The 71,359-nt window shown below is 46.3% G+C and overlaps 2 protein-coding genes across 3 annotated transcripts in view; both read left to right on the top strand.

The window, feature by feature from the left end:
- The first annotated feature begins 1,482 nt into the window (after positions 1–1,482).
- PROM2 (prominin 2) lies at positions 1,483–48,365 on the top strand. Its single transcript, XM_083629352.1, has 24 exons — positions 1,483–2,064; positions 6,651–6,700; positions 8,089–8,291; positions 9,875–9,995; positions 14,903–14,966; positions 15,728–15,817; positions 17,724–17,923; positions 19,363–19,437; positions 19,546–19,609; positions 20,003–20,162; positions 21,473–21,625; positions 21,973–22,096; positions 25,786–25,877; positions 26,358–26,442; positions 29,758–29,904; positions 30,056–30,127; positions 31,730–31,822; positions 33,776–33,829; positions 36,849–36,929; positions 38,280–38,348; positions 39,288–39,377; positions 40,819–40,925; positions 45,648–45,737; positions 46,968–48,365. The coding sequence occupies exons 1-23, from the start codon at positions 1,797–1,799 to the stop codon at positions 45,709–45,711; spliced, it is 2,526 nt and encodes an 841-aa protein (XP_083485478.1). The 5' UTR covers positions 1,483–1,796; the 3' UTR covers positions 45,712–45,737; positions 46,968–48,365.
- Positions 48,366–56,824: 8,459 nt separating this feature from the next.
- The window catches only part of KCNIP3 (potassium voltage-gated channel interacting protein 3), a 118,687-nt gene continuing 104,152 nt past the window's right edge, over positions 56,825–71,359 (top strand). The window contains exon 1 of one of the 2 annotated variants that reach the window (XM_083629624.1): positions 56,825–57,167. In XM_083629624.1, the coding sequence (XP_083485750.1) occupies positions 57,153–57,167 (15 nt within the window). In that variant the 5' untranslated portion in view covers positions 56,825–57,152. Of the gene's footprint in view, positions 57,168–67,894; positions 68,084–71,359 lie in introns of those variants that run through there. The other variant, XM_083629625.1, reaches the window with a different exon arrangement.

Here is a 71,359-nt window from a genome sequence, read left to right on the forward strand (position 1 = left end):
AAGAACCAGCAAGTCTGTGCTGGCCTTCAGGAATGCTGAAGTCTCACCTGCATTTTCTTACCCAGCTGCTGCACAACACCAAAGTTTACGCTAATAGGCTGCAGTGGAACAAGAAATGTGCAAGAAACTTCTTTTATTTTTCTTACTTGCTTGGACTATCCAGCGATACACAAGAAGGCTTGGGTAGAATCCTGGCCCCTAATTAAAAATATAACACCTATTTTCCTAAGGAAGGCACATTTTGAAGGTAAATTCTTCAAACAGGTTTGTCTAGTGAAACGGACTCTCCAGCTTCTAGCTCTCGAATAATTCAAGGTTAATTTATGAATTGGTGAAAATAATATTTGAAACTTGCAGGCATGAACAGCACTGAGTCCACAATAAACTGCTGCGTTGAGGTTCCCTGGCTCAGCTCGTTGTCTCAGCAAGTTTAATGGTTGTCTTTTCATACACAGGGCTCCTCCTGACAACCTGATATGCAGCACTCTGATTTGCTTGCACAAAGTTAGGCTAGGTTGAGTCCTTACAGAGCATTCACCCCATTCTGTTTGCAGGAAGGCTCCAGGTATATGAGAATAAGCATTCATCCTTAGTCCATCCGGATTTGCTTGCAGGTTGTTTATACGTCTTTCTCATCACACCTGCACCATATATTTAAAGCACTTTTATATGAGTTCAACAGTCATGGCTCTCCCCTCCCCCCAGGAATCATGGGAACTGTAGTTCATTAAGGGTGCTGACCTCTCAGACCCACAGCAAACTACAGTTTCCATGATTCCCTGTGACTGTATAGTGTGGATGTGATCCATTAAGCATTCCTCCATCCCTCCCTTTTCAGTGCATTTCCTTGTCAGTTTCCTAACTGCATAAAGTTATTTTTGTTTATTTAGGGATTTGTTCCACTCGGGTGACAGAGCGCTGTAATCCACAAACCTAAATTTTTGGTATGCACTTAAATCCCTCCTGCAAGTTGCTAGCAGCCTGGAAGCGACCACACTGGTGCCCCCCCCCCCCCCATGAAAAGACAATCATTAAACTTGCTGAGACAACGAGCAGAGCCAGGGGACCATAACACAGCAGTTTATTGTAGACTCCGTGCTGTTCATGCATGCATGTTTCAAATATTATTTTCACCAATTCATAGATCAACCTGGAATTATTAGAAAGCTAGAAGCTGGAGAGTCAGTTTCACCAGACAAACCTGCTTGAAATGTTTGAATATACCTTCAAAATGTGCCTTCCTTAGGAAAATAGGTGTTATATTTTTAATTAGGGGCAGGATGCAGCTACCTCCCTCTACAGTTGTGGCAACCAAGGGCATGTGGCCAGCTGACTCAGTGCAGTGGGTGAACAATCATTAGGTTTGGGGATAAGTCAATGAATGTCTCCTGGGAAAAGCTCCTCATTTCCTTCCCCTCCACCCAGCGCAGCAGCCGCACCCTGCCCCATCCCACTAGCTGGGAAGCAGCGAGAAGCTCAGGCTGCAGCGAGGATCAAACTCGTCTGGCAGGTTTGGGGTTGTTGCTTGCTCCCCCCCCCTCCGCCTTTCAGCTGCAGACAGAGATGATCAGCTGAAGAGGGAGCAGTGGCCATGCCTCCGTTCCTTCATGCCCTCTGCTTTGCAAGCAGGGCTTGGGAGCACTGACGGACAGCAAGAAAAGAGGCTGCTCCCCTTGCTGGTCCAAGGGAAGAAGAGAGTGTCACTGGGGAGGATCAATCCCCTCCCATAGCACTGGATGCTACCATCCACCTCTCTACTGCCATAATTTCTGGGGCTGAGACCCATCTCTGAGCCAATGCAGGACGCAGCACTTTCAAGAGGCACCCGTGGCTTTGGGATGCCATGTCCGCTGCTCCTGCTTCTGGCCTTTGCTGTCATTCTCCTGGATCCTGTCCACTCTCAGCAATGCTCCTTGGGAAGCCCTTCGCCCATCCTTCAGTTTGCTGATGTGGGTGCTGAGCAGCGGATTCCTGCCCACCATCGAGTCCCTGGATCTATGGATCACCTCTACGCCCTTGTCCACGGCTACCTTGAAGTTGTTCAGCAGAACCCTTTCCCGACAGGTAAGGAACCGACTTCTCCCAGCCGTGGGAGCCGGGTGCAGTTGCCAACGGAGCAAGAAACAAACGAGAACAAGCTGTAGCCTGACCAGGCCTTGTACCTTCAAGAGTAGCTTGATGTGCAAGAATCAGCAGATAAAACTTCTAATAGCATGCGGGTGAAGCATTTGTCACCTGCTCAGATCTGTGGCTGGGCTAGTTCTAAATCCACAGGAGAAGGAACTGGTTAAAAGAAAAAAGCAACCAGAGAGCCAAGGCAACAAAAAGGCTTTGAGACCTTTGAGAAAAATGTGGGACCCAAGGAAAGACACACGTTAAAGAAACCCCAGGCATTACTCCCACTGCAGGCAGCTTCATTCTTCTCTGCTGGGGTGGCTAAAATGCAACACACACACACACACACACACACACACACACACACACACACACCAGTGGATTTGGCGCTCTTGTGCAGCAAATCTGCTTCTTCCAAAAATGCAACTTTTTGCAGTAAGGAAAGTGACAAGAAAGTGCACTGAAAGTGTGGGATAACGATTGATGTGACATTGTATAAGTTCCCTGTAAACAAATCAAAATGAATGCTCAATAAAGAGGTCATCTGGAAGTGTCCTGAGGGTCCCTGCAGCCTGATCCAACATGTAGCAACTTCTGTGGGTGTTTCCCTTCTTTCCCCTCATCAAAACCCACCAGCATGCCTAGTCTGTTCTGTACCTTAGGGAGACCCCAGCCTCATAGGAATCTGGCAGGGTGTTCATCTGGCAGAGGCGGATTCAGAGGAGGGCCCATATTGGGCGCTAAAGTGGGAGTTGCAAACATGACTTAGAATGGAAGGCAAGAGGCAAATCAGTTCCTTTCACATGGCCAAGAAACACATTTTGATATTCGTTTTCAACATTGCGCCTGACAGAAACATACAGTAATTATTTTAACTATACGATTTCTTTTAAATTGCATCCTCACTTTCCCCCTAAACCCCTTCTAGTTCAGCATCCATTTCTCACAGTGATTGATTGATTGATTGATTGATTGTACTTCTATGTCACATTTCATTCAAATGAATCTCAAAGCGTCTTTCAAGCAATGAAAAACAATAACATAATCAAACATACTAGAACATCACAAATACAGCATAAATCATATAAAATAATTAACAAATCATCAATAAAACAATTACAAACTATAAAACACTATTTACAAAACAGAAGTTACAAAGTAAGTTTTTTACAGCAAAAGCCACTTTACAGTGGTACCTCGGGTTACATACGCTTCTGGTTACATACGCTTCAGGTTACAGACTCCACTAACCCAGAAATAGTGCTTCAGGTTAAGAACTTTGCTTCAGGATAAGAACAGAAATCGGGCTCCGGCGGCGCGGCAGCAGCAGGAGGTCCCATTAGCTAAAGTGGTGCTTCAGGTTAAGAACAGTTTTAGGTTAAGAGCGGGCCTCCGGAACGAATTAAGTACTTAACCCGAGGTACTACTGTATATGATTAACAAATCAGTATGGTGGCCAAACAGATGCTTCTTCTGGGAAGCTCATAAGCAGAACCCGAGTGCAACACCAGCAGTCTCCCCCGTTGTATTCAGGGGCGCATTACCTCTGACAGTGGATTTAGGATAGAATGGGATAGGACTGTAATGCAGGTATTTCTCATATGAGGAGGACTGGGGTGCCTGAATGTCAGCTGTTTGGATTCAATGCATATGTGGCAAAGCAGAGGAGGGAGTCCACCAACGTCTCTCATATTACAGTTGAAAAGTGATGGGCCCCTTGGGGTCCCCCCCGCTGGCCATTTGTGCATCAGCAAAAAGGAGGAAATGAATCACCAAAGAAGGGGGCACTGATTTGCATAAATTGCATGGAATAGATGCAAATTTATAAATTATTAATTTAAATTAAAATATGAGACATCTGACCCAGGCCAGGAAGATTGTGACCAGATGATCAATGTAAAGGGACACATGACCATTCTCTCTACCTGGATTCCTTTTAATAAATCAACTTGTCTGGGCAAGTAGCAAAGCTTTGTTTGTTCCACAGACGGAAGTTGACTGGGAGTTGACTGCAAACTTGTACCTGCTGACTGGGAGTTGAGTGGGAACAGGTCTGAAGGTTGGATGTGACAAGGTGCCACTCCAGTCCACGGGTAGCCAGCATGGTGCTGCCCAGATGCTGTGAACTTAGAGATGGACAAATATGTAAATTTCAGTTTCTCTCCCAGTTCTCCACATTTGGTTGTGATTTTTTTTGTCCTCATGAAAATTCACCAGCATTTTAGTGTGGATTTTTCCAGTTCCCCCCTTTTCTATGCAATTTTGCCTTTTCTACACATTTTCATGGTGCAATTTCCACCAATGGAGCACATTCTTGTATGTCATCTTCACTAACTTTTGCAGTTTTCTGCACGCTTTCCTCTTTCTTTGTGCACATTACTTGGCTGGAGAACTGCACTGCGGGATTCAGAAAAGTGCATTTCATAGGATGGCTGTGTTTTCGATCGGTGTATTGTTTCAGAAAGTGCTGATTAGGTTGATTCACCATTAAATGCAAGCTGAGCTGGATATCTCTTCCTTCTCTATGTAAACTACAACTCACATAAACCTGGCCAGTGTTGAAGGGTTATGGAAGCTGTAATCCCCAATGTCTGGATACACCATATTGACTACCCCTGATTTAGACCCTCTGAGGTCCTGAACAGGGCCTGGTTCTCATGACCAAAGTATGTGAGAAGAAGGTGATGCACAACCAGATTGCCCTTTTCCTTTCTTTGCAGCTATGGTGAGCAGCTGCCAGGTTGCTCAGGCAACACTGACGGGTTAACCTCCTCTCCGAAACTATTTTTCAGAACTAACTGCCCTCCCCTACATATTAAGGTAGATGCTAACACCCTAGTGGGTGTGGGGAATTGAGGCATACAGAGATGAGTTGCACCACTTAGGACTGTGGGCCAGGGGTAGCTAATGTGCAGCCCCTCACCTCAGATGTTGTTGCGCTATGACGCCCATCATCCACAGGCTACTGGTCGTCTTGGCTTGGGCTCAGGGTCGGATTTAGATTTGATGAGGCCCTAAGCTACTGAAGGTAATGGGATCCTTTATATGTCCAGCTGTCCTTTGTCAACAACAATTTGTCACTTTTTTGTGTTGAATATATGCTATGTGGCAATTTATGGACCTAAAGGTAAAGGTAAAGGGACCCCTGACCATTAGGTCCAGTCGTGACCGACTCTGGGGTTGCGGCGCTCATCTCGTTTTATTGGCCGAGGTAGCCGGCGTACAGCTTCCAGGTCCTAATAGGTATCTAAAGCCATTTTATTTGTTTTTTATCTTATATTTTGGAAATGTACTTCCAGTTTCTTTTCCTTTAAATTTTTTTGGGGGCCCCAAGAGAGTGCGGCCCTAAGCTATAGCTTGTTAAGCTTGTACGGACATCCGCCACTGCTGCTCGGGCTGCTGAGAGCTGCAGTGAAGAACATGTGAAGGACAGCACGATGGTTACTCCTGCTATAGGTGAATGCTCTTGTGACCGACTGCTCCTCCATATGAAAATGTTCCTCTCAACCTGCACCTAGAAAGATGGGTAGGCTAGATCCTGACATGCTAGTTTTCTATATGAATGGTCCTTGTATGGAGGAACAATCCCTCATGTAAGCCAATGTAGTCACTGCTTGGGAGACAGGACTGCAAACTTGTACCTACTTGCCTGCATTCAGGAACTTACTTATGAGTAGACATGTTTAAGCTTGAACTGTTGAGCTCTAGTCCTATTCACACTTACCGGGGTTTGAACTCTGTACAAATTACTTCTAAGTAAATATTATCAGGATTGTAGTGTGTGAGTGCAATTATATTCACACTTCCTTGTGAGTAAGCCTCATAGAACTTAGTGAGACATTTTGCAAGTAAACATGTACAGGATCCATCTGTGAACGGATCAACAGCCTCTGTTGACAGAGTTGCGGTCTACATTTCCATGTCATTTCCATGCAAAAAGAGAGAGGCTCTAATAACCAAAGGGAACAAGCCCTTTTCTCAAAGTGTGTATAATAAAAAGACAAACAATAGGTACCCACAATTAACTATAGTCACAGGAAGCTCCTCAGTGATGATGCTAATAAAAGAAAAAAACAACAATTTGCTCCATTGATGTTATGAATGGTTGGACTTCCCATTGTTTGTCAAGTTTAAAGATGGCAACTCTTAACCATGAGAGAGCAGCCTGGCAGGTTGACTGTATTCAATGCCAAGAAAATAATTTTTCAAAGAGAAGAAAGGTCAATGAAGTGGCTTGTCAGTTCTGTAGGAACCGTGGTTGCCTTGATACTGTTCCGCGTTTCTGGGGAGACATTTGAAAGGCTAGATAAACACACTCCTACCGTTGCGATGGAAGGAAGGTATAATTAGTGTTAAGAATTTTATTTTTAAAGATTTTTATTTTAAAAAATCAGGGTTTTAGAAGTACACAAAACTGGTGCTGAACTGGATTTTCCCTTTACGAAGAGAAGCACAGGCCGTGGGCAAAGGTGTTGAGGGGTGGGTTGCTATGGCAATGTTTGAATATTCTGCAACTAATGTGTCTTATTCCACAGAGTTGCTGAGGGATGCCCTAAATGACCCACCGTCTGCTAATACTTCACAGGTAAGGAAAAACTGAGGAGGGAAGTCCACTTAGGGGGAGGAAGTCCACCATTTTGTGAGCTCGGAATCCATGTTGGATACCACAGTTTAGTTTCTTAGGTATTTTCTTATTTATATGCCCACCTACAGTTCTGAGGCTTATGCACACATGGCTTCCACAAGAGACATGGGCTCAGGTGGAGGTATAGCTGGGGAACGATGTTTGGAGGCTCTGTAGGCAGTTGAAAGAGATTTGACATTAGCAGGTATTTAAGAAACGGCGAGGACTTGGAGTTGGTGGGCAGTAAACCTGAGGATGTTGTTAGGAGAAGATTATAACAGAAGACATGGGAGTCCTTCCCATCTCAACTAATCTAGGGTTGCCATATTCCGGGGATCAAAAACCCGGACCCCCACCATGAGGGCACCCCCCTCTTACCTTTGCTGTCTTCGGCCTCCGGCTCATGAGGGGAGGCTGAGCAGCCCCAGGACAGTCACACAAGGCCTGGAGGCGGCCAGGAACAAGACCAAGCCTGGCACGACCCCCAGCCGGCCGCTCCAGGCCACCCAATGCCTGCTCCCTGTTCCGGGCACAGTGCCTTCTGAGCATGCACAAAACATAAAAATAAAAAACAACTCACCTCTCAAACCCAGACATTTAATTCAAAATGCAAAAATCCACCCAGATGGGGGGCTGCCCCCCCAGACATGTCTGGGAAATTCCAGACTTATGGCAGCCCTGAACTAATTCCTTCCTAGGTAGACCTCCTTAAGTGCCACCCTCTTGCCCAGGGGTCTCTATCCCACAAAAGCTAATACCAGGGCTCTTCCTTGGTTTTGCTGCAAAAAAGCTATCATGGCTGACTCCTCTGGAAATCTCGTCTCCTTGGTTCCCCATTGATAACATGACATTCCAGCATACAAGGAGTCCACATGTCCCCTCCACCTAATCCTTCTTAACAATGGACATTTTTCAATTACAATGAGCATCATAACTAAGGCTACATTCACACCATACATCTAAAGCACTGTAATACCACTTTAAACTACCCCCGGTGAACTCTGGGAGCTGTAGTTCCTTAGGGGTGCTGAGACTTTTTAGGAGACCCCCATTACTTTCACACACCTAGAATTTCCAGAGTTCCATAGGAAGAGAGATTGATTGTTAAACCACTGTGGGAACTGTAGCTGTGGGATGGGACTTGGGGGTCTCCTAACCACTTGCAGCACCCTTAACTGACTACAGCTCCCAGAACTCTTTGGGAAAAGCCACGACTGTTTAAAGTGATATGATAGTGCTTTAAATGTGTGGTGTGAATATGGCCTCAGGGGTCACAGAAGCTAAGCAGAGTGGTGGTGGTAAGAGAGACCAGCGATCATTCTCTGAAGGACTCTTGCTTTCCTCTCCAGATCCTCCAGTATCAAACAGGATACATCATCTGTGCCACAATTGCTGTCATCTATTTTGTGGCGGTGCCCATGACCGGGTTGTGCCTCTGCTGCTGCCGGAAGCACAGGCGCTGTGGCGGGCGGATCAAGGCATACCGCCGCTCCCTCCTCTGCCAGCGCAACCTCCTCATGTTCTGCCTGCTCCTGACCACGCTTGTCATCCTGTAAGTGAGGACCTGAGCTAGTCCGCGTGCAGTGGTGTGGTGATGGTGGTGGTGGGAGGGCTGCTTGTAGGACTGACAGTACATGGAGGGGGAAGGAGATGAAACTTTCTGGGGAGGATGTGAGGCTTGCCATTGAACACCTGCATTGGCTTTCCCATTTCCTACCAGGCATATCTAGAGGTTCTGGGTGGTGGTGGTGGTGGTTGTTTTACCTACATAGCTTTAAATAAGGAATTAGGCCTTCCTGATTGTGTTGGGCTTCCATCAGCACCAGCCAGCATGGCCAATGGTCAGGGCCAGGGAAGATGGGAGTTAGAGTCTCAGACTGCGTAACTCTTGCCCACCAGTGTCTAAGAGCACAGGAGCATAAGAAGGACAAAAACTGGCCTGAATCAGACCAGTGACTCATCTGGTCCACCACCTTTTTGTCTCCTCCTCTTTCCAGTTCTGTCCCACCTTTCCTTTGAGGAGCTCATGGTGGTGTTCACAGTTCTTCCCTGCTCCCCATTTTATCCTCACAACAACCCTGTGCAGTAGACTAGCTTGAGAGACAGTGACTGGCCCAAGGTCACTCACTCACTGGGCTTCATGGTTGACCAAACTCATTTGGCTATTTAACTTGCCTTGAAGCTTCGCAGGTGGGGCTCCCTATAACCCACAGAGCACCATTCCTTTAAGCCCCATTCCTTCTTCCCTTCCTTCCTTTCACAAACCACTTTCCCCAGATTTCTGTGCATCCTGATTTGTTGTGGACAAGTTATGCCAGCACTGTCAGTGGTTCAAGATGTTTGCAGAGACATTGTAGGCAGATTAGTGTTCCTTGTGCTTCATGTTAATTTAGCATTTTGGCCTTCAGCTAGTGAGTCAGGACTCTCAAGTGGACGATGCTGCAACTTCATGTGGATTTTAGAGCCAGCACCACCCTCTCTTTTTTGTTGTGTAGGCTTTATTTTTAAAGGAGAAAAGATGTGTTGAATAGAGAAAGAAAAGACTAATGAAAAAATTAAGCGCAAATGAGAAAGAAATGTTAGATCTGTCAAGCAGAGAATTGTCCCATATTGCAGGCTGGGGTTAGAGATGGTCCAGAGTCTGAGAAGGTTAAAGGCAGGCTTGGACCAACTGTGGTGCAGTGGTTAGAATGTTGGACTGGGGAGATCAGAGTTCAAATCCCCACTTGGCCATGAAGCTCATCAAGGGACCTTGAGCGAGTCAGTATAACCTACCCCACAGGGCTGTTACGATGCTAAAACAGGAGGTAACCATGTTTGCCACCATGAGTTCCTTGGAGGAAAGGGAGAGAAGTAAGTCAGTAACCCTGGAAGTACAGAATGCTGGCATGACATGAAAACTACCTGGGAGGCAGACTACAGGTCCATCACCTGATGGCTGCAAATCAATGTGTGAATGAGCAATCACTCTGCCTGACAGTATTTCCACTCCACTGTGTATGTATACATGGATACAGTTCCCACATATTCAGTTGCTTGCCAGTCATCCAGTATTCAGTAACCAAAACAAGAGACGTGCATAGTCAGACAGAGGAGATCACTATTTATACTATGCTTGTACCACTTTTCTTGCAGAGGTGGTGTTATCTGTGCTTTTGCTGCCAATCAGAAGGTGAAAGAAGAGTTGGAACCTGGAACCCGGGATGCACTAAACACCCTGCAGGTTTTGAGGCACCACATGAACTGGGTCCCCCGAGTAAGTTGGCAACACCTCTTGTCTCTTTCTCTGCCCATCCGCCTTTGCTATGAGTCATTATTGCCAGGAAAATTTTGTCTCTTTACTACTAAGATGTCCAGGTATAGAATCATGACTGGAAAGTTGGACTCGTGTGGTGCTCTCGGGCATAAGTGCCTCTAGGTTGCTTTACAAGACTCCTGTTACTTGTTTTCAAGAAGGTCTCTGCTCAAAGTATTGGGTGCTGAGGCCCAGGGAAGTGGTTTTCCAGCCCAGTGGGTGTGGGACAGGGCAGAGATGAGTCAGGATGAAGGTGAAATTCTGAGGAAGGCAGATCAGGATCAGAAATGTTGGGAGGCTGGTGGTTCAGTGCACTGAGCTGTTCTTAGGGATGGGAGGGGGTGGAGTTTGATGCAGTTCACATTTTAATGTGAAACCGTCTTAATTCAAACTACCCCAAACAACACACAATTTGAAACACACCCATACTTCAAAATTTACACACTTCTGAATTTTGCAATGCAGTTCTCTTACCAAAAATGTGTATTAAAAATGTGTTTATTAGGGGAATGTGTGAATAAACTCTTTTAAAAAAATGCAGATTGATGTGGAAATGTGGCAGACTGAAATTAAGACAGCAAAATATGAGAAACTGAGCAAAACTGCTCTCTGTGAGAACAGCAGGTGATCACTGTGGGCAGACCCACACCATACATTTAAATCACATGAATAACCCCCAAAACAGAATTCTGGGAATTGTAGCTTGTTATAAGTACTGAGAAATGTAGTCCTGCGAGGGATAAATTTCCATAATTTTGGGGGGGCATTTGGTGTGTTTTTAATGTATGTTTTGGAGCTGCCTTAAGATTAGAATTCCAATCTGCCATGGTGAAGATGGATGTTTCATGGCACCTGAGTGTGTCAGCCACTGGTTCAGATGCAGAGACGTCCTCCCCCCGTCCTGTCCCCCCACTGGCTGCTTCTGCTCTGAGAAAGTGGAAGGACAAGGCAGCCTCTGCATAAGATAGGTTGGCTTTCTGGCCACCATTGCGCCTGGCAGCTGCCGCAGCAGCAGTAAGGCTCCTTAACTGCTTGTGTGCTAATGCGAGCTGGCAAGCGGGTGTCCTTGGAGACACAAATCCAGGGCACTCTGAATGTGCCACAGCCTTCTTCAGCAGCTGGCAGTGGCACGTCCCCTTTGCAAGCCCAGAGCAGAGAAAAAGCTGAGAAACTGCTCTGCAGCCTGCGAGAGATATCTGTGGCACCATGGGGTGGTCCAAAGGGTGACGAGGGGTTGCTGAGCAGTGGGGCAAGCTGCAGAGGAACAGCTTCATTAACCAGAAGTGGGTGATGAGCCATTTGGGAGTGGAGTGGTGGGGGAAGATTCAGTTGGCTGGGAGTCATTTTAATTTGCTGTTCATACACAGCATTAAATCTTAATGGGTATTTTATTGTTTCACCCTGTTATTGGGAGTTTTAAAAAGACGTTACTTCCCTGACTGGGAGGAGCTGAACTAGAAATCACCAAACATTTTCCACTTAGATGACACAAACCTGCAAGCTTTCCATGGTGTCATTTAAATCTGGCACTACCACATAGCAGGACAGAGAAAATGTGTATTTTTTAGGATGGCGTAAACAACAAAATGCTTCTAGTTCAGCCTTGCCCAGTATGATGCCCTCCAAATGTTTTGGAAAACATTTGGAGGGCATCATATTGGGCAATGACCCAGTCCACAACAGAAAGAAGTGCAGAGAGAAGAAACTTGAACTCCAAAGTGTGCAAAAACTTAATGCATTTTGGAAGACAGGATCTTTCCTTTGGAGCAATCTTAAACTTTAAAACTCTGTAGAATAACTGAAACAGCTTGCACAAATATCCCTGCCTATCCTGAAGAAGGAAGCTGTGCCCCTAATGCGGTGAACTATAATAATTCCTTTTGGTGGGCACTTATGTATGAAAATATGCTTGTCCTTTTTGCATACTTGCTGGTTTCTATGCCTTTCTCCTGGTTTTTGGTGTTCCATTTCAGTCAGTCCCACCCTCTGTTGCTTTTAGGAGAAATTACACTGGAAGCAGTAATCACAGATTTCCCACGTAATGACCAGTTAGTTCTCAGATGCATGAATATGACAAAGACATCTTTCTCTGGGAAAGCTGCTGCCATGATTGATTTGTTAGTCTTTAAGGCGCTGCAGGATTCTTTGTCGTTAAGGAGGGGGTCCCATCAGTCAGCCTACGTAAGGCTAAACAAAATACAATGTGGCAAATCCACAATCAGGAGCCCCTGCGGTCCCCCACCACTTCCGCATGCAAAACAACAAGTTTGCCTCCAGACTATTTTGCAAGCGCATTTCAAGCACCTAACAGAACTTTAAGTGGCGGCTAAATGTACAGAAGAGTGTGGGATGGACAAATGATTAACCATAAGGCAAGCTAAGGATGGAGGAGAAATTTAATTCAGTTTGTACTTAAAGGCAAACATCTAATTCATACTTTCTGAAACAATAACTTCTCTGAATTTCGCAGTGCAGTTCTCCAGCCAAGTAATATGTTCAAAAGTGCATATTGGGGGGGTGTGTGCATAAAAATGCATGTATCTGTGAAAAACAACATACAAAAATACATTATATTAGGGAAATTTGCATTGCAAACTGTAATGGTTCTAGGGGTTGCTCGTGCGTAAATCGACGCCACACCTGGCTAGGTTACCTGGATGAACCCTTTCTGTCCAGACAGCCACTCACCCGTGGCTGTCTCAATCGCTGGCAGAATCCGTCAGTGGGCGTTTCTTGAACTTCTTCCAGCAAAGAAGCTCTTTGACGCCTAGTCGCCGCCTACTCTCCCTGCGCGGAAGCCTTCTGCGCAAGGAGGGCGTGGGCAGCGGAGGACCCGTGCCCTCCCCACTGGTCTCCGGCGAGGAGTCATGGGACCGCCTCGCCGATTCCCCCATCTGCCCCCCTTCTCCACTGGTGCTACGCTGATTTCCTTCCCCAGAAGATGGGCTGCTTCCCTCCCTCCCGGGACGCTCTCTGGAACCCCTCTGGAGCCCTCCCTCTCCCTCGGGCTCCGATGGCAGTTCCCTGACACAAACATGTGCATATTAGGCAAAATCGCATTGCACAAAGTGTATATTAAACAAAACTGCATGAATTTTCATGACGACTAAGAAAAATATCACATACTGATGTGCAAATGTGGAGAACTGAACTTAACATTGGAAAGATGAGAAACTGACATATTCACTCATCCCGACCACAAGCAAATCAACATGAATGCTCCTTGTCATATGACCTCTCTGCAAGCAATTCAGAACAAATGGTCAATTAAGATTGAGCATAGTTTCACCTGGGACCTTCTTCATGCAAATCATACTCTATTTTATTTGTTTCTTTGTTTAATTTGTATAGCACCCTTCATCTGAAGATCACAGGGCAGTTTACAATATAAAAACACAAAAATATATAGCATAGTATCAAACAAAAACACCCCCTCCCCACAGTTTAAAATGCCATAGAGAAGAGGAATGTTTTTCCTTAGCTCCTAAAGATATGTAATGAAGGCAGCAGCAACCTCCCTGGGGAGAGCATTCTCCAAGCAAGGAGCCACCACAGAAAAGGCCTGCTCTTGTGTTTCCACCTTCTGGGCCTCTTGTGGAGGAGGCACATGAAGAAGGGCCTCAGCCTTTCCCCATCAAGTAACTTGATAAATGCAAAGAAAATTATCAAAGCCACATTCTTGTATAACTATCCTGGGCAGCAGCGGTAAACTTAAGATACTCCCAGACAGTGCTATGCAACTAGGTTTGTGTGTGCACACATTGTTTTTCTCAAAGAACAAATTCTGCATGAATTTCAGCTACTGGCACCGCAAACACACACTACTGCCTGCAAATAACAAAACAAAATAAAAATCTATCCCATTTGACAGATTGAAAATGGATTGTGGCCAATTTCATTACCAAGTCGAAAAGTCAGCATCCCTGTTGTATTTCTTGACATTCTCATTCTGCCAAGGTTCTGACTTCCACAAAGACATTGGGAAGTTTCCTGTGAATGCAGCCAGCTCTCTGCCTCCTTTCTAGTTGTCCCTTTGCCCTCTGGGTTGAGTTTTGAAGTCACAGAAGCATTTGTACCACATCTGTGTTTTCTACTGGGGCACACGCAGCCTGGCTTTGAAATGTGTGCCATGGAGCATGCTTGCTCCTGCGCTCCCAAGGAAGCAAAGAAGCAGCGATGGCTTTAAAAGGGGATTGGACAAATTCATGAAGGCTCTCAGTGGCTACTGGTGGGTATATCCTGAGGGACATATTTTACCTCCACAGCTGGAGGCTATAACACTTCTGAACGTCAGTTGCTGAAAACTGCAGGAGGGAAAAGTGCTGTTGCGCTCATATCCTGCTTGTGGCATCTGGTTGGCCACTGAGAATGGGATATTGAACTAGATGGGCCACTAGACTGATCCAGCAGACCCTTCTTAAGTTCTTAAAACTTGACTTATACGGAATGTGGACCACCTGGAAAGCCCTTACCGATGTAGGTATCCCACACAGGGCCATTCATGTTCAAATGCACTTTCCACGTGCACAGACTGGTTCACTGGTTCACATGGAATGTCACCCTGCCAGTAGTGCCCCTTCCTGGGTCACTGAATAAGCCATAGGTCCCGAGTGCAAGTACTGTAAAGCTTCACTGGCTTCCCGCTGGACCTTATGGGGCTAAGAGCTTATCCCTCCGTGTCCCGTTTCAGCTTTGCAAGAAGACAAACAGCCTAACCCTGGGGGTTTTGTGTAGCAAGGGGTCAAGGCTTGCATGGGTCAGAAATGAGGTCTGATGCAAATCTTTCCTGAAAGATGCCAAGTTGTGAGTTGAGCTCTTATTTCAATCCTTTAAAAGTCTCTCTCTCCTCCTCCCACCCCCTGCTATAGGGAGTTCAGCTGACTGTAGAGCAGTTTACAGTCCCGAAACAGCAAATCCTCAGTGACCTGAACAGTAAGTTGCCATTGCTGTGTATATTTATGTTTGCCTCAGGGCCATGTCACACACTGCTTTTTCACATGTACATCTGATGTATATATATATGTATATATATGTATATATATATATATATATATATATATATAGATATATATAGATATATAGATATATAGATAGATAGATAGATAGTGTTCACGAGACTTGTGTGAATGCAACAGGCTATTATATGCAAATGCCTGCAGAAGTGCCCTCATCAGGCACTCAGGAATGGGTCCAGCTCCTGCTTGAGTGTCCCCTCAAACCAAACATTTAATGTGAGTGGGGTTTGATGGTCTGTTGGTTTGGCACAAGCAGTAAGAGAAGATGGAGAAAAGGCTCCCATGGGTGCTATTGAAAACTTTCTTCTGGATGCAGAGAGCAGCTTGGGGGTGGGGGAAATGTGTCAATGTCCGGAGAGTTTAAAATGTATAAACCAGTCTTCATTAAAGAATGGATTTCAGAGCAGTATATAAAACTGCATTACATAAATTTATTATATGTATTTGTGTTTTACCCAGTAACTGATATTCTGGGATTAGCTAACAATGAAATTTAAAACCACAAATATTAAAACAAGAGAACCATCAAAGCAGAATAAAGCAATCACAATGTGAATTAGAATAAGTAAAGCCAACAAGAGCATAACAGCTGTACAGCATAAGAAGACATCTTCCTAGCTAGGCTGAAGAGGTGGGAATTGCCCCAGATTTGACAGGTGGTGCTTTTGTGTTTTTCAGATGTCAGCTGGACCATTGGCACCACCATTCACCTCCTGCTCAAGGGGAATGTCTATTCTGCCATGGATGCTTTGAAGGCCAGAGTGCAAGGTAAGATCAAGACTTGTCTCAAGCTATTATGTTTTAACTCTCATAGGCCATGACATTGTGGCAGCTTTCTGCAACCTGGTGCCCTTGATGTGGCTTAGACTACAATTCCCATTAGCCATGCTCCCTTCAGCTGTAGCATCATATGACCTTACTGGCTGGGGCTGATGGGAGTTGTAATCCAAGCCATCTGGAGGGCACCAGGTTGCGGAAGGCTGGTTGATGATGACACATCCTGCATGGTTTACACCTTCAGTTTGCCAAATGATACCTGCAGTTCATGCATGATGAAAGCACAGAGTCACCCCTAAAAGGCTTGCATTACAGGTGCCTGTCCCAAAGTGCAACTAAATAAAATAAAATAATCCTTTTTGGACAAATATAGTGATCTGTTGTAATGGGGTTGCCTTTAAAGATGGTCAGGAAACTTCAGCTGGTTCCAAGTCGTGGCCAACAGAGTCCTGGTGGGTATACCATGCTCAGCTTCAAGAATGGCTGTATTTATACAATCTGCACTGGCTTCCAGCGTGTTTCTAGTCCCAGTTTAGAGTGGTGGTATAAACCTCTGAAGCCCTAAAGGGTTTGGGACGACTACCTGCACCTGTACCATCCTGCACACATACGGAGATGTTGTAAAAACATAAGCAGAGCCTGCTGTGTCCGGCCAGTGACCCATCTAGCGCAGCATCCTGTTCTCACAGTGGCCACGCAGATGCCCAGAGATGCAAGCAAGCAAGACCTGAGTGCAGCTGCAGGGCCCTCCCCGCCTGTGATTCCCAGCAGCTGGTGTTCAGAGGCAGACTGCCTCTGAGGGTGAAGATGGAGCATCTGAACCGGATGCCCTCCTGGTGTGTCCACCTCCTGGGTCTAGGAGGGCGCCTCTGGAACTGCCTCCCCACAGAGCTGTGGTGAGTGCCATTCAGAGGGCCTGACAGACTCCTTTGTTTTCATTGGCCATCCCTAAATAATGTTTTGTCCATTCACTGGATGGAGATTACAGTATTATTCTGCTATATAGTTCTGAGCCTGCTTCTGTTTTCATGAATCTGCTTTATTCCTGTTTTGAGCAATACTGACAGAAACACACTTGTAGTTCTTATTGTCATATGCCACTCTGGATGGACTTACCCTGGAAAAATAGCATATTTATATGCTACTTATTTTTGAAAATAAGATAAACCAAGAGCGGAATTGCCATCCGTCCTGTATAACACAGGATTGTCTCTTATTTCAATGTACAATTCCTGTATTGATTCAATACAGGACACAGTTTGTCTTGTATTCCCCGTTTCCACTCTGCTGCTGCACGCACACTCTCTCCCTTTTCTCACTTCTACCTTTTCCTTTTCCCTCCTGACTCCCTCTCCTCATCTCGCCCCCAAGGAGGATCCAACCAGGGCAAGGCTTTCATGCTGCTGCTTCCAGTTCCCTGCAGCTTGGGCTGGGTGAAGGCGGCCATCCACAGAGCTGCCCCCTGGGAGCGCTGGGCTCCGTCGCTCAGAGAGGAGCCGGCTCTGGGTCTCTAGAAACAAGCGGTTTTGTGCAGGTGTAGCCCAGAAACCCCCGTTCCGAACATTGTTATCCGCATGACATTGGGGGGGGGGAGAGTAGCTCCCCATATGGCTTGCCATCCCCCCGTTCCCTAATATTTTTTTCTGTCCTTCAGAATTTAACGTGTGGAACAAAGCTCATCCCCTCATCAGAATATGCTCATTTATTTTTTGCTCTGGCCTGCATGTATTGCTGTCCAGTACCATACATTACTGCATGTATGTGAAAGGGTGTGTGAAAGGTCACACCAGGTGGGAAAAGAATTTGCCCCCAACCTCCCGCTGCCTGCCTGCCCCCATCCTGTCCTGTATTTTGCCAGAACAAAGGCGGCAGCCCTAATGTGACCTTTCTCTTCAAGACCTACAGAACTCACTGCACCATTTGCAGACTCTCAACAAGACTGTGCAGGCCCTGATCCAGCAACAAGATGAGCTGGAAGCAGCCCTGAAAGACAGGAAGCAAAGCCTCACTTCCCTCCTGGAGGATCCAGGCTGCATCTATTGCGCTGGTGCCCTGAGCCAAGCTCAGAGTTTGGAGCTGGGTGCTAACTACCGCAAAGTAAGTTCACCGAGAGGCTGGGCCCCTCCAGGATGGAGACTCTTGCTCCAGTACAAAGGTGCCTTTAAAAGGGCAACCTGTTCTCCAGTGCATTTCTGATGAGCAAAATAAACAACTGTGCCACTTCTTTTGGTGCACAAAAGCTTGTACACTTCAGCAGGATTTGGGCCAGTAACAGGTGTTCTGTTGCCTCTGCTGTATTTCTTTAGGTCATAGACTTGAATTCATGTCACATTTCCTTCAGCTGTGTTGAGAGTTCATGTTTCCTGTCCAGAAGTGGTCTTTCTTCTTCTGGGATGGCAGTTGTCAAGGCTAACTGCAGGGACCTCTTTAATGAAGCACAAGCTTCCACACCCAGCTTGGCCATCAGCCCCACACTTCACACTAATTTCAGTAGCTGATGGTGCACAGAACTGTGGGTTTCAGAGTCAATGTTTTGGCACAGGGGAGATCTGTGATTAGATCTCCCAAGTCTTTTTTGAAAAAGGGGGAATGCATGCAGCCCTCCAATGTGGATTGAGGCAATGTCCTGACCTGCATGGTATGTTTCCCCCCATGATGGAAATAACAGCTCCATATGTGTGTGCAAAAGGGTAGTCACTTCCTGTCAATGCTGCTAGCAGGGCCGGCTCAAGACATTTTGCTGCCTAAGGCCAAGGACAAGATGGCAGCCTCAAGCCCCAGGGCATAGACAGAAGCCAGTTGGACTGGTGGTTGACTCTTACTCCAACAGAGGTGAAAGGACAGCGTCTTCCACTGCATTTGAGGGCAGCAGGCTACTGTAAGGGGTACAGGGCAAGCCACATGGCACTCACAGCTCTGCACCTCAGCATCTGCCTTCCTCATCACAGGGCCAGCCCTGGCTGCTACCCAGTCTGATTTTAATGGGGATCTGCTGCTGCATTTATCCCTTTAAAACACACAAAATATCTGATCATAGACCTGCCACCATCTTCTCCAGTTGCACCCTTGTTTTCTACACAGTGGCTGTGGCCCTCCAGATGTTGTTGGCCAACTCCCATCAGCCCCAGGCAGCATGGCCAATGATGACGGATTGTGGGAGTTGAGATCCAGCAACACCTGGAGGGCCACAAGTTCTCCACTCCTCCTCTAGGTCACAGACTTCCCCAACCTGGTGTAGCAGCTACTGGGGAGGTGGAAATGGGAAGAGGGATGCCTCTTACTACTTGAGGAGGCTTCAGGAACCTGGTGTCCTCCAGGCCTTTGGTCTACAATGATGTGCTGGCTGGAGCTGATGGAGTTGTAGTTCAAAACATCTGGACGGCACCAGGTTATGGTTATAACTGTAGATAAAGCTCTGAATTTTCCATGGGCAGGGGGGAATACAACTAATGACTATATTAATTGAAATGCACACAATTTTCACTTTCTTCTCCACTTCCAAGCACTTGTCTTTTATCGGTGGTTTGTTCCCTCAGGTACCTTCAGTAGAAAAGGTTTTGAAGACCTTGCATGGGCTTCCCAAGGCTAATTTCTCTGAAATGATTCGCCGGGTAAGTAGTTAAAGAATCTTGGAGCAAGAAGAGAGACTTCTGCTTGTTCTTTAGCAAAATTCACACTTGGCCCAATGTGTTAAGACATTTCGGTTTCTGTGCTTCTAGGCCAATAGCAGCTTCAACTCTATCCCGGGACTAGCTCTGGTGAAGATGGCGGACGTTGTTCAAGGTGAGTTAAGCCCTTCCATGCTCATGCTGAAGGTGAAGGGCTGTAGCTCAGTGGTAGGGCATCTGCTTTGCATGCAGAAGGTTCCATATTCAGTCCCTGGCACCTCCAGCTGGGGCTGGGGAAGACTCCTTCCTTGAAGCGCTGGAGAGCTGCTGCTGCCAGCCAGAGTGGACAATGCTGAGCCGGATGGACCCAGCAGGGGGCAGCTCCCTATGTTTCCCATGCTAGGCTGGAGGCTGTAATTCCACTGTATGGTGTAGGTTCATCTAGCCAGGGCTTAATTTGAATTGGGGGCATTGGGGTGTGGTGCCAGGCTTGCTTTTCATGCCAGTGCCCAGCCCAGGAACGTGTGACAAGAAACCACAAACCTGATGTTCCGCACTTGCCTTGCAGAGCTCAAGGAGGAAATAGAGAAGGCCGCCCAAAAGTTGCAGTCCATCCCAGACGACTTTCCGATCTCAGATCACACCCGTCCCATGAATGATGCTCTGGTGAAGGCTGAGAACAAGAGCCGGCCCTATTTTTTGGAGGCAAAACGTTACGAGACATACAGGTAAAATGGAGCTCTGTGCTTTGCACGCAGGAGGAACAGCATTCTCCTGTGCATCCTTTTGACCCATCCTCATGCCAATCTGCTTCTCATTCTATCCCTCCCGTCTGCTCATCAAGTCCAGCCATTATGCTGTAGTGGTTAGAGTGATAGACCAGGACCAAGGAGACCCGGGTTCAAATCTCTGCTCAGGCACAAACCTTGGGATGGCCACTGTCTCTCAGCTGAACCTACCTCACAGGGTTGTTGTAAGGATAAAATGGAGAGGGAGAACCCTTTTATGCCATCCATCTTGAGCTTTTTTGGAGGAAAAGTGGGAGATAAAAGTAATAATAAATATAATTTTTAAAATCTGTTGGCCAGTTAATTGCTGACAAAAATACTTTAAAAATCATAATGACAATACTTAGCATGCATGGAGTGCTCAAGAACATTTAAAGCTCTTCAGTTACATGTATGTATGTATGTATGTATGTATGTATGCATGTATGTAAAACTCTACACTGCCTTTCTGCCAAAACGTGGCTTCCACAAATCATAAAAAAATCAATAAAATACAGTAATACACAAAGGAGATTTAAAACACATATACAGTTCAAAGCAGAAGTGCAAGTGACCAGGAGAAGCTGTTTAAAACAACAGTGCAGTTAACTAATCACAAGGGCCAATACAAACCAACAGCGACAGAATAAAAAACTCAACATAAGCAGCAATCAAAGGCTTATCACCGAAGGCTTGGGGAACAGGTCAGACTTCACCTGGCCCCTGATAACAAGAGATGCTTCATCAATGGATCCTGTTCTGTGATTGAGCCACATCTCTTATAGCAGGGCTGGGGAAACTGTGGCTCGCCAGGTGCTGCTGGACTGCATCTCCCGTCATCCCTCTCCGTTGGCCGTGCTGCTTGGAGCTGATGGGAGTTGAAGGCCAACAACATTTGGAAGGCCAGGAGGAGGAGGAGGATTTTCATTTAGGAACTGCTTCTATGCCAAAATGGCTTCTAAGCAGTTTACAAATATAAAACCAATACTGTAAACAATTAAAATGCACAATCTCAAATAAACAGGGGCATTCAGATGTCCTTAATAAAACATATAATATTAAAAATAACACAAACAATTAAAAAGCATAACAGAGCTTTTAAGAAACCATCTGTAACAATAAAATCAGAAGTTCATTTATGGAGAGCCCCTTACTTACAAGCCACCCAGTAGAATCCAGGTCTGTGGGCAACAGGATGTACAGTGGATTTTTGTTTGCTTATCTCCTCCAAGCCTCACTGATGTGTCCCCACCCCACTTTTCTGTCCTCAGGTGGCTTGCAGGTGTCATTGCCTGCACCGTCGTCTTGCTGATCGTCTTCTGCAACTTCCTGGGGCTTTCCTTTGGCACGTATGGGCTGGTCTTGCGAGAGGATCCCAGTGACTATGAGAGGAGGGGAGAAGCTGGAGCCAGATTACTCTTAATGTAAGAGACGTCTGAGTCCTGGGCATGTCTGAGTCCAGCATGGAGGGTTGATTCCAAACTCTGTTCCAGGGTGACATGGGATCCTTCAGGAGGAAGGGTGGGATATAAATTCAATAAATAAGAAAAATAAAAGATTAGTGTTCAGCAACGGTACAAGAGAGTGTTCTTGTGGTGGGGAGGAGGGAGGGAGGGTGATCAGTCAGAACTCAGTGGCCAGTATGGCTAACCACCAGTGCTTGCCTTGACCTTCAGGTTGCAAACCTGATTCAGAGATGTGGAGAACTGTTCTTAATAGGAGGGGGAGTGTTGAGACCTGCAGGAATTTCTCCCTGTCTATTCTGTTACAGCGGTGTCGTCTTCAGCTTCCTCTTCTCCTGGCTACTGATTCTCTTGGTCTTTGGCACCTTCCTGCTTGGGGGAAACGTCCAGACCTTGGTGTGCAAGCACTGGGCCAATCAGGAGATCTACAAGGTGAGTTTGTGCGCACGGAAAAGCAGACAGTCTGCCCAAGAGTTGCAGGGAAAAGATGCCACTGTTATTCAGTGGTTCCGCTCCTTCCTCCTGGGCCGTGTTCAGAAAGTGGTGTTGGGGGATGGGTGCTCAGACCCCTGGGCCCTCACTTGTGGGGCGCCTCAGGGCTCCGTCCTCTCACCCATGTTTTTAACATCTACATGAAGCTGCTGGGAGAGATCATCAGGGGGTTTGGGCTGGGTGTTCATCAGTATGCAGATGATACCCAGCTCTACCTCTCTTTCAAATCGGAACCAGTGAAGGCGGTGAAGGTCCTGTGTGAGTGTCTGGAGGCAGTTGGAAGATGGATGGTGGCTAACAGACTGAGGTTGAATCCTGACAAGACAGAAGTACTGTTTTGGGGGGACAGGGGGCGGGCTGGTGTGGAAGACTCCTTTGTCCTGAATGGGGTAACTGTGCCCCTGAAGGACCAGGTGCGCAGCCTGGGAGTCATTCTGGACTCACAGCTGTCCAAGGTCAATTTTGTGTCCAGGGCAGCTGTCTACCAGCTCCACCTACTACACAGGCTGAGACCCTACCTACCCACAGACTGTCTCTCCAGAGTGGTGCATGCTCTACTTATCTCCCACTTGGATTCTGCAATGTGCTCTACGTGGGGCTACCTTTCAAGGTGACCCGGAAACTACAACTAATCCAGAATGCGGCAGCTAGACTGGTGACTGGGAGTGGCTGCCAAGACCATATAACACCGGTTCTGAGAGACCTACATTGGCTCCCAGTACGTTTCTGAGCACAATTCAAAGTGTTAGTGCTGACCTTTAAAGCCCTAAATGGCCTCGGTCCAGTATACCTGAAGGAGCATCTCCTGTCTGCACTCACTGGGGCTTATCCACACTTACTTTTCCTCTGCTCTTTCCAGGCACACTTCATGCTTTAAAGGTTGTCCTTTCCCCATGGAAGCTGTTCTTTAATTTCAATCAGAGCAAACAGCAATCCACAGAAAACCCAAGTTGACTTTGCTTTGATTAATGCTAAAGTTTGCTTTGATTAATGCTAAAGAGTGGGTTTTTGTTGCGTAAAACAATAAATAAATTGCTGTGGCCTGGAAAGAGTGTGGCAAGAGCCCTGGAATAAGCCCTGGAATAAGTGTGGATAAGTGTGGATAAGCCCTGGAAGTGGCTCAGCCCTTCCTGGAGATGCCAGGCATTGAATCTGGAACCCTCTACCTGCAATTCAGATGCTTGTTTTTGATCAGGGAAGTGGCCTTGGCAGTTGGGTTGAACTCGCTCCCCTGTTGCAGCAATGCCCTCCTCTGAGGCTTGCAGATCAAGACTTGTGAATGTCAAAGAATAAAAATCTAACGAGGTCGATCTCCCCTGCCTGCTAATTCTCATTAGTAAAGAAACCAATGTGCTCTTGCACCACTTCCATTAATTCCGGGGGGGGGGGGAGTGTTGCAAAAGAATTTCCACAGAGATTTTAGCTCCTGTGCCCAATCGACCCAGTTCTCATTCTGCTTCTTTCAGTGCAGAAGTTTGGAACCTCAGGTCTGTGGGCCTATTTTCCTGGCCCTTGGAAGTCTCCCCAGGCCACACCATTTACTGCTCCCACTTTGCATTACTTGCTGGGCTGGAATGTGTCTTTAAACTCTGGTGTTGTTTCTTGATTGTCTGGATGAAGGACAGAGAGGGGTGTTTTCCCACCGATGTAACAAAGCAGCAGAAGCTTCTGGGGGGCTGGACCAGGAGGGTAGGCAAGAAACTAGTTCCCCTGGCAAATACCAGTTGTTGCCCAACCCACAATTGCCTGTTGACAGGTTGGAGGAGGTGATGCTTAAGCTGCACTGTTGTAGCCAGTTGCTCCCTGAAAATAGCCCTCCTTCTGCATTAGTGAGGCTGGGAACCCCATCCACAAAAACTTGGCATCCTATCCATGCTTAGCTCAGGATTCCGGCCTTTGCTGAGCACAAAGTCCTGCGCAGCTGAGATTGGCCTTTCCTTTCCTCTTCCCTCTGGCTTTCTCTGTGTGTCACCCAGGAGAAGGTGCCTGCCATGCTGTGTAGAATGATCCAATTAAGCTATCTCTTGGCCCTCTTCATTCTTTCGCCCTCCGGCACCACGGGCACAAGGAGACCATGCCAATGAATTAATTAAATCTCATCAAATCACAATTAACACTTGATCTGCATCTAAAATGGAAGTGCGTGCCACTGCCTTTCAGCCAACTGCAGGAAGAGGGTGGAGGGAAGGAAGCAGGCCAGAACTCACAAAGTGGAGCAGAGATATCAGATTACTGTCAGCATGGCCAAAACTCTCCCAGGCAACCCTGCTCAGTAAATCCTTTGTACTGTACTTGGAAAAGTGTTACAGTAATGGCTCAAAACAGCAAAGAGTCCTGTGGTACGAGAGACACTGTCATTTATACAGGCGTAGAAAACCTTCTTGAGCCCAAGAGCTGTATTCCCTTCTGGGCAAGCTTTGGCAGGCCACGTCCAGTGGCGGGCAGTGCCAGAGGCAAAAGCAGGCAGAGCAACAAATGGGCATGTTACCTTTGCCCAGTAGGCTCGTTTCTACGCACACCCCTCTCTCTCCTCCACCCAGGCAAGGAAGAGGCATGATCAGTTCCAGGACATCTTTCAACCAAGGCAAGAAAGGAGGGTGTGAAGCAGGACCAGGAAGGTTGGGGAGAGTAGGAGCGGCCTGAGCAGAGTTCAAATGTCCAGGAGGGCTGCATTTGGTCCCCTGGCCTGAGGTTCCCGACCACCAATACATAGATATTTAGTTCAAAAAAGTCACCTTCAAAGGCAGCTCCACGTTGAGTGCATTGCAGTAGTCCAAGTGGGAGATAACCAGAGCATGCAGCACTCTGGGGAGACAATGTGCAGGCAGGCAAGGTCTCAGCCAGGAAAGGTCTCAGCCGGCATACCCAATGGAGCTGGTAGACAGCTGCCCTGGACACAAGAACGGGTATTATGTGGGACCTGTGGCAGTTCCAGTTCCACACATGCAAGCGGCCAAGTGGGCATATATGGGGTGAGGTGATCTCATAGGTAAATTGGCCCCAAGTTGTTAAGGGCTTTCTGTACTAATAGTAACACCTTGAGTGTTGTCCAGTAGCAAACTGGCAACCATTCCAGCTCTCTGAGCACAGATATTATATGCTGACAAGGCCTCACTCCTAGATAGAGATATTTGGCATAAGATTTTGTGGACCAGATCTCACCTCATCAGTTACACACAGTTGGTGGATTGATGAATTGCTGGAAGATTGCAATCACTTTTACATCAAACAATGTGGGGAAATATGTCAGCAGCAGAGCAGCACCAGTGCAAGAGGATGACTCTCTCGGGAGTTTGTGGGAAACTTTGTGGGCTGGCAACAGAGAAGATTCAGATTAGGTTCTGCTGTGGAAGGAGATGTGGCTACATATGGCTCCTGTCCCAAAGGCCAGAAGCGCCGTCCAAGTCCTTTGGCAGGAGTGGGCCAGGCCAGTGGGCAGCAGGAGCTCAACCAAGCATGGTCTTCTCCAAATAGGTGTTCTTGCAGTCAAGGGCTGGAAGAAGCAGGAGGCCAACTGTTGTGGGCCTCTAGAACTAGCTGGAAAATGGATTTCTAAGGCTCATCCCTGCCCTGGTCTGTTAGTGTTAATTGGCTCTAAATGACGTTTTGCTCCTCTTTCCAATCTCCAGTTCATCGACATGCCTGGCAACTTGCCTCCTTCCATGAATATCACTGAGCACCTTGGCCTGAAGAACAGCCTCAAGATCACTTCTGCTTATCAGTGAGTGTACCTGCTGTCAGGCTACTCAGGGGGCATTTGAGTACACAGGACATTTGGGGCTCTGTCCTTGCTTCCTACCGAGATGACTCTAGAGCAAGGCCAAGAGCGTTGTTGATCCTAAGGAGCTAAAATTAAGGCTCCTTTGAGCAATACTAATCCACCTTCTATTTTGTGGTTTAGCAGGCAGGATTTGTTTGTTTGTTTAAGCAGTGCATTCCCTCCCCTCCCCCCCCCCCCCCGCTTTCCTTCTTGGAATGTTTGTGCATTGCTGAGTGGTTCCCTGTAAATAAGATTGCCACATCTCCAGATGTGATGTGATTTGGAGAATGGTACCCATGTTTTTGAAAAGCGATGTGAGCAACAGCGAAGAGCACACATTGAGTGGGATGGAACTATCAAGCAAGCCAGCAGTGTTGTGGGATGCTGAAAGGAGAGGGAAGGAGGGAGGCCAGGTCAACCTGTTTCCACTCCTTATTTCAGGCAATGTAAGAATGGGGCTGGTCTCTGGGAAGTTCTGCAGCTGGAGGACAATTACACCCTTGACAAATATCTCCAAGTTTCCAAGGTAAGATGGTTCCTCTGCTGAACTTACATCTCTTCTTCTCCCACTCAGTCACAGAGCCTCCATGTCATCACAAATCTTCAGGTGACTGTAGCAGCTCTCATTGCTGATGGCTGCTACAAGCACCCTTTTGGCTCCTCTCATAGCACTACTGCTATCCACATGCCTGTTGGCTCATCCCGCCTTTTTTTTTTCTTTCTCCTTCCTCGTTGCTGCTGCACAACAAATCCAGACACCACTAGAAGCCAAGTGAGTGAAATAGTGGGTGGCCCCAGTACTCAGGAATGTCTCCCGTTTGAAATGGCTGTAAGATGGAGCCATAAAAAAACCTTAGTTGCACTCTGCCCTCAAATTATGTCACTAAGGTAAATTGTGCAGATCTACCCAGTTGACATGTGTTTGTTTCAAGCTGCATAATTGCAGTATTTGGGAAAATATGGATTTTTGTTGTTTGGCGTTAAACAAGCAAACAGGAAACTTCCCCATGTACTCATCCCATAGAACACCAGAGGTGTCAGATCTGGCTGTGATGAGTCATGCCTCTGTTTACATCTCAGTCAGGTTGCAGCTCCTCATGAGGCTGCCACTGAAGATCATTCAGGCATTTCAGCTGGTTCAGAAAGTGCAGCCAGGATGTGAACTTGGGCAAGTTACAGGAAGCACATGCCTACTAAGTAGGGCTGGCCCTACCATTAGGCAGAGTGACGCAATTTCCTTTGGTGTCTGTTCCTCTTGAACCCCTGGCCATTTCTCCTCGGTTGAATACCAGGTGTCTGTGTGCCACAAGAGTAAGTCCATCTCATTTCCACGCAGAATTTTAAAGGAAAATCCATTTGAGATGCATGCGGAAACACACAGTTGCAGTTATTTATCCAAGGTACTTATGAGGGCTACATCGCTGCCTCCATTTGTATAAAATGCTTTCCCCCCTTTTAAACTTTTAAAAGTAGTTAATCCAGCCACCCACAGCCTGGAGCGCCAGCACACAGGGATTGTTGCTGCCATATACGTAGCACATAAATACAGCAAGTGCCCCTGGGAGCAGTTGATTGTGTTCCATCACTCAGGAGGAATTGTATACGAAAAAACAGGGCTGCCCCCATGTTTCTTCTGTACAATTACTGTGTGCCATTTTCGCAATTAAATTAAAAATCTTATCTTATTTTTATAGGGTTTTATTGTTAAGGTTATTTTGATTCTTCTAATTTATCATGCATTGTATTTTGTTGTTTATCACCACAAGCATAAAAAAAAAATCAAATACAAGGTTTAAATGTAATCAGTAAACAAGCACTTTGTTTTGTTTGACCAAAAATGAACTTTGGGACTGCCCCCGCCCCCTCAGATAAGCCACTTCTTCTTGCATAGTTTATTAATTTTGACCACAAAACCAAATTTTGGTTTAATCTTTGCATAATCTCTGAACGTAATTCAGGGTTCACTGAAACTACTCCCATGAGACTTGGACTCAAATTAGATGTTATGAGGCATCCTGTAATTCTTTCCTCCATTTGAAAAACAACCAAACCCTAACACTCCAAGCAGGCTCAGCAAGGTGCAAGCCTAAGCACAATAAGGAGAGGCTGCTTAACCCATTCCTCTTTAGTCCAAGATGGTTTCCCAGTTGGATAAACATTGGTTGTATCCAGTGCTAGTTACACTCAGAGTAGACCCATTGAAAGTAATCGACATGGCTAGCTGTGGCCCATTAATATCAACGGGTCTACTCTGAGTAGAAGTTAGCAAGATGCAGTCCTTGGGGTTCCTGCATTTTTCTCCTCATGGGTCAAAATAGCAGCTTGGGAGGGTACTTCTGAGCTGGAAAATGACTGGAGGGAGAGGAGTAAGGAGCCTCTACCTGCCTAGACTTTCCCCACTCAAACCTTTAGATTATCTAAGCCAGGCTTCCTCAACCTCGGCCCTCCAGATGTCTTGAGACTACAATTCCCATCATCCCTGACCACTGGTCCTGCTAGGTAGGGATCATGGGAGTTGTAGGCCAAAAACATCTGGAGGGCCAAGGCTGAGGAAGCCTGATCTAAGCAGTTTTGGATTAAGAAAAGAAAATTGTAGGAGAGCATATAGAATGGAGGGGTGGGAAGCTGGAGCTGGCCAGCAATAATCCAGTACAATCGCATCTTACATAAGGGTTATGTTCTAGGGATGGGGCATCTATGCAAAAGCATTATACTTGAGCCATCCTCTTGGAACCATGCCCATGTGACTATCCTTATCTTTCCAGAACTGTGCACCAAGCAGCATCTAGCACAGCATGTTAGAATTTCTGCAACAGGCAGAAAAAAACATTGAGCGGTCTGCCAAGACCCTCAGCAATTTTCAAGTGGTCCACGGTGGGGTAGAGTTTGGGAACTTCTAGCCTAGGATAATCCCCTCTGCTGCTTTCTGCCCTCACCTGGCCCTTGAAGGGAGTGCTTTGCTCCTTGGGCTACAGGAAGCTGTGGAGAGGTGGCAGGAGACTCAAGCAAGCACTCATGGGTTGCAGTGGAGCCTACCTTGATTCTGCTCTTTGGGATTTCGGATTCTCTTTTGTTTTTTTTTTGTTTTTTTTAATAATTTTTTATTAAAGGTTTTTATAACAACAACAGACATATAACAAATACATAAACAGACAAAAACAAAAACAAAACAAAAAACATGTACCATTTCATATCTTAGTTTCTTATACCTTTCTTCCCCGACTTCCTCATGCCTCCCTTTTCTGTATTCCAAATTCTTATCAATTACTCAGCAAATCTTCCCTTATTTTAATTTGAAATTAATCTAATCTTCCTTATTCTCCTTGTCTTAACCCTTGCTAATAGTAACCATTTACTTTCCAGTCCAACATCATTCTAACTTTCGTTAATTTTGTAATATTTCTTTAAATAGTCCTTGAACTTTTTCCATTCTTCTTGCGCTGCTTCTCTTCCCTGGTTTCGGATTCTGCTCGTCATTTCTGCCAGGCCCATGTAGTCTATCACCTTCATCTGCCATTCTTCCAGTGTGGGTAGTTCTTGTGTCTTCCAGTACTTCGCAATAAGTATTCTAGCTGCTGTTGTAGCGTACAAAAAGAAAGTTATATCCATCTTTAACACCCCCTGTCCGACAATACCCAAGAGAAAGGCCTCTGGTTTCTTAGGGAAAGTATATTTAAATACCTTTTTAAGTTCATTATAGATCATTTCCCAGAATGCCTTAATCTTCGGGCATGTCCACCAAAGGTGAAAGAATGTACCCTCCTTTTCTTTACATTTCGGATTCTCTTTTGGATTTAAGTCATGGTGCTCACTTATGCCACCTTCCCGCCTTTTGCTGCAGTACACTGCAGAGTTTCAGAAGCGCTTGGACAATTTCAATATCCGCTTTGAAGACATCGTCTTGTTAAATGCAGAAGGGAAGAAGGACTTGGAGACTTTCCGAGACAGCAGGATTGACCGGGTAGACTATGCAGAGTTCAGAGCAGAGGTGAGAGGGATTGTATGGGAAGCAAAAGCCTTGTATGTCTCTTGTTTCTTTTATCAGTTGCTGAGAATATTATTTGGGGATGTTTTGAATGCTTGAAAATAATGCTATAGCAATGCTAAGTGTTACTCTTACTGCTATTCTTTTTTTCTAGATGCACAACCCTGTAGTGAGGACAAACATTCAAGATTTGGCAGTGGAACTTGAGAGACTTAGCAAGGTTCAGGTAGGTATCCTCAGTTTACTGAGGCCTCATCTGCACTGTACCTTTAAAGCAATATTTCAACACTTTAAGCGGTTACGACTTCCCCCCAAGAATAATGGGAGCTGTAGTTCTTTATGGGTGCAGAAAGATGAGGAGACTGGAGGGGAGGCCTGATAAAGATGGCAGTTTAAGTTTTTTACCCCACTTCCCCAAGTGCTATCAATGCACCAACTAACCTTATAGACATTGAGAAAGAAATAAAGAAACATGCAGCCTGGCAAGCAACAGGGTATCGCCTTCTATCCAGGAATGGTAATGGCCATCAGGTAATGGCCGCTAAACAAATAAAACTCCCAAAGAAATATGAAGCTATAACAAACTTTATCCTATCAGAAATGACTGCCCAACTAGAAAAGTTGAGATGATCTATGTCAAGATTTAACTATGGAGGGGAGGGTAGCTATAGCATCAACTGAATCAAGCGAGGAACAGCTTACAGTGGCAATGAAAGCGGCTGACAAAGCCTTTGATAAACAGGGCAATAAAATTAAGCAGCTTCCTTTGTATACAAGAGATGTTTAACTCACCTCAAGGCGCATGGTCTACTTGAATCAAATTTCCCACATGACACCAGGGGAAACATCAACCTGTCGGAGGCGATGTCAGGAAACTGGAACTTGCATACATAAGACGTGGTTTTGAAATTTTTAAACCCATTTTGGGTTTTGGTATTTAAAGAGTTGAGTTTAATATACAAAATGGACCTACAACCTTCTCAAATTGCTTTACTTTGGGGTAGTGGACACGTCTGCTCTAAAGAACTTTTAACGTCCCTTCTTGTGGCAGCACGTATGGAAATAGCCATGCAGTGGCCCCCTGCCTTGAGCTTGAACATTGAAGCACGCTACTCCAGAGCATGGGCAAGAGCCTGGCTGAAAAGCTGATGTGCCAGAAGTGTGCGACCAAAGAGAATTCTAACCCTCACCTTTTCTATATTGTGTGGCAACGGTTTTTGGGTTTTGTGTGTGTCAAGAAGATTGTGTTTATAACCCACCGGGATTTCATGGTAATATGTGGAAACATCTTTTGGAGTGAACCATAAGAATTTGATCTGATATTTCTAAGCAAGTTGGTTGATGTGTTGCGAGTTATAGAATCAATAAATCATGGAATTGTACAGTTGGAAGGGATCCCAAGGGTCATATAGTCCAACCCCCTGCAATGCAGAAATTTATATTTTATGTGTGATGTGAAAAATGAACATTTATTTTTTCTATAAAAAAGGGGTGCTGGAAGATGTTAGAAGGCACTCCCCCATTCCTCTCACAGAGCTCTATTTCTCAAAGTGATTTAACAATTGTTCCCTCTTTGCAGGGAAATCTGGGAATTGTAGCTCTGTGAGGGGAATAAGGAGTCTCATAACAACTCTTGGCACCCTTAACAAACTACAGCTCCCAGGATCCTTTGGGGGAAGCCATGACTGAAGTTGTGTCATAGTGCTTTGAATGTATAGTGTGGAAAAGGCTTAGGTTGCAAGGGGAGGAGGAAAGTGAATCAAGGGAGCTTTTCGCAAATTCCCACCCTTGCCCTCTATCCAATCTGAACTATTGGTGTTCCCTGCAGAACGACAGAGCCCTGTTAGAACGACTCACTGAGGAAGCTCGGAAGCTCAAGGATATTCAGAATACGAAGGTCCTCACAATGGAGGACCTTGTGGTAAGTGTACAACGTGTCACAGCAGAGAACCCCACCCTGGGCCCCTGCTGAAGACGTCCTCGGTTTTCAGGCTTCAAGCTGAGGATGTGCTGAACCCCTGAACTGAATCTTTTTCAGCCTTCCTTGAAATTCCTCGACAGTTTACTTGATTACACGTCCGCTGCCACTGCCCCATGTTTGCTGCAAATTTAGCTTTAGCAAATATTTGTAGCTTCTTCATTGTTGTTTTTATCATTGTCTGCCTAGTACAGGTGAGCACTGGCTATTTTCATTGTATTTATATCCCACCTGTTCCTCCAAGGAGTTCAGGGTGGCACACCTGGTTCTGCTCTGCATTTAATCCACACAACGCCTTGTGAGGTAGGCTAGGCTGAGAGGCACCGACTGGCCCAAGGTCACCCTGTGAGCTTCATGGCTGAGTGAGGATTTGAACCCTGGTCTCCTAGGTTTTAGTCCAACACTCTTACCACTGCACCACACTGGCTATAGGTCAACAGCATACCCTCCAACATTTATCTGATGCAAATAGGGACATCCTATTCTACATCAGGAAGCTTCTCCCCTGTTTGATCTCACTGCACACATAGACATCCTATACAGGTCTACATTGGTCACCTTGAGCCAATTACAACCTCTCTGCTGAACCTACTTCAAAGGATTGTTGTAAAGAAAAAATGTGTGAGGGAAGGTATCATGTACAACACCTTTAACAGATAAAGGCAATGAATTAAAAATTTAGCTGTAGGGTGCCTTGAGTCCCTGCCAGGGAAAAGGAATACAGTGGTACCTCGGGTTACATATGCTTCAGGTTATAGACTCCGCTAACCCAGACATAATATCTCAGGTTAAGAACTTTGTTTCAGGATGAGAACAGAAATTGTGCTCTGGTGGCAACAGGAGGCCCCATTAGCTAAAGTGGTGCTTCAGGTTAAGAACAGTTTCAGGTTAAGAACGGACCTCCGGAACAAATTAAGTTCTTAACCCAAGGTACCACTGTAATAATAATGAAAACTGTGAGACTGACCAGGAACATACCAGAGAGTAAATCCTCCTGAACTTAGTGGGACTTACTTCTGAGTAAAAAGGATTGCAATGTAAGGCTGCACTGCACAGTCTTTACCCACCCAGTCACCTGGGAGTAAGCTCCATTGAATACAATGGGACTTACTTCTGAGTAGACAGTGTAAGGCTCCATTTACAATATAGGAATAAACATTCCACACATATCCTAAAAAATGGCTGGCTGCTGAAGCATTGCAATTGAAGAATCTAAAGTGGATTGGGTACATTTTCCTTCAAAATTATAGGAAGGGCTATGTTTGCCAGTGCCAAAATTTCCTTCATTTGGTGCAGGTATTTTATTTTCAGTATAAACAAGAGTCCATTTTTGCACCTACACACACCTACACACACACAAGCGTGCAGCAAAGGCTCCTGTTTCCAAAAAAGGACAGGGATGGGGATCCTGATCTCTCCAACACTCTTAATTGTTCTCCAAGATGTGGAGGGGAGGAAAAAGCAAAACTGGGACATTCTGGGATCAAATCAGAAACCAGGATGGCTTCTGTAATTCCAGGACTGTCTCTGGAAAATAGGGACACTTGGAGGGTTTGCAATAGGCAGGTTAGAGACTTTAAATGAAAACCTAGGAATGTGCTGAACTCCCTTGAAACATTTATTTAGTCTTAAAATTCCTCAGAAGTTTTGCCTGAGACAGTCCATGCTTCTCAAAAAAACTTGTTTTGCTTCATTTGTAAGCCAGTCATATCTCTAAGCCGCACGATGTGGATTTGGCCCACATGACTTCTAGATGTGGAAAGTCTCCAAATTGTAGGCTGCAAATTTGGTTTTAGGTAAGGTGAAAGTGAGAGTAGTGGGTAGAGGGGAAAGCAACAGATCATGAGGGGAATGGCTCTTCTATGGGGTACGACTCACCTGTTCATTTTCTTATAGGCAAAGCTGAAAGAAAGTGTCGATTACTTATCAACGCTGGGATCTGGCTTCCAGGTATTATTACAGGTTATACAGCTGGAATGGGGTTCTTTGGGGTGCTAAAACTCATTCTCCAAGAGAATTCTCCAGGTCTGCACTATTCTAGTATGTCACCGGTAGTTTTAAATCTATTTATTTATATAATACATAATATATATTAGCATGTTTCTGAAACCTCCAGATATATTCTTTTTGAGGTCGCTTGAAGGACCTTGCTTTTCTCTAAATGTGAATCAGCTTGCAAATTTAAACAAAAGACTTCCTCTTTTTTCTTTTTATTTGTCTATTTGGGATTCAGAAATATTAGAATAATCCTATTAAAACCAACACACCAGAACCTGAATGAGTTCTGAAAAAAATAAACATCAGTATTGTGGGTGACCAGATTGAAAAAATGCAACGTATTGTCTTTTCAATGCTGCACTACCTTCCGCTGCCTGTAGTTCTTATTGGTAGAAGAGAAGCTGCATAGCCTTTGGTCACTTCCAGACAGTCACTATTTTTGAGGTGGTGGTGGTGGTCTCAGTTGCATGCCAGCAAGTTCCAGTTGTGCAATTATAGCTGATTGGGCTGTCTTTCCCAAAAGATGTGTGTGTTTGCCATAAGGAAAGTGACGGAGAATGCACTGGGAAGTGTGAGATAGCACTTGCTTGATGAAACATTACCTAATCTGCCCACAAACAGATCAGAATGGTTGTCTGGAAGTAACCTTTTTCTTGAAATACACATTTTATTCTAGTTTTAAATGTAAACTGGAAAGAATACCCACCCTTAAGTTTCTTCTTCAACAAATCTTGTGCAGCAAGGAGAAAAACAGTGGAATTCTCCAGGCAGTTGGTTTATTGAGCATTCATCCAGCTTTGCTTGCACAAAGTTTATGTGCAGTTTAGATATAACAAGCATTTATTCTGATTTATTTGCAGGAAAGTTATATGGCACTGCAATGAGCATCCTTCCTGCATTTTTCTTGATTTGCTCACAAGTTGTTTACAAGTCTTTCCGTTAGTCATTTGTTCATCTCGCACTTTTCAATGTGTTTCACCATAGCTTTCTCAATTGCAAAACGTTTTTACTGTCTTAAAGTAGATTTGCTGATACTTGGACAACATGTGAACATGTCTCTTTAATTGCACAAACCTATACAGTGTATTTGGCATGCGCTTGAATCTCTCCCACAAAATGCTGACATTCGGAAGACAGCCGATGTGTCCAGAGTGCCTGTGTTCCCTAAGCAGCCGTCTGCCCTGCAATTTTAGGCAGACACAGTCACTTGTGGAGCTGAGACAAATTTAATCTGTGATCCCATTTCTAATTAGTTTATCTACTAATTAAATTAGTTAAAACTGGCAACCCTTTTGGGCAATCTGGAGCAGGTTTACTCATAAGCAACACGCACTGAGTGCAGTGGGAATTACTCCCTAGCAAGTGTGTTTAAGATTGCAGCTCTGGTAAATTTATTAATGGCTAAGGGGTTTGTAATAATAATAATAATAATAATAATAATAATAATAATAATAATAATAATAATAATTATTATTTATTAATCATACCCCACCCATCTGGCTGGGTTTCCCCAGCCACTCTGGGCAGCTTCCAACAAAATATTAAAATACAGTGGTCTGTTAAACATTAAAAGCTTCCCTCAACAGGGCTGCCTTCAGATGTCTTCTAAAAGTCTGGTAGTTGTTTTTCTCTTTGACATCTGGTGGGAGGGTGTTTCACAGGGCGGGTGCCACCACCGAGAAAGCCCTCTGCCTGGTTCCCTGTAACGTGGCTTCTTGCAGAAAGGGAACCGCCAGAAGGCCCTCGGCGCTGGACCTCAGTGTCTGGGCAGAACGATGGGGGAGGAGACGCTCCTTCAGGTATACTGGACCGAGGTCGTTTAGGGCTTTAAAGGTCAGCACCAACACTTTGAATTGTGCTCGGAAACATACCCACCATCACTTTTAGCATAAATTGCTTATGCTTTTTGCTTTGTTGGTTCCTAATTTCCAAATTTTGTAGACATTGTATCTTTTCTTCCTGCTTCTTTTCTTCCTTCTGGTATCTTCAATAACCAGCAAACTGGGCTGTGTATTATCCATACCATCGCCATCTTGCGTATTAAAACCCTATTGAAAGGAACTCTTCAAGTTCTGCGTATCTTTCTAAGCAGCATGCAGTGCCTCCTTCCCTCTTCATTAGAAGCCCTTGCTCCTATTTAATTCACCATTGAGGGATTTCAGCAAGCGCATTCCGTAACTTCATCTTTCAAGGATTGTGACTGTAACAGGGCAATGAAGTGTAATCTAAATTCCACCACAAGCATCTTGCAAAATTATGCACCAACTGGAAAGGTTGCTTGGGGGTATTGAACCATAATTACAGAGATAGGAAACTCCTTTCGATAAAAGAAAAGGTTCTGCATTTCCTTCATGTATATGTCAAATACAATATGTATTTTCTACACAGAAAGACTTTCCTGTTACAAAATAGTATGAAGCCCATGTGTAGACTGTCATGTGTGCTGGGGTTCTATTATGCTTGCTTTTTTGCTGTATTAGTGTGGGTGATGATGGCTTGTGACCGTGAAACACAAACATGTGCAACCAGCAGGCATGATGATCCACACCTTCCTTTGCCAACCTGGCACCCTTCAAGTGCTTTGGAGAACATCTGGAGGCACCAGGTTAGCAAAGGATGCATTGTAGGGAACCAAGGAAGAAACTGCAAGAGGTTGTCACTCTCAGCAGCCGCCCTGTGCTCCTGGTCACTTCTAGTTTCAGGCTGATTCACAGAGGGGAGGCCTGTCAATGGCTTTGTACATCATACAAAGTAATGTTTCTGAATACCAGTTGCAGGAAACCATAGAAGGAAACAGTGCTCTTGTGCTTGGGTCCTATTTGCAGGTTTCCCACAGGCATGTGGGTGGCCACTGTGGAAACAGGATGCTGGACTAGGTGGGCTATTGACCTGGTCCAGCAACCTTTGTGATGCTCTTATCATCTGTCAGCATCCCCCATATTGCTAAACTTTCTCCCTGCTTCCCCAACAGGCTCAGATAAACAATACCGAGTCTCAGATTGGCCTTATTGAGAAGATGTTCCCCATACAGACTCGGAAAATCCTAAGGCAGGTGAGTAGAAGGAGAGGTGATGGCATTATTCAGCATATTTTGTGGCTGCAACAGAGGGTGAAATATAGGTGTGCATTGGTGTGCAAGAGCAGCAGTGGTGCTATCAATTTACCTCCTTTGCTGTTGAAATGGTACATCTGTCTTCAGCCAGAAGACAGGTTAGGTCAAGTGAGCAGGAAACATGTCATGCATCAGGTGCTGCACACTTCTGAATTGCACCAGCATATCCTGCTTGTGAAGCCATATAATTAGCCACTGTGGGGAAGAGTACTGGATTAGATAGTAGGAGAGAAACTTGAAATTGAGACTGCCTAACTGGTGGCTTCAGAAACAAGACACCGACCAAAATCAGCATTTTTCTAAATTTTGTAATGCATTTCTCCAGCCAAGTAATGTCTACAGAAAGGCATATACTAGGGTAAAGTGCATGAACATGCATGGTAGCAAAAATAACATAAAAATGTATTATATTACTGAAAGCTGTGTTGCAAAAATATGTATTTTGGGATAAATTCACAGTAAAATGATTTTTTAACATTGACCTTTTTTAATGCTAAACTGATGCTACAAGAATTAAACGTATGACTGCAAAGGTGATAAAGTGAAAGCAACTGAAATTTGTGCCTCCCTGCTAGATGGGAGGAGGCCTGTTATATTCATAGACCCTCCACAAAAGCTCTCAGTCAGGACCAGAAACACAAGGAAGGGGAGAATGGGAGGGAAGCGGCAAAGGTGTTGTTGACAGCAAGGGTGACCACCATTGAAACCTCCCCCCAAATGGAAGAAAGGGAAGTGAGAGGTGGAAGAGAATAATAAAAATGCAAGGTTGGAAAGCAAGAGGAAAGTTAGGTTTCTAGAAGTTTTCTCAAGGAAGAAAAACAGAAAGTCAGTTGGATGTTTGTAGGAAATGTGTGTGCATTAGAAGAAACCAGGACTGACCAAAGCTATATGCCGTGTGTTCTCAAAGCACACATGGGCTGTATGAAGCAGCACTTAGAGTTGTCAGGTGTATGTCAGCTGCCCCACAGAAGCAGCTGAGTGACTTGTCCAAGGCCATTTAGTGAAGGGATGGCTGAAAGGGGATTTGAACCTAGGTCTGATGCTAATCATTTGATGGCTGGATCTGTGTTAAAACACTTTTTGCAAATGGGCAACACATGCAGTCTGCTTCCAATAAATGTGAAATGCAACCTAGCTAACAACACATGCAGCATAATTTTTGTGTAGGAGCAATCTTCAATTTGGAAGATAATGCATTAATTGGTGGAGGAACAGGGTGGGGCATCTCTGATTACCCTCTTGAGAGGCACTGGTTGGAGTCCTTCAACCTGCACCTCCTTTCTCCTCCAGGAGCTGGATTGCTTTGTAAGAAAAGAGGTGGGGTACGTCTCACAGTACCTGAAATGGCTGAGGAGCGTGGTAAGTATGAGATTCTTTTGCACCCGAGTGGTGCCTCAGGAGTGAGATGGTGCTGAACAAAAGTGGCAGCAACCACTGGACAAACCTTGCCTTGGGGTGGGGTGTTGATCAGGTGTATTAGAAGGGCAAGATGTCTGTTGTGGGAAATGCATCACGAGGGCAGAAGAAGGGAAAGTCGTGTATTAGTGACAGGGTCAGCTGGATGAAGCCAGCAAAATTCAGGAAAGAAATTGCCTGCATGGAGACCTCTGTGACGTATTGGAGGCTTGCAAATGCCAGTTGTTCATTAACTGAGATTTTTAATTAATTCACCAAGTCTCAAGTTGTAGTTTCGGCAGAAGCAGGTGGGCTGCTTACCAGTAATGAAAGGGGTGAGGTGGTAGGGAGATTAGTGCAGTGCTAACACACCAACAGGAGCACCAGATTGGTTATGCCATGTGTTTGCACCACTGCAACCACACTACTGCCTCGCCTCTTCCCCTTTGCCTCCTGATAAGCAACAAGGACCCACCTGCTGGGAAGCTGGTCTTAGTGGATCTGCTTCACCTGGTAAGCAGTTTCTGAGTTTTGGTGAAAAAAGAGTGTAAGAAATCTACTCACCTGTATTCTGTCTCTGGCCACTTCCATTCCAGGTGACCTGTTTTTAAAGCAGTGATTACAATTTGTGAGTTACAGGATGCTTCAACAAGCAATTGCTATCCCTCACTATCCAGTGTATTACCCCCTCATTTTCCTTAGCGCAAATATCCAGGTTTTGGGGGGGGGTCAGGTTTGTTGTACAAGAATAACAACTTTAATAGTGCAAGCTGAATTTGTCAGTATGTGACTGAATCCTGCCCCAAAATAGTGACAGTCTGGAAGCACCCTGTGAGCCTCATTCTCCATGCACTGCTTAAACAAGTTGTGATATGCGCAAGCAATTCTCCTTTTCTGTTCCAGCTAACTGAGGATGTTGCATCCTGCAAACCCTTCTCCACTGCTCTAGACAATGGCCGGGTGATCTTGTGTGATCGTATTGCAGATCCCTGGGTAAGTGCTCCAGATAGTTCCTCTACTGTCAAAAATTTGCTGGCACTCTTCCTCTTTGCCTTTTGCTTGATGTGTTTCCTCAGATCCAGGGTGTGGCTAATAAGGCCTCCCAGGCCCCCCGCTTGGCCTATGAGGCTGTGACAGGGCAGGCAAGGACAGGGCTAAGGACCCTCTGCAGGCATGCCAGGATTAGGGCCCCCACATCCTCTGGACTCCCAAGCAAGGGCTGCAGCCACTCCTGACAAAGCCCTAGCCTGACTCACTATTGCTATTGTTTTCCAAAGAAGGTGGCAATGGACAGCCTTCATCAGGGCAGATTCCCTGCTTTGATTGAATCTGCGCAGAGTGCGCAAACCTGTGGGAACCAGGAATGTACATGAGCAGCATTTGGGAGACTTGCACAAAGCTCGCACAGTGGTTAGACTGTGTCTGGTCTTGAACATTTGTTACAGGGAAGGGTGTGTATAGAAATTAGCCGAGTTGGAGCATTATGGCTGACAGCAGGGAGTCTCTCTCTCAGCATCTAACGCCTCTGCTCAGTGACCTGCACTGGTTACGGATTCAGTGTGCTAGTATAGAAAGCCCTTAACCACTTGAAAGCAGTTTACCTGCGAGATTGCCTTTCCCCCACATGCACCTGCTTCAATCTGAGGAACTGCCACCATTTCAGGTTCCACATAATACTCCTTACACAGTTGCAAAAAATTGATCTTTCAGTATGGCAGAGCCCTTTTTTCTTTAGGCACACCTATCCAGACATTCTAGGACGTGGGTGGCACTGTGGTCTAAACCACAGAGCCTAGGGCTTGCCGATCAGAAGGTTGGCGGTTCAAATCCGCGCAACGGAGTGAGCTCCCATTGCTCGGTCCCTGCTCCTGCCCCCCTCCTGCTAGTTCAAAAGCACGTCAAGTGCAAGTAGATAAATAGGTACCGCTCCGGTGGGAAGGTAAACAGCGTTTCCATGTGCTGCTTTGGTTCGCCAGAAGCGGCTTAGTCATGCTGGCCACATCACCCGGAAGCTGTCTGTGGACAAACGCCGGCTCCCTCGGCCTATAGAGCGAGATGAGCACCGCAACCCCAGAGTCGTCTGAGACTGGACCTAACGGTCAGGGGTACCTTTACCTTTACCTTTATCCAGACATTCTGGCAGCAGAAGTAGTGTTTTAATCTGATTTTAGCTTATCATTGACACTGATTATTTTTTGAACGCTTTAAACAGCTGCTTTCAACAGTTTATACTGACAATTTTACTGTTCTATTTCTTTTGTAAGCCACTTTGAGGTTTCTCTTGACAGCCAAAGGGCATATGAATTTTATGAAAGAACGGAATACTGTATGAAAGTAAACTTTTCATTTGGCGATCTGCCAGCCATGGCATCCATGTCTTCCCAGAGGATGGAGCCCATCACCAGGGTTTGTGTCTCTGTGCTTCCTCCCCCAGAATGCCTTCTGGTTCAGCCTGGGCTGCTGCGCCTTCTTCCTCCTCCCCAGCATCTTCTTCGCCATCAAGACCACCAAGCACTTTCGTCCCATCCGGCACCGATTAGTGTAAGTGTTGGGCACAGACGCAGGGGGAGCCTTGGGGGCGGCTTCACATTCAATTCAATTCATCTGCTTATTAGATAATTTGTACACCAGCCTTTGCTGTACAACCCCCTGGGTGACCGCCAACAATGAAACAGCATGGAGAAGAAAAGATAAAAGCACAGAAATAGCAGCCATAAAACCATATTATTCAGCACGGCTGTAGCTCAGTTAGATGCTATGATGGGCGCAGGGGCACGGGGGCCTGCAGGGTGAAATTGGGAGCAGGGACCACAATCCAGCACCCTGTGAATGACCCATCAGGTCTGGAGGCCTTATGGACACCCACAGTGTTTCCTCCCACTCTGTTAAACAGAGAATAAAAGCCATTGATTTATATGAGCCACATATGTCAACCTGTTGCCACATATCCCATGGCCTTATTTAGCCTTTTTAATCAATACCTATTTTATTAGCCTTCAGACCTTTTACATCACAGGTGTTCTACCGTCCCTTTTAAAGGTCAGTGTTGCCTCTGTAACTCCACTTGGGTGGAGACCATCATACAAGTCAATGCAGTATAAATTATCTTCTCATGAGGCTGTTTCCAGGCTAGTCTTTGGAGACCCTTGTGAGTATTATTTTTCTTGAGGAAATGAGCAGGTGGCAAATTTGAAATGTCACTTTTTCCCTCATGTTATATAACCTGTCATTGCCCTTCATAATCTGTTGTATTGAGGCTGTGGTTTGCAATTTGGGAGTAATTCTTAGTTGGCCATAATAAACATCCTACCTTCCCCAAAACAAGCTGATGAGGTGAAACAGCTTCATAAATTTGTATTGTCCTGTAGTGGGGACCCCTCACTGATCCGCAGTGGGAGTCTGACCTCTTCCCCCTGCCTCCTGATTTTTCCTCTGTAATATGGGGTGTTCCAGGAGAGCCAGTGTGGTGTAGTGGTTGAGAGCGGTAGACTTGTAATCTGGGGAACCGGGTTCACTTCCCCGCTCCCCCACATGCAGCTGCTGGGCGACCTTGGGCCAGTCGCACTTCTCTGAAGTCTCTCAGCCCCACTCACCTCACAGAGTGTTTGTTGTGGGGGAGGAAGGGAAAGGAGAATGTTAGCCGCTTTGAGACTCCTTAGCGTAGTTATAAAGCGGGATATCAAATCCAAACTACTCCTCCTCCTCCTCCTCCTCCTCCTCCTCCTCCTCCTCCTCCTCCTCCTCCTCCTCTTCTTCTTCTTCTTCTTCTTCTTCTTCTTCTTCTTCTTCTTCTTCTTCCACCACCCCAGGAACAAGGAGCTCCATTAGCTTGCATGGGAATCAACTGAACACTCAGGAATGGGATTTGGAGGGTCAAAAGGGTTGTGCCCAGTTTGCACTTGAGCCTTCCAAATGCTTTGGAGTTGAACCCAAGCCAGGCTCAGGTGAACACTTGTACCTTCTCTAGTGCCAGAAGAGGAGGACATTCCATATATAGGGATTGATGCTTGAATACAAATCCCTGAGGACAAAGCACACACAGGCCATTGCCCATAGCAAAGGGCAGACAGGGACATCAGTAGCTGTGTTCCTCTTTAAAATACACAGAAAAGGCAACCTCCACTAGGGGAGGCTCACAAGTGGGGGGGGGGAGGGAGTTGCCATTGCACCCAGATCTTTCTTTTGGGCTTCCCATGGGCATCACTGTGGACCAGATTCAACCAAACAGTCTTGCCAGTAGAAGCCCATGCAAGGACTTCTGCTAGCCCATTGAGTCTTTCCCCTTCCTGCACCCCTGTGTGCCCCCCAGGTGTACTCTGAGGGGTGGCTGGGAGAACCCCTGGAGCAGTGCATGGGGGTAGGAAAGGGCAGGTCATGCCATCAGGCAAGCAACAGTGTTTGCCCTGATGGAACGATTTGCTTAATAAATAGGCTCTTCTTAAGTTCTTATTTCCCCCCACAGCACTTTCCCCAGCCCTGATAGTGAAATTGAACCTCTATGTTCAGAAGCCGTATCCTGAGGAGGAAAAGCAGTGGGGAGCTATTGTCATCTAGCCCCGCCTGTGGGCTTCTGAATGACTTCCGGCTGGCCCATGTTCTTTTTAGTATATTTGCTTATAATATGGTTCAGGGTAAAACATTGATCAATGGCACTGTGTCCTCCTCTGAACCCCGCTTGTTCGTCATGAATGATGTTGTTATTTTGCAAGCAGTCCAAAAAGTTTTGAAGGAGATACCACATATATAACTTTGAGGAGATGTCTAACAAGCTAATTGGCTGATAGTTTTGAGGATCATTTCAATCCCCTTTTTTATAAATTGGGAAAAGGATATTCATTTTCTGTCCAGAGGACATTTGGCCCATGTTGTTTATGGTGGTAAATAAGCCAGTCAGCATAGGCACCCACCATTCCAGGCATTCCTTATACAGCTCTTCTTCAGGAGCTTTATTTTATTTATTTTATTCCAGGTAAAGATGGTAACAAGTAAGGCTGCTTGTTCTTGAGCTCTGTGGTCTGTTTTAATTTGTTTCTATTTCAAAAAGTTTTAAAGTCAGTTGGTTCAGCTGTTAATGTTAATTGCAACATGCAGGCATGGAGCAGATCTGTGTTAATTTCTTTTACTTTTGTTTTCACTTTATGTGTGCTTAAAAGCCATGTACAGTGATACCTCGGGTTACAAACACCTTGGGTTACAAACGCTTCGGGTTACAAACTCTGCTAACCCAGAAGTAGTTATCTCAGGTTGCAAACATTGCCCCAGGATGAGAACAGAAATCATGCAATGGCGGCACAACGGCAGTGGGAGACCCCATTAGCGAAAGCGCGCCTCAGGTTAAGAATGGACCTCTGGAACGAATTAAGTTCGTAACCCGAGGTACCACTGTATTTTAATTGGAGGACAGTCACTGGGATAGCAGTTGTTTTGGCACAGCATTTAGCATTTAGCTGATAAGGAATGTTTTTTTAGAAGTTCATCCTGACCAAAGGAAAGACTGCAGTTTCTAGGGGTAATTGTAGAAAACCAAATTATGATACCTTGAGCTCTCATTTAATATACCATAACTGGCTAGAAAACATCCAGAATGGTCTTAACCTTCTTTCATTTTATTTGTATGCTCCAGCAATTTGGTATAATATGGTTGCAAGAGAATTGGTTTCATGAACTGAACCCTGCCTCCACATACACACTTACTGTCAAGGGACTGGCTGGATGAGGGGAGTGGCGGGAGGCAGCAGCCGGGGAACCCCAAGGGAACCCCCAGAGGAGGAAGGCTCAGAGCCAGGGGATTAGCGGTGGGACACTGAGGAGAAGTCAGAGGAAGAAGATTGGTGGGAGGAGGCGTCAAAAGCTGAAGAGGCAACAGGTTTAGTGAGCAGGAAGAGCCGGTGACAGGAAGCAGTTCAAACTCTGAGGTTGGGGGGCGGGGGGCGCTGTCAAGAGGCTGTTGAAGAAGCCAGGGAGTCTCCCTCTCCTGCTGCGACAATCTCCCCTCCCCACTGGTCTCCAGGAATGCACAGAAGAAGAAGAAGAGTTTGGATTTGATATCCCGCCTTTCACTCCCTTTAAGGAGTCTCCAAGCTGCTAACATTCTCCTTTCCCTTCCTCCCCCACAACAAACACTCTGTGAGGTGAGTGGGGCTGAGAGACTTCAGAGAAGTGTGACTGGCCCAAGGTCACCCAGCAGCTGCATGTGGAGGAGTGGGGAATCAAACCCAGTTCACCAGATTACGAGACTACCGCTCTTAACCACTACACCACACTGGCTCTATTATCTCAGAATAATGAGGAGAGCAGAACAGAGGCCAGAGGTGCTCAAGCGCTGCTTGAGACAGCTTGGGAAGCATCCAGAAGAGGAAGAGCCATAGGGGTTTTGGAAGGCAGGGACCTTCAGTCCCAGCAACTGCTCATAGGGCAAGACCAACTGGGAAAGGTTGCTGAGACCCCTAGGCAGGGTTTTATTTCCTTTCCTTGAATAAAGCAGTAACTTCGCTGGCGTCTGAGATTTGCTTCCATTCTTGCTGACCTGTGTCTTACGCCAGCCCTGACACAGGGCTATAACTCTTTTAGCCAACCATCTTAATAAATGTTAAAAGGGTTGAGGAAGTGGAACTTGACTTCCTTTATATCACTTGATTTGGCAGGGGAAGTTTGCATAGCAGATTCTGGAATTCAAAATAATTATATTTTGCCAGCTGACCCACGTTAGAAGCTGGAGGCTGGACTTGATGGGGACAATTCTTGTGTTGAGTCAGTCCCATACTCATAGGTAGCTGATAGGGTGAGTGCATATTGTAGGCTTGCCTTACAATTGCTATTTTTACCTAGTTTTGATTGAAATGTATTAATAGATTTTTAAAGCCTTTTTCTGGGCACAATCCACAAAATTAAATAAACCAATATTAATATATATATACAGCACAACATGGATGCTATGAAGAAAGGAAGAAGGAAGATTAGAGCACAATAAGAACGTCAAGTATATTCTTCCAACTAATGTAATTTCCCTTCTTTTAGCTTCATCGTAGAATGCAGAATTACACCTCTCCAATAGTGTTATGGTTCTCTACCTGGGTTAATATCCTTTTCCTTTATCTTTTGTCTCATTTCCTTAAGGGGTTGGCATTTATTTGTGCATAGCGTCGCCCTGGTTTCACAACAGACCTTGTAAGAAAAAGTAACAGTCGCTCCCGGGTGACAGAGAAAGGGACGTCACTTCTCCCCAAACCTCTCATTTGTGTTTTTTCCCCATATTGCGTCTAGCTCCACTGGATCAGAGGAAACTTACCCCTTCCATATCCCACGCGTCACGTCTCTGCGACTGTAAGCAACTCCATGTGTTCGGATATCCAGGTGAGAGAGATGTGCGTTCTCTGGGGATCTGTGACCCCTGGGCTGCTCATGTGCACGTCCTTCCCTCTTTCTGCCACAGGATCATCAAGTGCAAAGTTGCCACAATAGCTCAGAGAACAAAACTTCTGGGCACCTTTGCTAGTGTCCGAATCTCAGAGGCACCAAGTGCTCTTTGACAACATTCAGCTTTCCCAGGTTAAGCTCTTAAAATTACAAAAATGGCACCAAGGTAATAATTACTGCTTAAATACTTTCCTTGCTCCTTTCTAGGCATTTGGAAGTGCCTCAGATTCCTGTAGATAAAACTAAAATACTGTGCTCACTGAATCTCTGAATGGCAAGAGACTCTACCAGGTGTTCCTGAGGTTTAGTTTCCTTGGAATGAGGGTCAGTGGAGATTGCGATGTATTTAGAATATATTGTTTTATTTAAACACATACACAACATGAGCATAGGATGGAGGGGCTCACAGCATTAACACCCCAACAGATCTTTCTTCCCCATTACGGACTTGTTGTCAGGAGTCCCTCTCCTGCCTTTTTTGTGACCTCCCCAAAAATCTAGCTAGGAATCTCCCTTCTTCCACAAAGACAAGCCCTGGTTTTAGAGAAAGGCAACTGATATTGGAGCCGCCCGCTGCACATTCAGCTGTCTCAAGTCAAGTCGCTCTGTGTCTCCTTTCAGTTCAGCCAAAACACACAGACACAGCCCCACTTTCCCTGTTGTTCCAGCCAGGTGAGGTGGGAAAAGCCCGCCTATTTATCTCTATGGCAGCAAGGCTTACACTAAACTGCTGATGTGACAGTACTTAGCTGAGTGGCTAAGGCCATTAACTTTACATAGGAATTGGTTTGACCAGTAAGTAGGTCTTTTTCTACTGGATTCTAAACCTCACAGGCCAGTAAGGGACCCACTGATATCATCCAATCCTGTAACAATCCCTCCAACCCTATAAGGAACTAGTTTTTCTCTCTCCTGTTAATAGTACAACAGATGAAAGTGAGGGCGAGGGCCATTTTGCTGTCTAGGGAACAGATAAGCACACAGAACCTTTAGGACCAGCTCTTCTTCTCTCCACCTTAACCTGTTAAATGGCAGCAGTCATGTCAAGCATGCTCAAATAATCCAGGTGGAGATTCCTGATGCCTTTCAGAACTCTGCTAAAATCAATTAGGCCTGTCTGCCTATAGAGCCCCTCACCCAAACCATTCTCATGTTTTTCACTTGCAGGAATCACCATGGGAAAATGGCTGGATCCTTCCAAGGGTGGCCCTCTGCGCTGCGTGGGGTTGATACTGAGCTATTCATGAAGTGACTTCTCTTGGACTGAAAACTTTTTATCCCATCGCTGTTACTCATCTCATCACAAATTTGCTTTCCTTCCAAGTATCCCTTGCTGGTCCTCCTAACTCAAAGAGAGCGAGTAAATTTGTAGATGATGGCAAGGTGTTTGATGTCCTCTTAAGCCTTTCTCTTGCAACCTGGTATGAGGCCTGTTTCACCACTTGGCAGGTTACTTTTTAACACAGATGAGACTGAGTAGGGATGGAGGGTTCTGTAGATTTCAGTTTTCACAGTTTCTCATTTTTCAAATCTTAAATTCACTTCTCCACATTTCTGCAGCACATTTCTGCATTTTTTTAAAAACCCACATCATGATAATTCATCCGCATGTTAGTTGATCTTCCCCGATAAACATAATATTATATGCAGTGTGCTATTTCCCTTAATATATGCTTTTTTGTAAGCACTCTTTCTTGGAGAACTGCATCACAAAATTTCAAATTCGTGAGACTTTTGAGGCACAGCTGTGTTTCAGTTTGCATATTAGATTCAGCTTTGAATACATCCTGAATCAGTTTCCTTCTCCACTTCTAGGGTAGGAAGAATCCCCCACATAGCAAGCGGCAAGAACTGTGGTTGTGCTGGCCTGGTGTGTCTGCGGGAGTCGAGGTTGCCAAAATAATTCCACATTGTCAAAAGTATCCACCTCCTCCCCTGATCAAAATCTCAGATTTCAACTTAAGAATCTTTATTTATATAAGAAATGGTGAAATGTGGGATGAAGCAGAAAACAGATAGGCAGCATTGAGAGAGAGAGGGAGAGGGAGAGAGAGAGAGAGAGAGAAACAAAACAATTTATTCCCTAACCTAGCTTAGAATACACAGCAGCTTCCAGGGTCTGAACCTGAAACCTTCTACATGCAAGGCAGGTGCTCAACCAGCAGCCACTGAGCTGTGCTCCTCCCCTGTGTTCTCCCTCCGTGATGCTGCCTTCCATGTATGCACAAAGGGGTAATGCAGTGCTTATTTTTAGCAAAATTCTCTCTGCATGCCACACCAGCAAGAAGCAATTCAGGCACTGCTTTCCCCTGGTGCTATGCATGTAGGAGTGTTGCTAAAAATAGACATGTTATTCTGTCCTTTGGATGTGCATGCCTCTGCATGTGCCACGCAGAAAGAAAATGGCCCGCTCCCACGTATGCACGAAGCTCCTGCCATCTGAGCCCTTTGGGGACAGCAATCCGCCAGTCTTGTGTATAATAATGGCTGCAATTTGCCCCAGTCGGTTTGGGAACGTTGACCTATTAATAAATAAGGCACTTTTGAAAGATGTGGCTATCAAAACTTTCTGTTGCCTGTGTGTCTTTGGGGAAGAGCAGGGGATGATTTGGGAAACCCAGGAATGTCAGAGGTTGTCTCATATTGAGTTAGACCAGTGGCTCATCTATCTTAATATTCTCTACACTGACTGGCAGCAGCTCCCCAGGGTTTGGGACAGAGGACTTTCCCTGCCCTACAACTGGGACTGAACTTGAGGGTTTCAGGGAGCTGTGGTCTTTCCCCCTCAAGATGTGGAGAGTGTCCTCTGGTTTCAGTCATCCTGTGGTGTTAGTTCAGCTGCTTTAGCGCTCAGAGTTTCTTACTCTGTTCACAAGTAGGTTTGGCAGATTCAACCCAGAGAGAAGTTTGTCCGGCTCAGCTTCTCCTACTATTGCATCATTATCAGGAAAGAGAAGAGAAGCCTGCCATTGAAAAAAATTAATTTGACATAGCCTTAATATTTTTGATAAAAATATATGTCATACCAGGATGAAGGCATAACAAGTAGCCATGAACAAATTTCTCAATGTGTATCAAAAATATAACCTCCACTGATTAATCTGAAGAACAGGAAAACCTGCATTGTATTGAAATTTCTATTTCCCCTATCAGTAGCCAGCCAGAGGTGCAGATGCTTTTGTCCCAAAAAACCCAGAAGTCACTTGTGAGTTGCCAGTGCACCAGTGCCTTCCTGCAAATAAGGTCGGGCAATTAGAAATACAAAAAAATCTGGAGGTAACTTTAAACGGGGATAATTTCATAAACATTCCTAAAGTAGTTTAGATCAGGCTTCCTCAACCTTGGCCCTCCAGATGTTTTGAGACTACAATTCCCAGCATCCCTGACCACTGGTCCTGCTAGCTAGGGATCTTGGGAGTTGTAGACCAAAAACATCTGGAGGGCCAAGGTTGAAGAAGCCTGGTTTAGATGAAGGGTCACTACTGATGTGTGCAGTCACACCCTGCTTTTACATATGACAAAAAGTCTTGCCAAGTTTTTTAAGTGTTTCAAAACCTATGTAACATGCCTGAGCAAAGGTGGCAGCATGTCCAAAGAAATGTGCCTAACTCCTATAGTATGTCCACATTCGTGGCTTCAAGCACAAGGAGGTCTTTTTCTCTGCTGCATTTCAAGTTGCATTTCTACACAAGAGAGGGGGTGGGGATGTCTTCACTGTCACACATGACCTTTTGGTTTCCCTGCCCCTGCAACCTCCCACCCCCTGAGGAATTAATGAAACTGTCCTAGGCACATGGGCACTCAGCTGCAGATGCATAATGGCTTTCTCAAATGTACACACCGTTATTAAGAAGCAAATTGCAGCTTAAGTTTTCTAGTTGGGCTGAAGCTGATTTGAGAAAAAGGCATCAAACAGCAGTATTTGTCAAGAAACTACAGCATCAATATGGATTGTGGCTAACGTCACGCAAATGTGGTTTCAAAAACTAGCAGTGGAAATGCGGAGTAAGTGGTCATGTGAACATGCCCTGAAAAACAATTATCTGTTTCTCAGCCTGAAATTTTCTAGAATACTAAGTCTCACTAGATCTGGCAACATTTTGTTTTCTCTGAAACCAGCTGAGTGCAGTCAGATTTAGCTACCTTCTGGCAGGGCATTTGAATACAACAGCAGTTTTCTCCGGCAGGATTAAATCTGCTGAAAGCTATAATCTGCCAAATGTTTCAGTTTAGTTTGTTATAATCTGTTGGAGCTTTTTCAAGTGGTATTTTTTATAGCTGGAGATTATTATTATTTTAAGGGGGGGAAAGGTTTATAAAAGGACCTTATGCCAGGCTTTGTCAGCCAGGTGCCCTCCAGATGTTTTAGACTCCCAAGTGCCGTCAGGTCCAGCCAGCATGGCTGCCCTCCCATCAGTCCCAGTGTCGTATGGCTGGGCTGACTGGGGCTGATGGTAACATATGGAGAGTGCCAGGCTGGCAGTGTCTACCGTACATGCAAGGCAGTTAAGGATATGTCTGTGTGTTTAAAAAAAGGAAATAGTTTTGAAAAGGACACTAAAAGACATTGCCAGTTAAAAAAAGGCAGGCCAGAATAAAACATTTTTCATCCTTTCCTCAGAAAGAGCTGCTTGAAGTCTGCTCCCTTTGTCACTTCTGATGAATGGGCAATTATACTTAATAGTTTGGATAGTGCTCTTTTGTGGAAACACATTATTCATCCTCCAACATGCTCCTGCTTAAGTGGACCACTGCTCCCTCTCCTTGGCCCTCGATGGCTCATGGCTGTTACTTCTCCAAAGCCCTCAGCCAGCTAAAGTCACCAGCTCCCTTAAACAGGAAAGGGGATTCTCTCCGTTGCTGCCTCCAGTGCTCCCCTGGGATCCTGCGCAGCACTATTCTAGCCCTCTGTCTGGCCCTTGGGACTCTGCCTAGGCACCCCTTCACCCCCACCCCCCGCTTCTTCGCATGGCTGCATAGAGGACACGGAGGGAGTGTGTGTAGAAGCTGCCTACTGTGCAAAGGTAGAGTTGGGCCCACCCATTTCTGGCATGTGTCCCTCAGAAGGTTCCCCAGAAGGGCATGTGGCCCTTGGGCAGAAAAGCTCCCCCCCTTCTCTACAGTGCTGTCTCTCTTTCACCCCCTTTTCAAATCACTGTTCTCATAGCATATATTTTCCATTAAGGCTTTGGCTCAACCTCTAAAGTGCTCATCTCAAGTGTTTAAAGAGCATCCCACAATCCCTTTGGCTCAGCTCCAATGGCCCCCTTCATCTCCAACAGAAACTGGTCCGCAGCATGTGGGGCTGCACTCGCTCATGGCCATCCTTTGCTAGCCCTGCCCACCCCTCTCTCTGCCTTCTCCATTGCGGAAGCTGTTGAAATGCAGGTTGTGAGAATGCAGCCTGAGAAAGGGCTTTGGCTTGTTGTGTGCACAGGACATAGCAATCACCCCCATTTTGCTGATGAGGAACGAAGGGTGAGAGAGCAGCTTGCCCATGGCACTCATCCGATTCCTAGACAAACACTGATTCCAAAGCCGGATCCCAGCACAGTGTTCCAGGGCATCGTCTTGGAGTAGGGGAAGCCTCAGCCATGGGTGGCTCAAGAGCATTTTGTGCTTGTGGACAAAGCTGGGTTCTCACGATACGTTTAAAGTACATCTCCCCACTCAAGAGAAGAATCCGGTCATTTCTTCCTCCTAGGGAAGAATCAGTTTTGATTCTCTCAGATTCTATTTGTTCCATTTAGTTCTCCACATTTCTGCAGCAATTTGCACTTAACAACAACAACAAACACCTCATGAACATTATTCAGCCTTTTGGTGTGAATTTGTCCCAATAAATACATTTTTGTATACAGTTGTGTTTTTTTTACTAATATGAAGGAAGGCTGTGTGTCGGGTCTCATATTGTTTTGGAAAGTGCAAATTTGATCAATTTGACTTTAAATGTAAAACAAATTACATTCTCCCCCTTCCCTGCCCCTCAAAGAGCTGCAATTCCTGGCACTCTTAACATTAAAACTACTATTTCCAGGATTCTTTGGAGGGGAAGTGGTTTAAATGTGCTTTAAATGTATGGTGTGTAAAGAGTCCAGCATGACTTGTTGATGAATCTACTGTAACTTCAACACTTGTGATGGGACAGCAGCTACCAGAGGGGCTGCTTAGCTCTGCTCTTCTGCACCTCACAGCAGCTGCAGCCCACTCTCCGGCTTCTGCCACTTGAGGCAGCTGCCTCACTCGGCCTAACAGTCGGGCTGCCCCTGCCAAAGGACACCATTTCTCAGCAGCCTTGAGCTCCCACAGCTTCCTATGTGTTAATTAACTATCATTATCATAACCATTTATTTAGTTATTTTATTTATTTATTCTGCCCTTCATCCATAGATCTCATAGCAGTTCACAGAATAAAAAGACAAGATAAAAACACAGAACACACAATAAAAACCCAAACAAACAAAGAAACCAACCAACCAACCAACCAGTAACCCCCTCCACCCTCTCTCTTCCTTCATAGTAGTTGGCACATTATGATGTCTGAGTTTATCTTTCTATGCAAGTCATGGGGGGGGGGGGGTCTTTGGAAAAAAACAACAACCCACAACCCCAGTTTCAATAAGCAATTGCATATTGTGGCATGTCTGCCTTGGGACAACGAAGCGTCAAATGGCAAGACCTCTGCTATGAAATAATAAGCAATTGTTTATTCTGTGGGCAAAAATAGAGCTGTCTACTTCTGATCCTCTTATAATCAGGATAGCTCAAGAGCTGAGCTGCAAAAAGAGGCCTTGAGGCAGTATGCATTATTCATATCCCGTCCTGTGCCTGAGCCATGTAGATTCCAAACACCCACATTTTTGTTCCTCAACTCAAGGATAGTGACTACCATGGTTCTCCTTTAATCACCGAAGTGCACAGAGATGGCAGCAGTCACATTTAATGTGCACATGACTGACATTTCCTTTCTCAGGCTGACCAAAGGCACTGAGATGCAGTCCGAGCAGATACTGAAATGGTTTCACACTTAAAGGGGCTGGCATTGCATTAAGAACAACCCCCCACCCCAAAAAATCATCAGTGGATGACTAGCTGGTCAAAACTTTCCATGAAAGATGGAGGTGAAAATAACAGTGAAAAGTAGAGCAAGGCTGAAACCTCCAGATGATATTCTTGTAGAGAATCATGGCCACATGGCCTTCCAGTGAGTCAGGCCATTGGTCTCTCTGGCTCAGTACTGTCTACACGGACTGGCAGCAGCTCTCCAGGACTTCAGAAAGAAGCCTTTCTGCTCTAGCACTGATCTGTAGTGCACCATAGTTAACAGAGATAAACAACAGCCTGTATTTTGTAATAAAAGATCATAACAGGAGAAAGAAACATGCCAAACACTTAAATGTTATATCCACATTTGGCTTTGACTGAGGTTGCTTGAAGCATCTGACACAGGCTTGTGTCCGTTAAAGCATCAGTCATTAATTTTGTTGAACACATCAAGGGAATGGTGAGATGCACACATGCACACAGTAGTGGCTCTCAAGGGGAAGGTGATTTATTGATTAAACCCCATGTTCTGCCTTTCTGTGGAAAAATGCCCAGGGCAACTTGCAATTACGAAGTTTAAAAAATGATCATTTTAAAACAGATATAAAATAACTCTAAAAACAACCACATCTGAAAGTGGTTGCATGTGAGCAACACATGCATGGGGCTTATAATTCTCAGGGCACTTCCAGACAATCCATTTGTGGAACGATCCACCCGATTTGTTTGCAGGGAGGTTATGCCATGTTGTGTTTGTATGTGACTGAATTCCGTCCACAAAATGTCTTGAAGCAGCCAACATCTAATTGGATTCAGTTGAAATGGGTTCCATATAAGGGCTTAACTGCTTTGCTGTTTAGCACTACTCATTTAGAGATCGCCTCCCATTGGAAAGACCCCAAAGGGTGGGATGGCAAGGCATCTTTCCAAGCATCTAACGCAAAACAGAAGAGTTGTTAGAGGCCGAACTAAACACAAACATTTTGACAAGGTATGGTTCCCATATATCACCTGTGTAAACAGAAGTGATTTAATGTCAGATCTCTCATGGCTATGCCATGGACAGTTAAAGCACTGGTGAGGCATTCAAAGATTCAATTATTTGACAGGCTCCCCACTCAATTTCCCTCCTCCTCTGTGACTGGTGTGGTGTATGCATGTAACACTGCAGGCTTTGTTGGAGTTTATTAATGTTGTTCTATTATAAAACCAATAAAATGTCTATTTTTTAAAAAGGAAATTGGGAAACAACCCATTGATTTCTGCAGAGCTGAGTGCAAGGCTTGTTAATCCTTGAGAAGCAACAGCTCTCATGAAAATGTGCAAGGAGTGTTCCTTTGATAGATGAAGCATCTGCAAAACGGAAGCAGGTAGGAGGCAACAAAAGGGACTATAACTTGGCAGCTTTAAGGTGAGGTCACCGATTAAGGACAGCATCCACTTTTTAATCTGATTGGGAGAGATCAAGATGGATTTGCCACTGCATGGGTTGCTGTTGAAAGTCCTTTTTGTCTTGTCCTGGGAAAGGCAGCTAGACAAGCGGCAGGACCAGGAAGAAAGTTGAGCCCATTTGTACCAAGTGCCCAGTCCGTGTTTTGCCTCCATGGGGTTGCTAAATTGTTCAAAGATAATTCCAGGATAAAAGAGGTTACTGGCTGTAAAGCATCTCAGAGTAGAGAATCTGTTAACAGCTGAAGGCTGCAAAGTGAGTATAATCTCAGCTGATCTTTGAGAACAAAAGCAAATTCTTTTCTCCTGGAGAAAAGCTCAACACAAACTGAATGCCTACTGCTTTTCCGCTGCCACTTTGAGACGCTGACATGAAAGACTCAATAAAAAGAACAAGGGAGACAGGGATCTACTAATACCCCAGGGACAAGATGCTCTTCTTGTGAAAAACAAGGGCACCTACATGGCCTCAGAAAGGATGTGCTGGCTTGATTGTTGCAAACAAGCCTTTGGTGTCAGCGCGGGTGGGGGCTGGGGAGAGAGAGCAATAAAATAAAAAATGGAGCTGTGGTAGAGGATAACCTCCTTCCCATTTCAAAGATGGCAAGAGTGTGCTTCGATCTGCCTTTGGTTCTACAGGATAGCTTGAAAACCTATGACAACATACATGCTAGGTGGGGTCCAGAAAGCTACACGTCAGCTTGGCTAAGACAAAGTGCACAGTGTTGGGTAAGACCCAAAGAGGTGGATCTGGGACTCCAATCCAGTTATAATATTGAAAGCTGCCTTCTACTATGACACTCATTTTGTCCATTGAGGTCAATATTGTCTACTCTGATTGGCAGTGGCTCTCCAGGGTCTCAGGCAGCACAAGGCCTTTCTCATCCCCTCCTACCTGACTCTTTCCTCCTCCAAATTGGAAATGTGGGGGACTGAACCTGGGAGCTGCATGCAGAGTAGAGTATGTACTCGGACCCTGATCTGCGGCATCTACCTGACCTCTTCCCAAAACAAAGAGGAATTTGGGGTATACTCCCCCCCATAAAGTTGCTGTCTGATGTCTAGTTAGACAGTGGAGCCTAGAACATTGGGGCGTATGGGGCACTGCCCCACCATCCTCAAGGTGCTCTCAGCCAGCCCCTAGCAGAGTGCCTCCTTTCTTACAACCAATCAGGGGATGGCTCTGACTGCTATTTGCTCTGGTTCCGCCTACTGTTGCTCCCCCTGCCTTCCTTGCACTCTGCCAGTCAGTGCAGACAATACTAGATGACCCCCGTGTTCCTTTCCAGCTCTACAGTTCCATGATGGACCAATGCTCTCAGGACTTATTTTCACTTCCTCTTGTCCCACTGCTTTCCCCCATAGAAAACTGCACTTTAGTGCTCAGTTGGAGCAAACGGCAGTAGGGTTTTCTGTGGGTTGCTGTTTGTTCTGATTTAGAGCTAAAGAGTGGGTTTTCCCTGGGAAATGAGCGGGGCAAGGGGGAAACCGCTTGGACTAGGGCTTTCTGGGCATGTGGCAAGTGGAAGTGTGGGCGCAGTGGCGTAGCGTGGGTTGTCAGCACCCGGGGCAAGGCAAGTAATTTACGCCCCCTAACCCGTGGATTTGCGCCCCCTAACCCGTGGATTTGCGCCCCCTAACCCATTGATTTGCCCTAACCCCAGATGTTGCGCCCGGTGCGGTCCGCCCCCCCTGCACCCCCCACGCTACGCCACTGTGTGGGCGAGCCCTCCATCAACATAAATCAGCTCCTTGTGTCCCTGTGTACTTTGAGTGTGCCTTTGAGATGGCTTCTCTTGTCATCTCAGCAGTGGGGAACCGCCAGCCTGCAGTCGGCCCACCAGGATTCCCAATTCACCCCGCCAGGCTGCATCACCCAAGCCATGCCCACTTGCCCTAACCTGACATTGCAGATGAAAAGGTGGAACTCCCTGCTGGAAGCAGAATTTGCACCCCATGCCTTTGTCCCACCCAGCTAGGTTTCAAACTATGATGTGCGCAAATGAAAATGGGCATAGCTGGGGGGGCAGGTGCCCCCCAGGTCAAGTAAAACAATAGACATACTTAACTAACTGACCAATCATGTTGGTTCTGCCTCACCAAAAAAGTCCTGCTCCCCCTAACAAGAACCCTGGCTATGCCCATGGGTGGGTGGCCCCACCCACCAGTCAAAGCTGGCACCTGTCAGGTGGGGGAGATCAGGATCTGGCCCTCTGGCTGGCCCCAATTCCCTCACTCCTGTGTTCTTCCGTCTCCTTTCCTTCCTTGGTGTGTGGAAGTGAAAACAGGCGCCTTCCGGTCAAGGTCTTCCACAGACACAGGCAGCAAGGACTTCTGCCTTTCACAGACCCTGACCCCTCCGTACTGATAGGGGTGCCCCCTTTAAATCCCCCTGGCGGTCTGTGCGGGGGCCACGGGGTTCATGCATTCAGCTCATGGGCTGCATTAGGAAAGAGAGAGCAAAGGGGGAGGGGGAAGGGGGCGCTGAGAGTTCAGTTGCTATGGAAACTGGCAGCCTAGGCTGGCATGTTGCCTAACAGAGAGTGGGAATAATGGTTCAATAGGTAAACTTGGCACAGGGGTGTTCTCTTTTGTTGAGGATGCTTCCACAAGGACAAAGGCAGCTGGCAGGGCCACCTTCGCTCCACTTTTCCGCCTCTTCTTCGCTCAGCCGCCAAGGCAGGCCTGGCGAGAGCAGCCTCAAGGGAACAACTCCGAGGGAAGTCGCAGGAGCAACAGCCGGCGCTGTTTGGATTTTGTAGGCCAGAGAGAGAGAGAGAGAACACCTCCCACCAACCCCCACATTGGGACTGAATCCACAAAACGGCCGAAAACCACCCTCAAGTTTCCAGCAAGGAGATGTTTGAGAACCTGGTGAGTAAATGCCACGCGAAAGTGAAGCGTGCAGGTGGGGTGGCTTGGAAGAAAATCTCTGCCTCTAAGGTTTCATGGGTCCCATCCACACCTTCCATTTAAAGGACTCTCATACCACTTTAACAGCAGTGGCTTCCGCCAAAAGAACACTGGGAACTGTAAAAAAGGTAAAGGACCCCTGGCAGTTAAGTCCAGTCAAAGGTGACTCTGGGGTTCTGGCGCTCATCTCACTTTCCGGCTGAGGGAACCGGCGTTTGTCCACAGACAGCTTTCCGGGTCATGTGGCCAGCAGGACTAAACCGCTTCTGGCACAACAGGACACCGTGAGCACCAGAGCGCACAGAAACGCCATTTACCTTCCCACTGCAGCGGTACTATTTACTCTTGCTGGTATGCTTTTGAACTGCTGGGTTGGCAGGAGCTGGGACAGAGCAATGGGAGCTCAACCCATCGTGCAGATTTGAACCGCTGACCTTCCGATCAGCAAGACCAGCAAGAGGCTCAGTGGTTTAGACCACTGGGAGCTGTAGTTTGTTATGGGCCCCCTAACAACTCTTAGCAACCCGTAGCAAACTACAGTTCCCATAATTTTGGGGAAAAGTCATCACTGTTAAAGTGGTACTAGAGTACTTTAAATGGACTATATGGATAGAGCCATAGCCATAAAGTTGTGTAAGTGGTGCATTTCTTGCACAAATGCATGCCTTGTGTTTGTGAATGCAGGCAGCTGGGTATATAGGAAAATTTAAAGTATGCATAAAAGTGAAATAATATATGATGCTTGTTCCTGTGATCATAGTTGACTAGTTCACATGTACCTTGGTTAGAACTCATTTTTCCTACACTTGGTGACTAGTAGCAGGCACGGCATGCGTGCACTGAGTCCTTTGGAAAACTTTGCTTAAGGCGGAGGTTTTCAATCTTTTTGGGCCCTTTTCCTGCAGACTCCTGCGGGGCTTAGGAGCCCAGTTATGTCACCTCTTGCCTGCAGAGCCAGCAGCCCCTCCCTTGTGGAGGGTTCCCTCAGCCTCCTCTTCTCCCCTCTCCTTGGGAGTCCTTTGGGCAGCCGCAGGTGCTGCCCCAGGTCTCTGAGCTGCCCCCCCACCCCCAAAAGAGGTGCCTCCTCACACTGCCCCACAGGGCCCTGGGAAGCACCTCCTGGTCAGCCCCAGAGGCGCCTTTCAGCTGGGGAGCTTGTAGCTGTGCAAGCCTTTGGGAAGCAGAGACATGAGAGGGCATCAGAGGAGGGAGGGAAGGAAAGAGGGACAGTGTTGCCCGTGGCACCCCTGGCCACCTTTCAAGGCACCCCAGAGTGCCATGGCACACGGGTTGAAAACCACTGGCTTAAGGTGATGTGGACGTTCTATCTGTGGTGCCATATCCACACATGCCAGTTGTGACTTGATGCTGCTGTGATCAACTTGCATGTATGAACTATCTTCAAGTTTATAGCAGTTAATTGTTCAGAAATCAAGAGGTGTATTGGCACGTGTGAGACAGTCCAAGTGTAATCATGTATAATTAAATGATGTGAATCCTACACTTCCAATATGGCCTTCCATTAGATCTTTTGGCTTCCCTTTCACATTGAATGAAGAGCCACATATGATGCATTCCTATTTGTGTCCCTATTTACCAGGGACAGTCTGGTGCCCATCTTGGAACATCGTGGTCAGGGTTCAGACCTCTCCTGCCAGGTCTCCAGAAGTAATATTTCGGAGTGGAGGATAGATATGTCCTCTTTTCTCCAACAAACATGCTCTAAAAGATGTGTAAGGATGCACTTCCTGCACCATACATGCTGAGGTGTGTTTTGAGCAGTGATAGTATATAATCACACTGGTGTGTTTTGCTAATGTACCGTTGATGAAAAGAAGTAACACCAAATTGACTTTTAAACTGGTAAAGAGCAGAGCAGCCAAGGCTCTGCTAGGGTTGCCATATTTCCAAAAGTAAAAACCAGGGAACCATGAAAGTTGTTGAGCTTGACTTGCCTAAGATCCAGGATAAATCTGGGTGTATGGCAGCCCAGGCTCTGCCCTCCGTGAGCGGCCACCGATTGGCCTGTTTGAACAGCCCCGAGATCCTGAGGCTATGGGGGATTCCCTGCAATGCTGGGAAGTGAGCCTGGCCAGGCGACGGGGATCGAGGCCTGAGCCTTAGGGACGCAAGCACCGCCCCCCAGGAAAGCCATGAGCGGCCATTATTGCAGAGTAAATGCATATAGCACACAACTGAAAGAACAGAGTTCCACCACCTTTGGGGCCCATGGGCACCTCTGGAACTTAGACAAAGGGTCAGGGGCACCACCACAAAATGACTGCTATGTGGGAAGGTGCTTCCAAGCTTTTTCAGATTTCATTTTTCTTTCCCATATGAAACACAACTCACCGGACCAGTAGTTGAATAATGATTGCTCACTTCACTGAAGGCCGAGAGACAAGTCGCTTGCTCAAGAAACGGAGTGGAAGGCAGAGTTGTGATCTGAGTGCTAAACTCATAGCCAATCCTTTCCCTCCACCTTGTTTTGCTGCAGCATAATGCCCATTTCACAGAAGCCATATAACTTGCCCAAGAAACTGAAGGCAGATCCACACCATACATTGAAAACACACTTGACACACATTTTTCATATTGATTTTTAAATGCTGCTTTTAATTTATGTGCTTGTTTGCTGTGGCAAAAGAACAACTAATAAATCAACAATAAATAAATAGCCAGCAACAATAAAACACGACTTCCTCCAAAGACACTGGTCTTCCTCTCACAGAGCTACAATTCCCAGCACCTCTAACAAACTACAGCTCCTAGAATTGTTTGGGAGAAGCCCCGTGCTTTAAATGTGCACTGAATGTATTTTATTTGAATTTTTATTTGAATGGTTCTTTGATGTTTAAATGCCTGGTGTGGATTTGCCCTGAGTACACGACAGTACATTTACTTTAGCGATGTGCAGTTCTGGGGGCGGGGTGGGAGAGAAAGGTGAAGGGGCTTGGTAATTTATCTTTGATATGAGAACAGAAGTGTGGCAAATATGCCTTTATTTGGGTTGGTGCAGCCATCTGAGACCATTTGTGATACCATCTGCCCTGTTCTGGTTGTGTGAGAGGCCTTGTTCCTCCGGGGGAAAACTGGTTTTCTGCAGCACGACCACATTCCTCAAGTAAACCGAGTGTGATGGGACTCCTCACGTGCTCAGTGGTCACATGTACCCACATGCTGTCCTGAATTGTTATCATTATCACAAAACTAAAGCAGTTCAAAAGCTGTCAGGAAAAAGATGCACACTTGAAGACGAGGAGGAGCACAAATCAGGCATCAGGGCTGGGCCAGCAAAGAGAGACAAAAATAGTTTAGCTGAAAACGTAACACCTGTCAAACTGTAAGGACTGAGATTTTCATATTAAAGAGAAAAAGAGAGAAAGTAGGGCTTTGAAATTCAAAGAAACTCCCTCACCCCGTGCCATTCAAAAAAAAAAAAAAAAAAAGCCACATCATTTTATCTCTCCAGCTGGTTAAACATAGTAGTGAGGTAGCAAATTCAGAAGTGCGGGTGTGTGGGTGTGGGGGGAGAGGGGGGGTCCCGTTCATGCTAGGCACAGCCACATCCCCTCACAGCCATGCGAAGGCCCAGCCTTCTAAGATTATGCAACCTTCTAATATTATACAATATAATTATATAATAATTATAATTAGGGATGCACTGCAACAATCAGTGCAGATCTTCCTGTATTGCCTTTCAGCTAGATCTACTGTTTTCTGGGCCTTATAAATGGGCAGTGATTTGGAGTGCTCCAATATCTTATTTCAGAGCGACATAAATTGATGCTCCAATGTATGTAACAGAACTTGCACACCAGTCTCTTGAAAGAGAAGTGCCTTGTGATTTCAGATCACCTAAATGCTTCACTTTGAGCCTACAGAACAACTTCTTGGTGTTCTTCCTGTGTGCTTTCTCCAGTGAAACCAACCCTCAGAGGCTGACTCACCTCATAGAATCAAAGGATTGTAGAGTTATAAGGTACCCCAAAGGCCATCTAGTCCAACCCTCTGCAATACAGGAATCACACATCTTTTCACTCTGATTGGTTCCAACCAGCACAAAGGGAGGCGGTGAAAAGTTCCTATTTCATACTGATTGGGAGTTCTAGGATGAGGGAGACAGGGACCCTGCTTCAGAAATATTAACACGACTTCAACCATGGACCGCTATACATTTGGTTAGACATCTGGATTTAGATTGGCTCTTAATTCCTATAAACAAAATGATAACAGAGTTCAAAATCAACAGATTTGTTGAGGTCAGCTGTGGTCATTACAGGCACCCTCCAAATTACATGTGTTCAACTAGTGCATGTTCAGCTTTATGCACTTAGCATAATAATAATGGGGGGTGTATCCAGGAAATTTGTTTATTTTTCAGTCCCACCCACCACTGAACCGAATGGTGCTCCCACTATACGTGATTTCACGTATATGCGTGGTACCCGGGAACCTAACCCCTGTGGAAGCAGGAAATCTCCTGTATAGGGCAACCTGTTCCATCCTGGTGCCCTACATACATTGCTTTGCAGTACATCTCCCATCAGCCCCTGGTGGGGCTGATGATGGGAGTTGGGAGTCCAAAACATCTGGAGGGCACCAAGTTGTTGAAGGCTATTAGAGTAGCTAATTTTGGGGCTGGACCCATTTCCAAGAAGGTACCTGCATTAGTCAATTGCAGCAAAAAGAGTCCTGCAACCCATTAAAGAATAACCAGTTTATTGTGGCATATGTTTTCGTGGATTACAGTACACTTTACTGATTATGTGAACAAAAGTTTATGTCTTTTGGACTGGAAAGATTCTGGCATTTGGGTGGGCTAAGGAGCAGGGAGAGCCCAATGGAAGCTTAAGGGCAGAGTAGGGTCCAATCCTCCCTGCTAACCTGAGTAGGAAAGGAAGGAAGTCTAACAAAGTTCTGCTTCTTCCCATGAAGACTACTTTGACATTTTATTCAAATGTTGAATTTTTTTAAAAAACAGCGACACTTGTTTGCTGGTGCCTTGAGCATATGTTTAGTCTGCTTACTGGATAATCCAGCACTGGTTGAGGCTGATGCAAGTTGGAGTCCAAAACCACTGGAGGACAGTTGGTTGGTGAACTAATGTTATTTCTGAGTAAGGAAATATTTCTGGTACGGAGGGGTCCTTTTAGTGAAAGTTTGGAGAGCAAGCCAGAGGTGAAAGTAATGCCCCCTAAATTATCTCTCTTTATTCAGCACCGAAATAAAAGTGTTCCTCTGCTGCTGGAACACTGACTGGGAATTCATTCCGCACAGAGATTTCCATCTCCACCAGCAAAATCAGACAGCTGCTTCTGGCTGATGGAGAATGAGAGAGAGAGAGAGAGAGAGAGAGAGAGAGAGAGAGAGAGAGAGGGAGGGGGGGGGGACAGGAGTTGCGCTGCAATTATAATTAGATCCCAGAGTCCAAATAAATGTGATAAGGCTGCCAGATACAAATTGTCTATTCATAGTGATTTTGTAAGTTTCCCCTTCAAAAAGGAGGAGTCTATGCCTGCTTTTGTAGGGACAACCTTCTGTATGAGGAAAGTGCAATGCATTTCTTTGGGGGGAACAGCCACAGGATGGAGATTTAGAGACTTATGAATGGCATGGAGAAAACAGCCGAAGAGTCTCTCTCTCTGCCCCTCTCATGAAGGGTGGAGAGCCTTTTTCAGTCCGAGGGCCACGTTCACTTCTCAGCAACCTTGCAGGGGCCACATGACGGGGCGGGCAGTGCCAGAGGCAAAAACAGGCAGAGCAATAAGTGTGAATTCTGCCTTTGTACACTTGTAAAGATAGTTTCTTCACACTCACGCATCACTCTCCATCCTCCACCCAGTCATGCAAGAAGCATTGTCAGGGTTCAAGGGCACATTCCACCCAGGCAAAAACACCCATGAAGAGGGGCTGGAGAGGATGCGGCCTGGGGAGAGTCTTGAAGGGCACATTTGGGCCCCTAGGTCTGGGGTTCTCATCCCAGAGGAACCTTTAGAGCAGTGTTTCCCAAACTTGGTTCTCCACCTGCTTTTGGACTACAATTCCCATCATCCATGTCCACGGATCTTGCCAGCTAGGGATGATGGGAGCTGTAGTCCAAAAACAGCTGGCGACCCAAGCTTGGGAAACACTGCTTTAGAGCAGCTCTGCAAATTAGGTCAGTATTAGTTTCCTCATATTGCCTGGAACATTCTAAAGTGCAGTAAAAATGTCAAGCACGATTGTATTCTTATGAATGAGCCATTTGTGTGTAGGAAATGGTACAGCTACCAGTGCCATTGTCTGTAAGTGTCAAACACACCATCCTGACATTCCTTCTGGAAGGAAAAAGTGCAGCTACAGAACTTCCACATCAGTGGAGCAGGGATGACGTGCCACTACTTATTTCACAGCAGGGAACAGTGACATCATCTCCTGGGGGGCTGTTTGCCAATTCTCTGCATGCCAAATAAGTAAACTTTGCTCAGGGAGAGACCCACCAAATAAAGGAGCTCAACAGAGGAAGAGGCAGATTCTGTTAGCTGAAGTTCCTTCATTATGACGAAATGTCATGTCACATAAATGCAGCAAGCTTTTGAGGCACCAAGAGCTCTTTATCGGGCTGGATGTTACATAACTTGGGAGGCAGGAAGTGAGAGAAAATCTGGCTCTGTATTGATGTTGCAATGTCTGCATTGGTCAAAATTCATTTTTGTTGCATAGTCTTAGAAGGTGTGTGGCTCTGGGGGTTGCCATGAAGAAAGAGCACCTGGGCTTTGGAAATTCCCCACTATGTCCCTGTTCTGCATGGTTTGACAATCTCTCCTGCTCCAGGGATGAACAGATTTGCCCTTTCTGATTATGGAGGACCAAACAGGAGGTACCAGGATGAGAATCCTGCAACAATGACTTAGAACGTAAGGTGAGAGGTGGGGTGCCAAACGTTGGCCTCGCAACAGAGCACTGCCTGGATGCATCCTCAGATGTATTTGATCTCACTGTCAATCAAGGGGGAAGTTTTAATGTGAAACTATCCTTGCTGGTGTCTGTGCTGAGTTTTCAAATTCAATATTGGGGTGCAGACTGCCCTGTTTTCTCAGTTCTTGTCCTTCTTGCTTGATAAAAGTTAGGCAGGGGGTTGACCAAGTAGTTTCAGGGACTGCTGAATGCCTTGTTGTAGGAGAGGGAAGTGCCAAAGCAAAGCCTCAAAGGAGGCTGTGTTGTGCTTCCTTCTTAGGAGAGCCTCCCTGGACCCAGAAGTTTACACTATAACTTTAGTTCAGTTGCAGATATTCCCTTTGGGGGCAAAGTACTTTGGGTAGATACAGACATGCTTGGAGAAAACAGAGTACAGTGGTACCTCGGGTTACAGACGCTTCAGGTTACAGACTCCGCTAACCCAGAAATAGTACCTCGGGTTAAGAACTTTGCTTCAGGATGAGAACAGAAATCGCATGGCAGCAGCAGTGGGAGGCCCCATTAGCTGAAGTGGTACCTCAGCTTAAGAACAGTTTCAGGTTAAAAATAGACCTCCAGAATGAATTAAATTCTTAACCCGAGGTACCACTGTATCTGGACCCATTTTAATCCAGCTTCAGGCCAGGATTTGGCACTGAAACTGCCTCTGTCACCATGATTGATGACCCTTATCAGGAGAGAAAGAGGGCAACCATGTAAATAAACCATGATACCTCTATAGCTTCTGATACCATTGACCGTAGTATCCTCCTGGGTCACCTTCAGGGATTGTGTGTTGAAGGCCCTGTCTGGTAGTAGTGGTTCTGATCCTATCACCAGATGCTGTTCCTGCTCATTCCCCTGGGGATTGACTTGCAGGGTCCCACACGGCTCAATCTTCTCTCCCAGGCTCTCTGAGATCTAATTGAAGCTGTTGGAAGCTGCTTTTAGGAGATTTGGACTGAAGTGTCACCAATATGTGGATGGCACCAAGCTCTAACTCCCTTTAACTTGGCTTGAGTTTTGCTCTTAGCTGCAGCCCTTAAATGTTCTCCAAGCACGATTCCCAAGGCACTAGGCAGAGACAGCCTGCCCTCACCCCCTAGGTGTTATCCTCCAGCTCTGCCCAGGTGCCACTAGGCTCCGACTTTATCCCAGCAGGCTCCACCCTGACCTCATCCTAATCTGACATAGAGCGGGGGTGCAATTTCCAGGAAGTCTGTCCCCTCCCCACAACAAAATCCATTAAGGGTTTTCTTTTTGGAACCCCTCACCAGATATCATCAGCTATTAATGCTATTTTTTAGGAGCAGGAGAGATCTCCTGCATCACATGTCCTGATGGTGTTATGTGTCTAAATGTGAACATGTATATTCCCAGGAGACAGAAGGGGAATGAAGTTAACATCCCAGAATGTATCTGATGGAACACTGTGTGTGTGTGTGTGTGTGTGTGTGTGTGTGTGTGGTTTATGTGCTGCACACTCACTGTTCCTTAATCTCCGCTTCCTACATCTTAAGATCAAGCCCATGCTGGATCCCTTTGTTTACATCATCTAAAATAGCTGTACCTTTCCTCAACCTCTGTCAAATGCTGGTGGATATGAAAAGTATAATATCAGCTCAGCTCAGAAAGCGGAAGGCTGAGACGAAGCAAACAAGAGGCTCAGGCACATCATTCCTTGGAGCAAAGTGACTTTGAGGCACTTTGTAATGTTAACGGTTTGACAGTTTGGTTCCTCAGTTGGACCCGGCTCCTTTTTCCGAAATAAGTCTATAAAAAAGAAACCAGCAAGAAAACAAATGGGACAGCCTTGAGGCATATCATACATTTTGGCTAAGTATGGACTACAGTTCCCATTGCTAATGATGGTTTTCTCCAGGCTTAGACATGATTCTTTGATTGAATGGGGTGGAGGGAGGGCTGAGCTATTTATGAGCACTCAGCGCATATCGGAGAGAGTGGATGTGTGCAATGCACGAGAGCAATGTAGAATGAGAATATGGTGTATTGGATTGGGGTCTGTTTTCCTATATATCTATTAATGAAGTCAAACTTGCCTTTGGCTGCACTTATGGCTGTAGAGAGGGGAATAGGGTATCAAATAAAACACAGAATGTGTAGTTTTGCGGAGGAATAGTACTGGGGGCTTTAGTTTTGTTTTTTGCACTTTATCTCCCAAGTTACACAAATTTACCCAAAGGGGAAGGGGACTTTGCTACCAGTTGCTGCAAACCACAGGAGGGGAGGGTCCTGCTCACACATTTCCTCCAGGCAGCTGGTTGGCCCCTGTGAGAATGCTGGGCTGGATGGGCCATTGGCCCAAGGGAAGGAGTGGGCAGCAGTTCATTCTCCCTCCAGAACCTCCTGGCCATTTTCTTTTGCTGCAGGACTGAGCTAGGATGTGCCTCCCAGTTTACGCTGGACTCCCTAAAGAGGGATGCTCCCAGGTGCAATGGAGGGTGCGATCCCATCTCCATGTGGAAGAAAGATGCAGCTTCTGGTCCAGTTAAGTTTTGTGCATTCATGGAATGGGAAGGGCCGCCATCTTGCGCTTTGCCTCGGGCAGCAAAAGGTCTTGGGGTGGGTCTCTGAAACCTCCTTAGTTATTGCCTGCAGGAGCTCTGTCCTTAGCTAGTCAAATCACCATTGAATTCACCAATCACCATTGAATGAGGAGCTGGAGCACCATGGAATGTTCACAAATCTCCCGGCTGCTGAGATATTTTCAGCACAAAAACTGTCCCCATGTAAATCCTAGGGAGAGACGGGGTGGTGTGTTGTTGGTGGGATGGGGTTCAGTAGAAAAGGGAGTAGGCGGTGGCACCACAGATAAGCAGGCTATGTGAGTGAGCGGAGGAGGGGGAAAGGCTCAGAGAAGGTACTGGATGCAGGTACTGTATATGCCTTTGCAAATGTATGTGGGCCTCCACTTAGCAATCAGTTCATTTTATGGATGCTTTGTATTGCTATTTATTCAGCTGAGATCACAGAATTGTAGAGCTGGAAGGGATCCCGAGTCATCTAGTCCAACCCCCTGCAACGCATGAGCCTGAGATGGCCGGTGCTACGTGTGGCCATTGAGGCATGTTTCGCTGGGCACTTGAAACCCACAGGCAGGTTGGCTTCTCCCTGTGCTGAGCTCTTGGTGTGAAGGTCCTCAGGACATGGAGAGACAGGGGAAGCAGGCTCTAGGGCTGCCTCCCCCAGCCTGGTGCCTTCCAGCTGTTTTGGACTGCCAGCCTCAGCATTGTATGACTGCTGATGGCAATTGGAAAAGGCTGTTCTAAGGCTGAGTCCCAACAGAGTCCAACTAAGCTCCGTCTCCGACATCATTTAATTAGAAATAGAAATATCAGTAGGCATCCATTGCAAGTTCATCCAAACTCCTGTTCCCATCAAAGTAGTTGGGCAAAGATAGGCTGAGAAATGGTTCAGGGGCCCCCAGCAGAATGGGATGACAAGGACCAAGCGGAAGCACCGGTAGTGCCGGGGGCTGCCAACTAGGACCCAAATGCAAAGGAAGGGCGGCCTTCCTCGCCCCTCAGCCCCGCCATCGCCTCCCGCTGGCCTCCTTCGAGGAATCGGTGAGAAGGCACAGGAGCGGGGTGGGCGAAGGGACGTTGGCACCCCCCGAGAGGCAGGAGGGCAAGAGAGCGGGGCGCTGGTCTCGGGGCACCTGCCCGCCCCTCCCGCTCGCCCGGGGCGGGGGCGTTGCGGGGCCGAGGAGCCGAGGGAGTTAACGCCGCCGTGCAGGCGGGCGGGTGGGTTTTCGCTCGGCATCGGCTCAGCTGCCGGCTTGGGAGGGGACGAGCCGCGCTCCGCCGCCGCCGCCGCCGGTGCCCAGCGCGTCACATCACGGCCAGCTCCGCCACCGCGTCCTCTTGCCGCCGCCGCCGCCGCCGCCCCACCGAAGCTCCGCCAAGCCCGCCATGCAGGTAAGGGGGTCCGGGGGGGGGACGCCTCCGGGTGCCCCTCGGGGTGGGAGGCGGAAGGGAAAGTTTGTCTCCAGGGCAGCAGCCCCCCAGCCTTTGGGGGCGCCGGAAGCGGGGCCCAAAGGGAGGGAGGGAAGCGGGTTCTGGGAACTGTTGCTGCTGGTTTTAAAGTGCTTCTCCAGCACTTCTGATGTTGAGACCACAGTCGGGTTTCGTTTCAGCCTTACAACAGTCCTGCAAGGTAGGTTAGGAGGGTGGAGGAGGGAGAAAACAAAAGGTCAGCGAGGGAGTTTCTTAGCCGGTTCAGCGATCTCCAAACTTGCTGCTTTGTGATTCCCCCTTTAAAGTGCTCTAGGCGGGGTGGGGGTGTCTGCCCCCCCATCAGAACAGGTTCGGGTGGGTCTGCAAAGGCAGGCCAGGGGGCAACAAGGGCACTAGAGGTGCAGCAATAAAACTGCTAGCACATTTGCAAAGCTAAGCTGGGTTTGGTTTCAATTTGCATGGGGGACCTGTTTTGAGATTCCTGCATTGCAGAGGGTTGGATAGATGACCCTCAGCGCCCCTCCCGACTCTACAGTTCCATAATTCTCTATGACAGGAGCTCCTGTTTCCAGGACTGGCTGCTGAGTGAAGGGGCCATAAGTTAGGCAAGTCTAGGTTTGTATCTGGTCTCTGGCTCACAAGGTGGCCTCTTGCAGCCATCTATGATAATAAGAGGACTGTCCTATCCTACAGGGTTGTTGCAAAGATTACTGAAATAATGCACATGGACTTGGGCTTTGAACAGTTGAGAACGCTGCAAAGTGTTGTTACAGCTGGTATTCATTTAAGGACATGCATCCACCAGGGATCCAACGAAAGCCAGGAAGGTTGAAGCGGGGCATTTTGGGGCTGGCGGCGGAGGCTTCCCACTCCTGCCTGCACTGCAAAGTCCACTGCACACTCAGCTTATATAGGGATTTTTCTAGCATGCTCCCCCCTGCCCTTTCCCCCTCACCATTTTACCCTTTTAATTACCATCTTTTCCAACCACTCTCCAGACCTACCACTTTCCCAAATTAAGACAAACCAGGCAGATCATCTGCGTTTTGTTTCTAAGAAGAAAATTAAAATTAAAAAGCAAAGCAAAAAACAGCAGCACAGGAGTCAAGGAAGCTTGCTTATACCAAGTCAGACACAGCTCAGAGTTGCCAACACTGGCTGGCAGCACCTCTCTGGGGTTTCTGAGTGGGGGAAATTCCCAGCTCTTCCTGGAGAAACGAGGTTGAACCCGGGACCTTTTGCCTGCAAAGCAGGTGTTCTTCTGCTGTTCTTCTACAGCCTTTCCCTCAAAAGATTTTGAGTCAGTTATGACAGTACTCTGCTGTAGAGAATCTTTTCTCCCAAGGAACTCAAGGTGGTCCCATGGTTCTCCTCCCCATTTTATCCTCACAACAACCTTGTGAAGTAGGCTAGGCTGAGAGAGGGAGAGAGAGACTGGCCCAAGGTCACCCAGTGAGCTTCATAGCTGAGCGGGGATTTGAACCCTGGTCTCCCAGCACTCTAACCATCATGCCACACTAGCTCCCCACCCTGCTCCCTGCATGCCCAGGAACTGGCAGGAATCTGGTACCGTTCACATATATTTCCTAGGGAGGAAAAGTGGGTCTTTCTGTGCCTAAAATGGAGCATTTCCTACAATTATTCCCCTACAGGAAACCACTCAGAATGTGACAAGAAGAGGTCAAAACTGGCCCTTTCTTGCCAAGTAGCTGGCGAAATGGGCAACTCTGGAGCAAGCCCGGAGTGACAGGAGCCTGTCAGAGAAGGCTGGAAGTCAAAGTGGCCTCCTTGGGTTTTTTGAGGTCACTTGGCACCCCCCCCCCAGTGTTATGCAAAGTCTTTCCTTGTTTTCCACAGAGGAGACTTTTTCTCCTCCTCACATTATCATCATCACCATTGACCTTAATTCCCCAGTTCTAACCCCTCTCCCATGCAGTCTGCCAAGGCAGCATGTGAGCAACAAGTTGGTGTTGCCTAAGAGTGTGAGCTGCTTCTCACCTTAGCCCCTGCCACTAGGCAGCTGTGTGCCACAAAGCCACTGCTCTCAGCCTCTGCCCCTCAATTGGGGGTGATAATTAAAGTCACTGACTCACCTTGCAGGGTTGTTGTAAAAATGACTGAGATAATGTCGCTGAAGGGGCTTTTGAACACACAAAAGATGCTCTAAAAATGCTGCCTATATTTTGGCTGCAGCTCAGCCGCAGAGCACCTGTTTGCCTTCAGAAGGTCTTATGTTCCATCTCCAGTGGCCACAGGCAGGGAGAAGTGGGGAGGGGGGCTGTCTGAAACCCCCGAGAGCCACTGCCAAACAGTGTTGACAATATTGAGCTAGCTGGGCCAATCGTCTGACTTGGTATAAGGCAGTTTCCTGTGTTCCTATTGGAGGAAGAGTTATGGCTCAGAGGTAGACCACCTGTTTAGAATGCAGGTGTTCCCAGGTTTAGTCCTTGTAATCTTCAGGTAGGGTTGGGAGAGACCCCACCTGAAATCCCAGAGAGCTGCTGGCAGTAAAGGAAGACAGTTGGAAGTTTCATTCTGGGGCATAATTTAGCCCAGGCCTTGCATGTTAGCGGTAAGTAAGTTCCACTGAGTTTGATGGACTGGGCATGGGGTTGCCACCTGAGAGTAAGGGCTCAGAGCAATTGCTGCACCACCTCCCAGTTTCAGGGACCATTTTGTGTATGCTGACCGTTGGCAGTGAGGATGTGCTGCAGTGCTAGCCCTATTCCACCCCTGGGTATGTCCCTCTTTTTTATCACCTTCACTCCCCTCTTAGCTTGTTCTCAAAATCTCTTCCAGTTAGTCTGTGCAGTATCATTTGAGCATCTTTTTACATGACAAGAGCCCCTATGAACAGTCTGCCCAGGAGATTCTGGAGTTGGGGACTAAGGTTGTAAGAAGGCTGTTCTCACCTGTATCGGTTACAATCAGTGCTGTCTCTGTTCTGCTGCAGTTTGGTTTCTCACAAATTGTATGTTATTCGTCTCACTGTCCACTATTTAATGTCAGTTGCATAAGTTTTGTAACTATTTGCATAACATAAGTTACATTCATTTCAATGAAAAGGGAATGTGAAAAAGAATTCTATCCAGGGCTGTTATCAGGGGTCCCATGGGGTCCCACTCTCAGATTTCCTGCTCTTCCCCACCACTTTTAATCATATTGTTTTCTTTGCTGACAAGATGTCTGAGCTCCCTGCAAATCACAGTTGAGACCTGAGCCATCCACCATCTTAAC

Source organism: Podarcis filfolensis, assembly GCF_964270895.1.
Source record: "Podarcis filfolensis genome assembly, chromosome: 8".
NCBI classification, from domain to species: domain Eukaryota; kingdom Metazoa; phylum Chordata; class Lepidosauria; order Squamata; family Lacertidae; genus Podarcis; species Podarcis filfolensis.

Bases quoted from the DNA above. Each gene is read 5' to 3' on its own strand.
- PROM2 (XM_083629352.1), top strand. From the start codon at position 1,797: ATGCAGGACGCAGCACTTTCAAGAGGCACCCGTGGCTTTGGGATGCCA. The intron at 22,097-25,785 runs GTGAGTTTGTGC...TCCAATCTCCAG, and splicing joins CCAATCAGGAGATCTACAAG to TTCATCGACATGCCTGGCAA. The intron at 25,878-26,357 runs GTGAGTGTACCT...TCCTTATTTCAG, and splicing joins AAGATCACTTCTGCTTATCA to GCAATGTAAGAATGGGGCTG.